The sequence below is a fragment of the Triticum urartu genome, chromosome 3A (genome assembly GCF_056163025.1).
Source record: "Triticum urartu cultivar PI428250 chromosome 3A, HENAU_Tu73, whole genome shotgun sequence".
Classification (NCBI taxonomy): domain Eukaryota; kingdom Viridiplantae; phylum Streptophyta; class Magnoliopsida; order Poales; family Poaceae; genus Triticum; species Triticum urartu.
The window spans coordinates 309,732,217-309,804,305 of record NC_141875.1 but is presented as its reverse complement, the minus strand read 5'-3'; the positions used below and the strand labels follow the sequence as shown (position 1 = coordinate 309,804,305).

Sequence of the window (72,089 nt, the reverse complement as noted above, 5' to 3'; positions counted from 1 at the left end):
CAGTACTCGAAGGATTTATAACAGAATAGCAATCACACACTATTACATCGAATGTCTCCAAGGAGAACTTATTACAATAATATGGCTTAAGGCCATCTAATGCGATAACTGCGGAAGGCTTGGAAGATAAGGTGAGTCCATCAACTCCAACGGCATAGCTGAGCTGCATGGCAACGACCTAACGAACCTTACTCCTCGTCTGAAAAGTCTGCAACATAATACGTTGCAGCCCGAAAACGGGTCAGCACATGGAATATGCTGGCAATATAAAATAGTAGAGCAGAAACAGAATAATGCTATCACTACATGCATAGTTGGCTGGTGGAAAGCTCTATGGTTATAGTTTTTTGCGAAAAGCCAATTTTTCCCTACAACAAAGGAATAGATTTTTATTTAACTATCATGGTGGTTGAAACATCATTGAGAAGGTACCCCCAACTCAATCCCAATTAAAGTGGTTAACAACCCAACAGTATTAATTAAACATGGTGAGATACATGTGATAACCCAAGTACTAGATACTCAAGAATTGTCCATAACCGGGAACACGGCTAACCATGATTAGATTGTACACTCTGTAGAGGTTTGTGCACTTTTCCCCACAAGACTCGATCGCCTCCGTTGGATTTCTCGCACTACATGGTGTTTGAGAAACGGATGGCCGAGACACAGTCTTTCAGAAACGTTAACTCTCTACTCCGGGTAGACCATACCAAACCTACAAAACCCACTACCTGCTGATCTACCTCTTCATGAGCTTCACGTAACTTACTCAACTATGCTAGAGCCCATAATAGCTTGTGGCTGCACACGGAAGTTTCTAGCATGAATCATCTCATACCCGAACCGCAATTTTCGAGTAATTTGGGTTTGGGTATCTTTTTTGAATACATAAATTTGGTTTCCATTTTCAGCTACCCGTATTACCCGCTACCCAAAATACCCGAACCGATATAACCGAATTACATGAACGCCCAGGGTGAGGCCCAACACACAGCACACACACAGGTGTCAGACGTCCAACAGCTACCAGACGTCCAGTGGCTTGTAAGGGTCTGGTCGTCCGGTACTTGTCGTACGTCCGGCGTTTTAGCTCGGGTGGCTTGGCGTCGGATTTTCGGTCGGCGTCAGACATCCGAGGTGTCAGTCGCCCAGTTGGTCTCGTATTTCTGGCGTTTTGGCTCAGACCTGTAGGTGTCGGATTTCTGGTGTGGGTCGGTCGTCCGATGGCTGGAGGATGTCGGTCGTCCGGTCCTCATCGATCATCCGGTCACTATAGCGTTCTCTGGCTGGGCCTTCTGACTGGTGAGGCCTCTAGGGGTCGGATGTCCGATGGGGGTTGGTCGTCCGGTGGCTATTAACTTTAGGCGGCTTCTTCTCTTGGTCCTTGCACTTGGTGTCCTCGCCGTCTTAGTTGTTGAGTGTAGTTGCTCCATGGCTTCCCTCTAAGTACCTGATCACACATAGAGTTTCTGCTTGAGGTAGTAGCCATGTCCCACATGTGGAAAGTGTTAGTTCGGAGAGGAGCGAGTTCACCTTAGTTTTGATAGCCCTTTCTCGAGCTCTTGTCATAGGTCCATGTGGTGTCGTAGGAGACGAAGGTAGGGCCATGGGGATGACCGTAGGATGCTCTGAATCACATGAGAGTTCAACAATTTATATAATATAAAGCCACCACCGTGCTCTAAAAAGATATAAGTGAAGCACTAGAGAAAATTGCGTAGCTCAAAAAATATAAGTGAGGCACATAGAGCATTCTAATAAATTCACGATTCATGGCGTGTCCCTCTCAAAGGTGTGTACAGCAAGGATGACTGTGGAAAACTAAAAAACAAAGGCTCATATCATACAAGATGCTCCAATCAAAACACATATCATGTGGTGAATAAAAATGTAGCCTCAAGTAAATTTACCGATGGAAAGAAGACGAAAGAGGGGATGCCATCTGGGGCATCCCCAAGATTAGATGCTTGGTTGTCCTTAATTATTACCTTGGGGTGCCTTGGGCATCCCCAAGCTTAGGCTCTTGCCACTCCTTATTCCATAGTCCATCAAATATTTACCCAAAACTTGAAAACTTCACAACGCAAAACTCAACAGAAAACTCATTAGATCTGTTAGTATAATAAAATAAATCACCACTTTAGGTACTGTTGTGAACTCATTCTAAATTTATATTGGTGTAATATCTACTGTATTCCAACTTCTCCATGGTTCATACCCCCTGATACTACCCATAGATTCATCAAAATAATCAAACAACACATAGAAAACAGAATCTGTCAACAGCAGAACAGTCTGTAGTAATCTGAAAACTTCGTATACTTCTGTAACTCCAAAAATTCTGAACAATCAGGACAAAAGATGCAATTCATATATCAATATTGTGTAAAACATTCAGAATTTTTTCACGCTCCGATGAATTTAAACAATTTTGTTACTGGACACAAACATTTTAGTTTTTCAGTAAAACCAAATCAACGATATACCAAAGTATCCCAAAGGTCTTGCTTGGCTCAAACGCTAATAAAAATACCAAAACACAATTATTAGAGATGTAATAATGTGTATTTATTCAATAACAGAACCAAAAACAAAAAAACAAAAAAATAAAATTAGGTTGCCTCCCGACAAGCGTTATTGTTTAATGCCCCTAGCTAGGCATAAAACACAGATCTAGGTATTGTCATCTTTGATATTAAATCCATAAGCAACCCTCATAATAGATTCATATGGCAACTTAATTTTCTTTCTTGGAAAGTGTTCCATGCCCTTCCTTAACAGAATTTGAAATCTAATGTTTACTTCTTTCATATCAGTAATTGCACCAATCGTTATAAGGAAAGGTCTACCAAGAATAATAGGACATGTAGGATTGCAATCTATATCAAGCAAAATGAAATCTACGAGCACATAATTCCTTTGCAACAGTGAGAACATCGTTAATCCTTCCCATATGTTTCTTAATAGTGGAATCCGCTAGATGCAAATTCAAAGAACAATCATCAAGTTTATGGAAACCTAGCACATGAAATAAAGTTTTTGGAATAGTGGAAACACTAGCACCCAAATCACACAAAGCATTGCACTCATAATATTTAACTTTAACCTTAATAGTAGGTTCCCACTCATCATAAAGCTTTCTAGGGATTGAAACTTCCAATTCAAGTTTTTCTTCAAAAGATTTCATCATAACATCAACGATATGTTTAGTAAAAGCTTTATTTTGATTATAAGCATGCGGCAGATTCAACATGGATTGCAACAAGGAAATACAACCTATCAAAGAAAAATTATCATAATTAAAATCCTTGAAATCCAAAAGAGTGGCTTCGTCGCTACTTAAAGTTTTGACCCCTTCAATCCTACTTTTATCAATTTTTTCATTAAGATCTATAAACTCCGAATGACTGGGACACCTTCTAACTAAAGTTGAATCATCTCCAGTCCCATATTTATCAAGATTTATCTTAGAAAACAAAGATTCAATAGGAGTCACACCAATCACTTTAAGATCTTCATCATTATTTTCGCAAAAACTAGAAGAACACGCTTTCACAAACCAATCTCGCTTAGCACGCATCCTAGCGGTTCTTTCTTTACACTCATCAATAGAAATTTTAATAGATTTCAAAGATTCATTAATATCATGCTTGGGTAAAATAGATCTAATCTTCAAAGAATCAACCTCAAGAGAAATTCTATCAATGTTCCTAGCCAAATCATCAATCTTGAGCAATTTTTCTTCAACCGTAGCATTGAAAACTTTTTGGGAATTAATGAAATCTTTAATATTCTTCTCGAGATCAGAGGTTATTTTATTATAATTTCCATAGGAATTGTTGCAGGAATTACCATAATTATTAGAGGGATTACTAGGAAAAGGCCTAGGGTTGAGATTACCTCTATACGCGTTATTACCACAATTGTTCCTACCAACAAAATTCACATCCATAGATTCATTATTATTCTCAATCAAAGTGGACAAAGGCATATAATTAGGATCAATAGGAGCACTCTTACTAGAAATCAATTTCATAAGTTCATACATCTTTCCACTCAAAGTATTAGTTTCTTTAATTGCATGCATTTTTTACTAGTAGAAGATCTTTCGGTATGCCATTAAGAGTAATTAGCCATAATATTATCTAGGAGTTTAGTAGCTTATCCTAAAGTAATTTCCATAAAAGTACCTACCGCAGTGGAATCTAAAAGATTTCTAGATGTAAAATTCAATTCGGCATAAATTTTTTTGTATGATCATCCATAAACTTAAACCATGAGTAGGGCATTTTCTTATCATCAATTTCATCATCTCCCAAGATTGTGCAACATGTTCACGATCAAGTTGCTTAAAATTCATTATATCGTTCCTAAGGGAGATGATTTTAGCGGGAGGAAAATACTTGGAAATAAAAGCATCTTTACACTTGTTCCATGAATCAATACTATTTTTAGGCAAAGATGAAAACCAAGTGCTAGCACGATCTCGTAATGAGAACGGAAGTAGCTTCAATTTAACAATATCATTATCCACATCTTTTTCTTTTGCATATCACACAACTCAGCGGAAGTATTTAGATGGGATGTGGCATCTTCACTAGGAATGCCGAAAAATTGCTCTTTCATAACAAGATTCAACAAAGCGGCATTAATTTCATAAGATTCCACACTAGTGGCAGGAGCAATCAGAGTACTAATAAAATCATTATTATTAGTATTGGAAAAGTCACACAACTTGGTGTTTTCTTGAGACATCGTGACAAAGCAAGCAATGTAACACACAAGCAACCAAACAGCAAACCAAAAGACGAACATAAGAAGGGCGAATAAAAAGGAAAATCTTTTTGTGTTTTTCTAAAAACTTTTTAGAAGTGGGGGAGAGAAAAATGAGAGGCAAATGGAAAATAATGTAATGCAAGAGATGAGAGTTTATGATAGGTACTTGGCAGGCTTGATGTAGAACCTCCCCGGCAGCGGCGCCAGAAATTCTTCCTGCTACTTCTTGGGCTTGCATTGATTTTTCCCTTGAATAGGAAAGGGTGATGCGGCAAAGTAGAGATAAGTATTTCCCTTAGTTAGGAACCAAGGTATCGATCCAGTAGGAGGCACAAGAAAGTCTCCAATCTATGCACCTGAACAAACTAACAAACACTTGCACTCAACACGGAAAAGGGGTTATCAATTCCTTCACGGTCTCGAACAAGAGTGACATCTAATAGAGATAGGTATAAAAGTTAAATAAAAGAGCAAACTAAAGTAAATCTAAATAAATTGCAGCAAGGTATTTTTGGGTTTTTTGGTTTGCAGATCTGAAAATATATGATGGAAAATAGACCCGGGGCCATAGGTTTAACTAGAGGCTTCTCTGTTGAAAGAAAACATACGGTGGGTAAACAAATTACCGTCGAGCAATTGATAGAAAATCACAAAGTTATGAAGATATCCAAAGCAATGATTATAGGCACCACGTTCGTGTCAAGTAGACCGACTCCTGCCTGCATCTAGTACTATTACTCCACACATCGACCGCTATCCAGCATGCATCTAGAGTATTAAGTTCATTAGAATGGAGTAACACCTTAAGTAAGATGACATGTTGTAGAGGGATAAACTCAAGCAATATGATGAAAACCCCACCTTTTTACCCTTGATGGCAACAATACAATATGTGCCTTGCTACCCTTACTTTATCACTAGGTGAGGACACCACAAGATTGAACCCAAAACTAAGCACCTCTCCCATTGCAAGAAATACCAATCTAGTTGGCAAACCAAACCGATAATTCGAAGAGAAATACAACGATATTTAATCATGCATAAAAAGAGTTTAGAAAAGACTCAAATAATATTCATAGATAATCTGATCATAAATCCACAATTCATTGGATGTCAACAAACACACCGCAAATGAATATTACATCGGATAGAACTCCAAGAACATCAAGGAGAACATTGTTTTGAAGATCAAAGAGAGAGAAGAAGCCATCTAGCTACTAGCTATGGACCCGTAGGTCTGTGGTAAATTACTCATGCTTCATCGGAAGGGCAATAGAGTTGATGTAGATGTCCTCCGTGATCGAATCCCCCTCTGGAAGGATGCCGGAAAAAGGCCCCAAGATGGGATCTCATGGGAACAGAGGCTAGCGGTGGCGGAAAAGTATTTTGGTGGATGCTTCTGGTGGTTTGGGAATATTTGGGAATTTATAGTGCAAGAGTTAGGATTGGAGGAGTCCGAAGGGTCCCACAAGCCCTTAGGGTGCACCCCCCTAGGGCGCGCTTAGCAGACTTGTGGCCTCCTCGGAGATCTTCTGACCCCCTCTCCAAGCTCCGTGGATGTCTTCTGGTACAAGAAAAATCATCGTAGAGTTTTATTCCGTTTGGACTCCGTTTGATATTCATTTTCTATAAAACTGAAAAACAAGGAAAAAACAGAAACTGGCACTGGGCTCTAGGTTAATAGGTTAGTCCCAAAAATAAAAAAATAGCATATTGATGCATATAAAACATCCAAAACAGATAATATAATAGCATGGAACAACAAAAAATTATAGGTACATTGGAGACGTATCAAGGACGGCTTGTTTTGAAGAAGGGGAGGATGATGAGGACATGGCTACCATGAATATGATCACAAATATTGCATACGCATATTTGTTTCTGGTGATTTCTGATAAAAGTTATGCAATAATTTATTTATACTATAGGGAACAAAAATACTTCACCTCTTTTTGTTTCATGCCTAATTGCAGAACTATCGAACACTTGTACAATCCACATATGAAGATAAAGGAAAAGGAGACGTTTAGGTGTTGTTCAAGAATTCTCTCACGTCACTTTCAGCACAAGAGAAGATAGAGTCCAAGTCTCTCGCTTGTTTTGGACTCAGATTCACACTGCACATGCATACCTGACTCAAAACGTCAATATCTCTTTCATCCAAACTCTGAATTGGGTGATTCTTTTTTTGTTGGAAAGTAGATTCCGTGCACTTTCCAACCCAATTAGGTTCATCTTCAAATTCGTTGGAGTGTTGAGATATTGATGAAACAATCTGACGGTGCAACAGAATCCAAGTCAAACTACAAGTCCAAAGGTGATGCATCACCTCCACTTGGGCCCATGAGCCTTGTACGACCTAGGTTTAGTTTTAGGCTACCTTGGGACGTCCTCCCACCTCCTTGGCCACCACCCCTTGTTCCTATATAAGTAGATCCACCTAGTAGCTTTTTCCTTGGTATTTGTTTAGTTAAAAGTTAGCCATTGCAACTTCGTGTACTTCGTTTGTGTCCAACGACCAGACCAAGACCGCTTTCGGATCCCCACCTTTATAATAAATACTTCATCTATATTTGCAATATTCAGATTGCATTATCATATTCTTTCTTGTTCTTCGATTGCATGCAGGAATAGACCTTCGTGGTCAGGCTGATTGTGCTTCTAGCATCGTCAGTAACCTCAGGAGATTGGTTTAGCGATTGCCAAGGCGCAAGGTCATGCACGTTTGTAGCCGAATCGTCAAAGTCGACTGCACCAAATCGATAGTTATCATCTCATTGAAAGATCGGGACACCCTCGCCTCTACCATATTTTGTTGATCATTTTGATATATAATTTTCTATATAAATTATTTGATTTTTCTCTATTTTCTGGTTTTTCTTTTATGACAATTAAAAAAACTAGCTGGCGCTAGCCGCGCGCCAGGCCAGGCGACCCACTTCCTGCAGCCCACCAGCGTCATGGCCTGCTTTGTCAATGTAATCATGTGTAAAAGTAAAAAAAATTACCTCCATTGTGGTTAACAATTAATAGGAAAGGAGCATCACCTCGATGTATAGCTTCTCCGTGCAAGGAAAGCATCTAAGGAATCTAACAACTTCATCCAAATCGGGGCCGACAGATTGTAGTGCCAATATCTTCATTGTGCGCAGAGGCCGGGTCAATCTTGCGGGAATCATTTTCTGGATGACAGGCGAACATATAGATAAAAATCAATTAGATAAAATGTGATGTCCAATAATATATAAGGAGAAGAAGAAGACTGTTGTACCTGAACGGATAATAATCTAGTAACAAGTTCATTGAATTCAGCACACAAATATCCCAACACTGCCAATTTTGTTGCGTTAATGACCCTAATTCTTGCTAGACCTAATTTATCAAGTAAATACAATCTCTCAAGGGAAGGCACATTCTCAATGACAATATCTTGAAACACCTCAACTGACAGCCTTGGGCGGCTCCAGCAATGCACATAAATCGCATGGACATTCGTGGAGGTGATGTGGAGGTGCGGACGACAATGAGCTCGAGGTGCTTTAAGTTTAGGGAGATGAAGATCGCACATGGCATCGATCCAAGGGAAAATGCACCGCCTGAATGTAGCGCGGTGCAGCGTGGGCACGAGGCAGAGCACGGACGGCGGCCGCGAGCAAGGATGTCTAACATGAAGGTTGAGCTCTTCGAGTCGATCTAGGGCTGGGGATAGGAACCAATAGTGAAACTTGGGGTTGGTCTTGTTGTGGGGACTGAGCCTGCCGATAGCAAGGCGTCTGACCAGCCCAGGGTGCATGGCAAGGAAGTGGGACAATGCTTCCATGTGTTGCTGCTCCCCGCTGTAGAACTCGTGGTCGATGATGAGGTCCAGGAGGGTGGAGTGCCAGAGGGGGCGCCATCGCCGCGAGAGGACAGTGGTACGCACACCATATTTTATGGGGAGGTGGGATATGATGGTTACCAACATCTCGTCGGGGATGCTGCTGATGAAGTCCATGTTCGTTGGAGGCTCTTGCGGTTCTGGCTCGACCAACCCCCGCTTGCTGGCCGGCTCTTCCTCCATCTCGCAGCAGGCGGCGATCCTTGGCGACGGTGCTTGTAGATGAGAACGGAGGACTTTTCTACGTACCTTCCCGAGGCGGCCGAAACAAAAGTCCAAAACCAGCAATAAATTGCAGCGCTCGCGGCGTGCACGGCGGACTGCTCACACTCGTCCCGTCTAATCAAACAACTGCCCGCGGTAGTCAATGGTTAGTTGAATGCCCACGGTTGGACTAATAGGACCGTTTGTGACAATAACGTGGTGGCTATTTGTTAAAAATGCCTGGGAAAATCAATGTATACAAAGGCGAAATGAACCCTGAATAATTTCATATGTTTAGCACAATTGCATATTGCCTCTGTAAAATAAATCAAGGCAGGAAGATACAATGTATGTCATTTCGCACAAAGATCATGTGTTACCAGGTTCCCTCTCGGAACCATGAGGCAAATATGGGTCAAAGCCGAGTTGAAAGAAAATATGGGTCAAAGCCGAGTTGAAAGAAAATATGGGTCAAAGCCGAGTTGAAAAGGGCAGCAATATCTAACCCCAGCTTACAGAAGGTGCAAAAGCATAATGATTAATTGTTCATCGGGTTTACACAAAATCCAGATTGAACAGGACAATAACAACTAACTCAACCAAAGGTTTCGGCAGTCAGAATCAAATGGATCAGTCTGATCCATAAAATCAAGATCCTCGACCAGAAAATCTACTGGTACATGAAGACAAGTTGTTGTAAATAGAAGCCAAGCATGTTCAGAAGCCCTTTTGTCCACCCGAAACTTCTTTTTATGTTGTTCAACATGTCCATCCGTGAGAAAGTTTTTGTTAAAAAACTTAATCCTCATGGACAATAGTACTCTCGCATTCAACAGGAAGAATATGATAAAGCTAGTGTTTGCATGGTTGGATGCATATCCTTCCAGGGTTATTGTCCTGAAACGAATGTCATGAGAACTGAGAAAATCCTGGTGCTTCTTATGCCACCGATTGGTTATACCTTTTTGTCCATGTCCTTTAGCCTAAATAGACGTGAGGACTGAAAACAGTTAATGTCTAAAAAAATAGTACAGCTGAACGGTTAGTTCTAGTAAAGTATATCAATGTGCTTGATATTATCACCTCTATATACAAATTCTCCAGACATGGAAAGCATCCCAGCAAGCTAATAATCATGTTCAGATCAAAACACCGCGTACTGATATGTAAGGTCTTGATAGAATCCAGCACCATTGATAGGGTACCCATGGACAAAATCTTCATTGAGCATAGAACATACTATTAGTACCAAAAGCATACTCCATAATTATATAAAACTTATGCGCACAAGTGAAAAATGCAGCTTATGATTACAAAAGTGTTGATGATATTAAACTTACGCACACAAATGAAAAATGCAGCTTATGATTACAAAAGTGTTGATGATAATATACAGTACCTGAATAAGTGTGAAGCCAACCACTATCTTGTAACCTTCAAATGGATCAGGAATTACACCCAAGGTCTCCAGTTTAGGCGCAGAGACCACATTTATTTGTGAAGGTGCATAACGATAATCAAGGAGCAGACTTTGGAGTGAGGGGGTGTCTTTGATGATGAGCTCCTGATGAGGACATGGCTACCTTGGATACGACCAAAAATATTGCATACATGCATATTTGTGAGGTGATTTCTAATGCAAACTATGTAATAACTTATTTATGTTATCCAGAACAAAAATACTTCAGAGACTTTTGTTCCATGTCTAATTGCAGGTGTATAGGACATTTGTACAATCCACATATGAAGATAAGGGAAAAGGATAAGTTTAGGTGATGTTCAAAAATTCCTTTCACGTCACTTTTTGGGCCAAGAGAAGATAGAGTCCAAGTCTCTCACGTTCTGGATTCAGATTTGGACGACACAGACATACCAGACTCAAAACGCCAACAACTTTTTCATAAAGACTCCGAATTGGTTGATTCTTTTTGTTTGAAAGTAGATTCCATGATCTTTCCAACCCAATTGGATTCACCTTCAAATTCACTCGGAGAGTTGAGTTATCGACGAAACAATCTGACACTGCAGCAGAATCCGAGCCAAACTACAAGTTCAAAGGTGTTGCATCACCTCCACTTGGGCCCTTGCGCCTTGTACGACCTAGGGTTGGTTTTAGGATGCCTTGGGACGTCTTCCCACCTCCTTGGCCGCCACCCCTTGATCCTATATAAGTAGATCCATCTAGTATCTTTTTCTCTAGGGATTTGTTTAGTTAAAAGTTAGCCATTGCAACTTCGTGTACTTCGTTTGTGTCCAATGACCAGACCAAGAATGCTTCTGGATCCCCACCTTTATCAATACTTCATTTATATTCACAATATTCAAATTGCATTATCATATTCTTGCCTGTTCTTCGATTGCTTGCAGGAATAGACCGTCGTGGTCATGTTGATCGTGCTCCGGCGTGGTCAATAACCTCTCGGAGTTGGTTTAGTGATCGCTAAGGCGCAATGTCGTGCACGTTTGTAGTCGGATCGTCAAAGTCGTTTGCATCAAATCGATAGTTATCATCTCATCGAAAGATCAGGACCCCGTCTCTATCAGCTCCTCTCCTTTAAAGCAAATTCAAATGCTTACAAGGTGAGGCGACTTTATTTGGAGATAACGGATACAGATTTCTTTTCCAAAAACAAGCAGCAAGCGCTCCAGGGCAGGGCAGCAGGAGTGGATGATGTTGTGCAGTGAGGCCTCCAACAGATCGACCACCACAAGCGCGAGTTTTTTTATCAATTGGGAGTCAAAGCATTTGTACCATATTGTTTGGTAGATGACACCGGGCCAGGGTGGTGGTGTGGAGAGAGGAGAAAAACCATGAGATGGACATTGGTGGTGAGGATAGCTACAACACTTGGTGGACAACTATTTGAATACTAATGGTAGAACTCAAGATGTTGGAGTTTTTCGAATTGATGGGATGTCAGCCAGGCGTCCACCGTGCAAGGTATGTGCAGCAGGCAGCATGCCGGGATGCATAGGCGTTGAACGAAGCCCTGGTGGGAGGAGATGATGGCGCCGTGGAGTTCAAAATCATGAATGACAGATAGCCGGTGATAGTTGATATTAAGAGGTGCGGCGCACCATAGAGTGCGCAACCGAGATGTGAGGACCTGTGTGCGGCAGCCATCCTTGGTGGGGAGAAGGAAGATGATATCCCCAAGGATGGCGTCTGGGAGATCGCTGATGCGGTCTGCCCGATATTATACGGGTTCCTCAAATCCAAGGGGGCGTGGCCACTTCTACCCACGCTGCCGGGTGCAGGATCTACAGCCGGCGGTGCCGCTGGCCGGAGCCTCATCTGTGTACATAACAATCTGGAAAAAGGCAGAAACATACATGTAGGACATTCAAAATCAATTCTCAAGATTTGGAAGAAAAAAGGGCACAAACATATATGTAGGAAATTCAAAATCAATTCTCAAGATCTGGCTACGAATTATTAGCACGCACGCTAACCATAGTCGGGTTATTAGCAAAAAAATCATTTGTACAGAACAAACAATTAATCACTAACCATAGATACCATTCAAACAATCAATACACTACACGGTTCTAACGGATCTTACTCTGATTTCATGGACCGTGTGAACATAACCAAGGGATTTTGTTCCCAACAAAAGGGGGAACTAATCCATTTTCCGCCGGAGTCGGAGTCATTGCTGGAGTAGCTGTGGACCTCCGGCTCTGGCTGGGGAGGCATGACGACGGCGACGAAGTCAAGGTCACGCTACTACCCGTGCGAGGCCTCGTCAGCGGCGGCAGCAACCTCTGCGCCCAGCTTAATGCGTTGCGCGGGTGCTTCACCAGCCCCGGTGTCGCCACTCCCACCAATGGTGCGCTTTGGCAAAATCCTAATACACTCCATGTGGCAGTGACAACTGTGGATGGGGTGTGCGGCCGCCTATTATGACCAGCGGATCGGGCGTGCCATTAACATGGAGCAGTGGGAGCGAGGTGGGCGTCAGTCAAAGGGCTGGCTCGCCTCCTGGTGAGCCTATGCAATGGACTGATGTCATGCCTACCGTCATTTCACACAGCTACTAGCACGCCCCATGATGAGTGCGTAGCGAACACGCGCATGCCTCAAACTCCTGGTCTGCCTGATAGCATGTGTCTCATTAACTCACGCATGCTTGTACGACACACGGAACATACGCGACACGCATATATTGATTTTTCATTTTTGATGATTAATTCTGCCGCTTTATTGCTTAACCGAAGCACGACACGCACATTGTTGGTGTAACACACACAGTTTGAATAAAGAGTCCATTTGTGATATTAGTTGATAATTATTTATAATTTCTTGTATGTAAGAAGACTATATCAAAACTTGTCTCAAATTTGAAAAAAAAATATCACAATCTATATGACACCATGATAAGTTTCATGAATTTCAACTTAGTTTTGGATTTACTGGATTTAAAAATCAAGATTCTTAGAAATTTCTTGTATGGGGACTAAGCATGCACGCAGGGACACATACACATATGATTTTGCAATCCATTTTTTTGCACTATCACGGGTCTCATGTAGACCAAATTTGATTTTTGACATTTAAATCCCTGGGAAATCAATCAATGTATAAAAAACAGACAAATATTTTCAATTTTCAACACTAAACTCCTCTGCTCGCATGTTCGCTGTAGAAAAAGTTTGGCATGCATCTTTGGGCCACATGCACGCGGTGGTCCTAGGACACTCACTTGCATGGGCCAGCAGGTCGCCGTCCAGCACTATGACATGCGATGAGAGAGGTTAATTTGACCAACAAGGATGGTCATTTTTTGGTTTTTGTTATGTACGGTAGGAGTATATATATATAGTACGCGTTGAGGAGGGTGGCCGGGGGAAATACTACGCGTCATATAGGACAGTCACTCACGTGCGATGTTTCCATCCGTGGGCCCGCGAGGTTGTCAAGTCAAGATTTGTCTCCTGTCAACTTGCCAATTTCTGGCGCCATTGCCGGGGAGATCTACGCCAAGCCGAGACATACCAAGTACCCATCATAAACTCTCATCCCTCGCATTACATTATTCGCCATTCGCCTCTCGTTTTCCTCTCCCCCACTTCTAAAATGATTTTCTAAAAGATTTTCCTTTTCTTCGTCCTTCTTCCGTTCGTCTTGTCCTTCTGCCTTTCTCACTCCTATGGCTAGTCCTTTTCCCCCTCCTTTGTCTCCTGACTTTGAAGTTCTTCACCTCAAACAAAGGCAAGGAGAAAATTTGAAAGATGCTTGGTATAGGATTATGGAATCCAATCATAATTGCACTATAGAGGGAAACTTCAAGATTTTACTGCGTACTTTTTATGTTGGGCTAAACATGCCCCATAGGCAACTCTTGGATTTCACTGCTAAAGGAAATTTTATTGAAATTGATCCCAGTATTGCGTATGAAATTATAGAGGAATAGTAGGAATACTACCCCAACAAAAGGGACTACATCATACTTAAGAAGAAACACATGTTTTTGAGAAACTATGCGAAGTAACAATTTTTTTGCAAAAGCCTCTTGAACCTCTCAAAAGCGTTAGTGGAAATCTTCACCGCATGAATATGTTGATCACTTTTTGCAATAAGTGGTTGCATGCTCTGGATCTAAAAATTTCTAAATATGAAGGGAAACACAAGGAACCTCCCGGATTCGAGCATAACCCTATTAAAAAGGTAATAGCCAAAGATGACAATACTTAGATCTATTCGTGTTTTATGCCTAGCTAGGGGCGTTAAACAATAGCGCTTGTTGGGAGGCAACCCAATTTTATGTTTTTTTGCTTTTAGGTACTGTTTTGCAATAAATATTTCTTATAGCCTTAGTTTGGGTGTGGTTTCATGTTTTAATTAGTGTTTGTGCCCAATAAGACCTTTGGGATAGCTTACGATGATAGTTGATTTGATCCAGCTGAAAAACGGAAACTTTTGCACCCAGGAGATTAGCTTTCATTTTTAACAGAAGCGTGATAAAATACTAATTCTTTTTGCAGAGGATTTATAAAAAAATTGTCTGGTACTTCCTACGTTCTTAGGATTTTTGGAGTTACATAAGTATTCGAAACATCCAGATTGCTACAGACTATTTTGTTTTTGACAGATTCTGTTTTTCGCGTGTTGTTTGCTTATTTTGATGAATCCGTTGCTAGTATCGGGGGGTATGAACCATGGAAAACTTGGAATACAGTACATATTACACCAATATAAATAAATAATGAGTTCACAATAGTACTAAAAGTGGTGATTTATTTTCTTATACTAACGGAGCTTACGAGATTTTCTATTGAAGTTTTGCATGGTGAAGTTTTCAAGTTTTGGGTAAGGATTTGATGGACTATGGAATAAGGACTGGCAAGAGCCTAAGCTTGGGGATTCCCAAGGCACCTCAAGGTAATATTCAAGGAGGCCAAAGGGCCTAAGCTTGGGGATGCTCCGGGAAGGCATCTCCTCTTTCGTCTTCGTCTATCAGTAACGTTACTTAAGGCTATATTTTTATTCACCACATGATATGTGTTTTTCTTGGAGCGTCTTGTATGATTTGAGTCTTTTCTTTTTTAGTTTGACACAATCATCCTTGCTTTATACACCTTTTGGGAGGACAGACATGAATCGTGATTTATTAGAATGCTCTATGTGCTTCACTTATATTTTTTGAGCTAGGCAAAATTGCTCTAGCGCTCCACTTATATCTTTTTAGAGCATGGCGGTGGTTTTATTTTATAGAAATTGATGAACTCTTGTACTTCACTTATATTATTTTGAGATCCTTTAGAACAACATGGTAATTTGCTTTGGTTATAAAATTAGTCCTAATATGATAGGCATCCAAAAGGGATATAATAAAAACTTTCATATGGAGTGCATTGAATACTATGAGAAGTTTGATTCCTTATGATTGTTTTGAGATATGAAGATGGTGATACTAGAGTCATGCTAGTAAGTCATTGTGAATTTGAGAAATACTTGTGTTAAGGTTTGTGAGTCCCATAGCATGCACGTATGGTGAACCGTTATGTAATGAAGTTGGAGCATGAGATGTTTTTTGATTGTCTTCCTTATGAGTGGCGGTCGGGGATGAGCGATGGTCTTTTCCTACCAATCTATCCCCCTAGGAGCATGCGTGTAGTACTTTGTTTTGATGACTAATAGATTTTTGCAATAAGTATGTGAGTTCTTTATGACTAATGTTGAGTCCATGGATTATAGGCACTCTCACCTTTCCGCCATTGCTAGCCTCTCTAGTACCATGCAACTTTTGCCGGTACCATAAACCCACCACATATCCTTCCTCAAAACAGCCACCATACCTACCTATTATGGCATTTCCATAGCCATTCCGAGATATATTGCCATGCAACTTTCCACCATTCCGTTTATTATGACACGTTCCATCATTGTCATATTGCTTTGCATGATCATGTAGTTGACATCTGAAAGTGCAACTATCCCTGGGTGGTTTTGGTAATTCCTAACAACATATAGCTCATTGAACTAATGCTCTTTGAAGATGATTATTTCAAAAAGTTCAGTGATTGGCATGGCATGGACTAGGAATGTGGAACCCTCAAATGCTAACGACACATATTGGCAAAAAGCTCAAGACTCTACATTTTCACTTGAGTGATCCAAGATCACATTGAGTCCATAGGATCCAAGATCACATTGAGTCCATAGGAAAAGCCAATACTATTTGTAACATACCAAAATTCTAAATTTTGGAATGTTATATTAAATAAATTATTATGATTGTTGTGTGATTGATTGTGTGAAAATGATTGGAAATTGAAAACTTTTTGAAAGTTGAATGAGAGGGAATAAAAGGACTTTCCCAAAACTTTTCATCCTGCATTTTGATCTCCCTGAGTTCAAAATTCATTTCATTACAAAACCCTAGAGTGAAGATAATATGACTTCTTCCATTTAAAGAAATGAAAAGGGGTTCGAAAATGATTTGAATTTCCATTCAAAAAAATTTAAATTTAGAAACTTTAAGCAACTCAATGAGTTCATGAGGGAAGATAAAACGACGTCTTCATATTTGAAGAAAGAGAGTTGGAAGTTTCAAAGAAATAAATTGGAAGTCACTTTGAAGTTATTTGAAACTCATTTTTCATTTGGAGTTGTTTGAAATTCCAAATTCAAATCCAATTGGGAGTTATTTGAGTTTCTATTCAAAATATTTTTCCCCTAAAAATAAATAAAAGGAAATAAGGGTAAAATGATTCCCTTTAATAGAAAATTAGGAGAAAATAAATTTGAAATTATTTTGCTATTTAAAAAATGATTTTTTATTGATTTTAAATGCAACACTAGCACTGTTTGACTTTTATGATTTTTTATGGAATTTAGTTGAACTTGAAAAATAGTTCATCTTATTCGGGGTATTTTTCTGAACATTTTGGTATATGATATGCCTATGTATACTTTTATTTAATTTACTTCTGTTGGAGTTTTCTTTCTGTTAAAAAAACGCATGTGCACGCGAGCCCACCGGCCCAGCCATAGGCCGACGAGGCCAAGGCCCAGCCGCAGCGCTAGGGCAGCCAGCCCACGCAAGCGTCAGGAGGTCGCACACACGAGCCGCCGTTCCTCCCTTCGCTCGCTACCTGCTGCTGCCGCTGACGCATGGGGCCTGCCACATCGTCCCCAACCTCCCGTTCATCCCGCTCGGGATAGAGCACGAGCTCACCGCCCGCAACAGCCGCCCGCCTTGCGCTCGGATAAGGCTTATCCCTAGCTCCCGAGCCCTCTCACCGCGCCTATAAGAAGCCCTCGACCCCCTCTCTCTGTTCTACCACTTCGTTCGCCCTCAAACCACCCGCAGCCGCCGCAGTTGCTGCTTGGATCTCGCCGGCCGGAGCTCCGTTCACCGGAGGAGCTCGATGATTGTAAGCCACCCGAGGCCTCAAACTCCGTCAAACTACTCCCCATGTTCTTCCGCACTTAATTGACATCTTATTTTGCCCCTAGGTTCGCCGGAGACGCTGTTCGCACGACCTGTGTCCTCGCCGAAGCGCCGGAGCCGCCGCCCTCTACCTCGTTGTCCCAGAAGCCCCAACCGCCGCAGACCCCGCCACCGGACCGCCCCTGCCTCGCCCATCCTCCCCGACGCCTCCGCCGCCGCCAGGACATGCCGCCGCCGCCCCGTCCGCCGCCTGACGCCAGCGCCGCCACCCCTGTTTGCCGTCCTCACTCGCTGTGAGCTGCCTGCTTCTCCCTGTTCGTTTATTTTTTTCTGTATTAGATCGGTTAATTCGGTTTTAGTTAAACCGAACGGTTTTGGTTAAACCGATCGTTGTTTTTTTGTTAGCCACCGCATAGTGTTTTGCTTATTTAGTGGTCGTTCACCGTTTAGACAAAACCACGAACACTACCAGCCAGCCAGGATCCGCCACGTGGCCAGGGGCTTGTTTGCAGTTATTTCTTTTTCTGTTTAGTCCCTGAGTTTTACAATTAGTCCCTGAACTTCGGATAGCCGTATCTTTTTAACCGTAACTCCAAATTTGATGAAACCAGCGGCAAATTCTTCGTCATGATTAGATCTATCCAGTAGCATCATGTTTGTAAACTTTTTCCAAATTCAAGTTTGAACTTTATTCAGATTTGAATTCAAACTTCAACTGACCATATCTCCTAAACCTTAGCTCCGATTGATGTGATTCTTTTTGCACCGTGTCACTATAGCTGAACCCTATCACCTAGACCTTTCTAAAAAAATTTCACACACCTAGGATCTGTCCATGATAGTTTTATTACTATGCCAAGTATGCACGATAGATCACATCACGGTTTTGCACCTTATCTCACTTATTATTGGCACCTAGAATTATTTGCATGCAAGTTATGTGTGTTGGGTTTCAATTTGGTTTTCCGAGTCTTTTGTGTTGCATGTTATTGCTCTCTTGAATGATTGCTTATGTATGTTATTTTACTTTGATGATAGACTGTCCAGAGTGCGCAGCCAAGTACTATCGATCTTTAGAATTCAACTACCGGTATCCAGGCAAATTCACATTTGACCATTCTTCCAATCACCTATGTTTTATATTATGCACTTAGTCCTTTTGTGGTAGGATTGCATGGTAGGATTTATTGTTGCTAGATGGCTATGCTGTTACCTAGTAGTTCATTTGAGGTAGGTCTGATCTATACATCCTTGTCACCGTCGTGTAAGTTTATTTTTGCCTCGCTAAATGTAGACGTGGTTTGGGAAGCGAACATGGTGAGACATGAGTGACAAAGTAGTAATCAGGACCAAGACTTGTAAATGAACTACCTGGGCAGTATTTGGTTTGAATGGTGGTGAAGTACAGTGGGAGCATGCATGGTTAATCCATGGTGGTGCGCCACTAGTGGTCGGCCACCCAGGCTCAAAGAGATCAATCGTATTCTCATGTCTAAAAGCTTATGTGTGCAGCCACAAGCCAATATGGGCTCTGGCTTAGTTGAGTAGTTAGTGTGACCCCTTCCGGGATGGGCTGGCAGATGTAGAATGATGTAGGTGTACCGGCCTATCCGTGGGTTAAGGGGGAACATTTTCGAAAGACTATGTCTCGGGCATCCTGTTCTCAAACGCCAGGTAGTGCGAGAACTTCAAGGGAGGCGATCGAGTCTTGTGGGGAAAAGTGCGCAAAACTCTACAGAGTGTTAAAACCTAATCGATTAGCCGTGTCCCCGGTTACAGACAACTTGAGCATCTAGTAGTGGAAATGCTGGGAGATCTCATCACTCTTAATTTAAACAGTTGGGTTTTAAATGAAACTTTGGGAATGGATTGAGTTGGGTTTACCAACTCATCCTATGCTATACAGTAGTGGTAGAAAAATATCTTTTATTCTAGGGAAAAACTAGCTTTATGCAAAAACTAAACTTAGAGCTTTCCACAAGCCAAATTGCATGTACAAATAGGTTCATTATCCTTATGATGTGACTTGCCAGTACATTCAATGTACTGACCTACAGGGCTGCAACATCTTATGTTGCAGGGCTTTTCTATGACGAGTAGGAGTTACGTTGTAGGGTTACGTTCTACACTCAACTTGCCATTGGCGTTGATGGACTCCACACCCTTATGTTTGTTTCTGCTGAGACTTATGAGGTATATATCAGTTTTATGTTATTTATACATGTGATTGCACTTTGATATATACATTGATGTACTGTGTGCCCGATCCAGGGATGGCACGGAGACACAGCGGCTTTACCGTTTGAGGTCGGGTCGCTAAAGACATGGTATCAAAGCACATGTTGACTATAGGATGTGACCCTAGGAACTGGATAGCCCTTAGGAAATGATTTCTCTAAAACTTTTTTTTCAAAAAAGATCCTTTACCTCTCTTCTTTTCCAAGCTTTATCAAATCTTTCCTTTTACCCCAAATAGTTAGACAATACCCCTTTTCCCTTTGACCACACGGAGGATCAACTGATGAGACCACTCTGAGAAGGACAAGATATCAGACTTCACCATACACTAGAAGAATTGAAGCTACTACAGTCGAAGCCTTTGAAGAATTGTAGAATTTGAAGACACCGACAAATTCCAAGATTTATATGACCTTTAGAAGACCAAACCCTTGTTGTATACTCACATTAGAGGAAATGATTTGTGAGCTGTCATATTTTGTGTGTGTTTTTCGACAGCAACAAATAAAACTTATTTTCAAAACTATATTGTTTGTATTGTGCGTATCTCTCTCTATCCCTCTTATCTCAACCCAAAACCCTTGGACCCAATAGATGATCAATGAAGATGGACTTGTATTCTCTGAACCGATCACTCAGCTGGAGGCAGAGCTATGGATTCAAAAATTGGAGAATCACTTCAGGAGCAGTTTGGTTGCAAGGAAGTATGAGGTTCAATACGCTCTTTAGTACTTTACAAAAAGTGTTGCAACCTGGTGGAAAATGCATCAGGCCATACAAGGATGTAACGAAGCAAAAACTTGGGAGGAATTCAAGATGACTCTATTGAGGTCTCGTCTTATTCAGAAGCCCTATGGCAATAAAATGAAGAAACCTTGTGCATGCAAGATTTGTGGTGAGATAGGACATACCCATGAAGAACACAAGAATGGATGCCCTCATTGTGAAGGAAATCACCAAGCTGAAGAATGTCCAACCATGAAGGTTACTTGTTTCTTGTGTGAAGGAACTACGCACTACCCTGCCCAGTGTCATATTTATCCCAAGGTACAAGAAATTACCAAGTAGCAGAAGGAAGCAGTGAAAGAAGCCCTCGGGGAAAGTTTAAGAAAACCGGTGATGAAAGAAGATGTTGACGACCCTGATGGAGAAAGCCTAAACAGATTTTACTCAAATGCTTGCTATTCATGTGGAGAAGAAGGACATTTTTCACAGTATTGCATGAAGAAAAGCCAAGAGTATCTGGGAAACTTCCCGACGGAAGAAGTGGAGTTTGATCCCCAAGAGATACAAGAATTGACCGGAACAAAGAAGTCGAGGAAGAGAAAGAGCACGTGTCCCCAGAATAACCCAATTTCTGTAGAAAAGGACCTGAGTCATATCACTTGTTACAGATGCAAGGATTTAGGTCATTATGCTAGCAAATGCCTAGAAAGGAAGCCAAGAACCCAAGGAGCCAAGATAACCACCAGGAAGCCCCTGGATTTGTCTGAAGTCATTTCTTTATGCTGCAAAGGAGTAGGACATTTTGCTAGAGAATGTTCATACCCGAGGAGAGCTTGAGCAGAGTAGTTGAGATCTTGATATTGGAATAAAGCATGTAATAAAGTTGGGATGCACTTTTATTTTCGTTGGGGATGTTGAGTTGAGTTGTGAAATGGAAATTGTAATAGCTCATGAAGCAATAAAAGTTGAGGTGTTTGGAATCTCATATGTCATGTTATGAGTTGTTTGTTGATTGTGAGTACCTCTCTCGCTATCTCACCCAGACTAAAACCTTGAACCCAAGGACAAGCTGACCCCAAACCTTTCCCAGAAAACATAACCACATTTCACCCAAGGAAATAGATACATTATCCTGAGTACCCCTTCTATCTTATACCTGCAGATGACAACCCTTTACAAGTCTTTTCTGAAGGGCCCAGAAACGATCATGACCCTGCTAGTGATCAGGATTACCCGAAGATCCTGAAGGACATGATGAAGCATATTCATCTTGAAGGAGATGCAGTTTACAAGGGTTATCCTTTGATGGAGAAGGGAGTTGAACTTTGGTATGTGGAGGTACACCTCCACCGTGTGAAGGGAGTTTTCCCAAAGACTATGGGTCAATACTTTTTCATCTCTCGAGTACCACGAGCAACATTCTTCGACTCTGTAAAGGAAATGTATTCCATATAGTGGAGTTTGGACAAATGAGTTGGAGTTTGGTTTTAGTTATGATGGTTACCCCAAGAGTACGAGGGAATGACGTACTATTGGATTTAAAGGAGATGTAATGTTAGAATATGGAACAATAGTAACTCCAAGGATCAGTTAAAGATATACAAGTGTTGAAGTGGGCCATAACCCACAGGACCCAGGATTTGATAAGGAAAGAAGCACAATATTGTTGAAGAAAAGAATTCTGAAGGAAGCTGTGATTTCATCAGCAGACGTTCCATAGGAGGTTATGTAAAACCGAGAGTTGTGAAGAAGCGATAGAGATTTTGTTTGGCTTGTAGAACAAATGGATTTATCCGAACCCAGTTCATGGAGAAGAGAAGTTCTGCAATGCTTGTGAGGATGCCCAAGTGTTAGAATACGTGATTCACTATCTGCGTATGTGGTAATGATTCAAGTACGGGATAGATTGGCCCCCATACCGGAGACTTCTATCATGAGTTATCATATGTTCATAGAAAATTAGAGAGCCTTAAAACCCTAGAAGAGTGTCGAACCGACAAACCAAAAACCTTAGAATGGCAGGATGATGGAAACCCTGTAGAGGCACCTGTTGCCAATCGTAGGTTATGCGGTGAGATTCAACCCAGACCCATTTCCTGCAGGAGAAATCATAATTTGTTGACCACCATGAGGTTTTTGAGAGTTGTTTAGCACTGGCGACGGCCTGACAGCAAAGAAGACCCAGACTCGGAAGGATCTTATTTGATGCAAGGACTCCAGATTTTGAGGAAAAGGCCATGCCCTTACCGGAAGAACACAAGTGAAGGAGTTGTCTCGGAGAATATGAGAAGACCGACACCGTTAACACCAAGGATGGAGTACATGAGTTTTGTTGGAACCGTAACCATGCTTCTAAGGGTGGTAGCACCCCAGACCTTGTGTTGATGAATGGATTTTCAAGGAGACCCCCAAACCTAACCTTCTTTCTAGCCTCTCCGAATCTCGAGGACGAGATTCATTTTAAGGGTGGTAGTTTGTAACATCCCAATATTCTAAATTTTGGAATGTTATATTAAATAAATTATTATGATTGTTTGTTTGATTGTTGTGTGATTGATTGTGTGAAAATGATTGGAAATTGAAAACTTTTTGAAAGTTGAATGAGAGGGAATAAAAGGACTTTCCCAAAACTTTTCATCCTGCATTTTGATCTCCCTGAGTTCAAAATTCATTTCATTACAAAACCCTAGAGTGAAGATAATATGACTTCTTCCATTTAAAGAAATGAAAAGGGGTTCGAAAATGATTTGAATTTCCATTTGAAATTTTTTAAATTTAGAAACTTTAAGCAACTCAATGAGTTCATGAGGGAAGATAAAATGACTTCTTCATATTTGAAGAAACAGAGTTGGAAGTTTCAAAGAAATAAATTAGAAGTCACTTTGAAGTTATTTGAAACTCATTTTTCATTTGAAGTTGTTTGAAATTCCAAATTCAAATCCAATTGGGAGTTATTTGAGTTTCTATTCAAAATATTTTTTCCCTAAAGATAAATAAAAGGAAATAAGGGTAAAATGATTCCCTTCAATAGAAAATTAGGAGAAAATAAATTTGAAATTATTTTGCTATTTAAAAAATGATTTTTTTTATTGATTTTAAATGCAACAGTAGCACTGTTTGACTTTTATGATTTTTTATGGAATTTAGTTGAACTTGAAAAATAGTTCCTCTTATTCGAGGTATTTTTCTGAACATTTTGGTATATGATATGCCTATGTATATTTTTATTTAATTTACTTCTGTTGGAGTTTTCTTTCTGTTATAAAAAAATGCACGCGCGCGCGAGCCCACTGGCCCAGCCCCAGGCCGACGAGGCCAAGGCCCAGCCGCAGCGCTAGGGCAGGCAGCCCACGCAAGCGTCACGAGGCCAGTGTCCCAGGGCCGCATGCACGAGCCGCCGCTCCTCCCTTCGCTCGCTATCTGCTGCTGCCGCTGATGCATGGGGCCCGCCCCATCGTCCCCAACCTCCCGTTCATCCCGCCCGGGATAGAGCACGAGCTCACCGCCCACAACAGCCGCCCGCCTTGCGCTCGGATAAGGCTTATCCCTAGCTCCCGAGCCCTCTCACCGCGCCTATAAGAAGCCCTCGACCCCCTCTCTCCGTTCTACCACTTCGTTCGCCCTCAAACCACCCGCAGCCGCCGCAGTTGCTGCTTGGATCTCGCCGGCCGGAGCTCCGTTCGCCGGAGGAGCTCGATGATTGTAAGCCACCCGAGGCCTCAAACTCCGTCAAACTACTCCCCATGTTCTTCCGCACTTAATTGACATCTTATTTTGCCCCTAGGTTCGCCGGAGACGCTGTCCCCACGACCTGTGTCCTCGCCGGAGCGCCGGAGCCGCCGCCCTCTACCTCGCTGTCCCGGAAGCCTCGACAGCCGCAGATCCCGCCACCGGACCGCCCCTGCCGCGCCCATCCTCCCCGACACCTCCGCCGCCGCCAGGACACGCCGCCGCCACCCCGTCCGCCGCCTAACGCCAGCGCCGCCGCCCCTATTCGCCGTGCTCGCTCGCTGTGAGCTGCCTGCTTCTCCCCGTTAGTTTTTTGTATTAGATCAGTCAATCCGGTTTTAGTTAAACCGAACGGTTTTGGTTAAACCGATGGTTCGTTTTTTTGTTAGCCACCGCATAGTGTTTTGCTTATTTAGTGGCCGTTCGCCGATTAGCCAAAACCACGAACACTACCAGCCACCCAGGATCCGCCATGTGGCCAGGGGCCTGTTTGCAGTTATTTCTTTTCTGTTCATTCCCTGAGTTTTACAGATTAGTCCCTGAACTTTGGATAGCCGTATCTTTTTAACCGTAACTCCAAATTCGATGAAACCAGCGGCAAATTCTTCTTCATGATTAGATCTATCCAGTAGCATCATGTTTGTAAACTTTTTGCAAAGTCAAATTTGAACTTTATTCAGATTTGAATTCAAACTTCAACTGGCCATATCTCTTAAACCGTAGCTCCGATTGATGTGATTCTTTTTGCACCGTGTCACTGTAGCTAAACCCTATCATCTAGACCTTTCTCAAAATATTTTCACACACCTAGGATCTGTCCATGATAGTTTTATTACTATGCCAAGTATGCGCGATAGATCACATCACGGTTTTGCACCTTATGTCACTTATTGTTGGCACCTAGAATTATTTGCATGCAAGTTATGTGTGTTGGGTTTCCATTTGGTTTTCCGAGTCTTTTGTGTTGCATGTTATTGCTCTCTGGAATGATTTCTTATGTATGTTATTTTACTTTGACGATAGACTGTCCAGTGTGCGAAGCCAAGTACTGTCGATCTTTAGAATTCAACTACCGGTATCCAGGCAAGTTCACATTTGACCATTCTTCCAATCACCTATGTTTTATATTATGCACTTAGTCCTTTTGTGGTAGGATTGCGTGGTAGGATTTATTGTTGCTAGATGGATATGCCGTTACCTAGTAGTTCATTTGAGGTAGGTCTGATCTATACATCCTTGTCACTGTCGTGTAAGTGTATTTTTGCCTCGCGTAGACGTGGGTTGGGAAGCGAACATGGTGAGACATGAGTGACAAAGTAGTAATCAGGACCAAGACTTGTAAATGAACTACCTGGGCAGTATTTGGTTTGAATGGTGGTGAAGTAAAGTGGGAGCATGCATGGTTAATCCATGGTGGTGCACCACTAGTGGTCAGCCGCCCAGGCTCAAAGAGATCAATCGTATTCTCATGTCTAGAAGCTTACGTGTGCAGCCACAAGCCAATACGGGCTCTGGCTTAGTTGAGTAGTTAGTGTGACCCCTTCCGGGATGGGCTAGCAGATGTAGAATGATGTAGGTGTACCGGCCTATCCATGGGTTAAGGGGGAACATTTTCAAAAGACTATGTCTCGGTCATCCTGTTCTCAAACGCCAGGTAGTGCGAGAACTTCAAGGGAGGCGATCGAGTCTTGTGGGGAAAAGTGCGCAAAACTCTACAGAGTGTTAAAACCTAATCGATTAGCCGTGTCCCCGGTTACGGACAACTTGAGCATCTAGTAGTGGAAATGCTGGGAGATCTCATCACTCTTAATTTAAGCAGTTGGGTTTTAAATGAAACTTTGGGAATGGATTGAGTTGGGTTTACCAACTCATCCTATGCTATACAGTAGTGGTAGAAAAATATCTTTTATTCTAGGGAAAAACTAGCTTTATGCAAAAACTAAACTTAGAGCTTTCCACAAGCCAAATTGCATGTACAAATAGGTTCATTATCCTTATGCTGTGACTTGGCAGTACATTCAATGTACTGACCTACAGGGCTGCAACGTCTTATGTTGCAGGGATTTTCTACGACGAGTAAGAGTTACGTTGTAGGGTTACGGTCTACACTCAACTTGCCGTTGGCGTTGATGGACTCCACACCCTTATGTTTGTTTCCGCTGAGACTTATGAGGTATATATCAGTTTTACGTTATTTATGTATGTGATTGCACTTTGATATATACATTGATGTACTGTGTGTGCGAGCATAGCGATCCAGGGATGGCACGGATACACAGAGGCTTGACCGTTTGAGGTCGGGTCGCTACACTATTAAAAGGGGATGAGCTGTTGCTTAATGGCTTGCTTGCTCAAAATACTTAGTGATATGCTCCAAAATCCCTCAACCACTTTCTCATATCCACATATGTCCCAGACCAAAGGTCAAACTCAGCCCCATCGATTTGATCTATCCGGCACCACCGAGTTCATTTGACATAGCCATAGCCATAAACCCTAATCAGTTCGGTCTCACCGAGATGGGATTGCAAACTCTCTGTTTCCATTCATAACGTTTCGGTCTAACCGAGATGAGCGATCTGTCCCACCGAGTTCGCAATGCGAACTCTCTGTTTGCTTTTCGTAACGTTTTGGTCTCATCGAAATGAGCGATCGGTCCCACCGAGTTTGTCTGACCAACTCTCTGTTTGCCTATTAGAGAAATCGGTTCCACTGAGATCATGTGATCGGTCTCACCGAGATTACGTTATGCCCTAACCCTAATGAAATTGGTCCCACCGAGTTGATCATATCGGTCCCACCGAAAAGCCTAACGTTCACATTTTGAACTGAATCAGTCTGAATGAGTTTGTGTATTCGGTCTCACCGAGTTTGGTAAATTGTGTGTAGCGGTTAGATTTTATGTGGAGTCTATATATACCCCTCCACCCATCCTCCATTTGTGGAGAAAGTAATCAGAATGTGTCTACACTTCTACCATTCTTTTTCTAAGAGAGAACCACCTACTCTGTGTTGAGGCCAAGATATTCCATTCCAACCACAAGAATCTTGATATCTAGCCTTATCGAAGTTGCTTTCCACTCAAATCATCTTTCTACCAAATCCAAATCTATGAGAGAGAGTTGAGTATTGGGGAGACTATCATTTGAAGCACAAGATCAAGGAGTTCATCATCAACAAACCATCTATTACCTTTTGGAGAGTGGTGTCTCCTAGATTGGTTAGGTGTCACTTGGGAGCCTCCGTCAAGATTGTGGAGTTTAACCAAGGAGTTTGTAAGGGCAAGGAGATCACCTACTTCGTGAAGATCTACCCAAGTGCGGCAAGTCCTTTGTGGGTGATGGCCATGGGGGGATAGACAAGGTTGCTTCTTCGTGGACCCTTCGTGGGTGGAGCCCTCCGTGGACTCGCACAACTGTTACCCTTCGTGGGTTGAAGTCTCCATCAACGTGGATGTACAATAGCACCACCCATCAGAACCTCACCAAAAATCTCCGTGTCAACATTGCGTTTGCTCCCTCTAAACTCCTCCCATTTACCTTCATATGCAATGATTTACATTCCACTGCTATACTCTTATACTTGCATGTGTAGGTTGATTGCTTGACTTGTGCTAAGTTGCTAAAATCTGCCAAGACTTAAAATTGGGAAAAGGCTAGATTTTTATTTGTTCAAGTAGTCTAATCACCCCCCCCTCTAGACATACTTTTGATCCTACAAGTGGTATCAGATATTTTGTCTCCATTTTCCTTGATTTCCATAGCTTTGGCTATCATAGCCTTGGTTTCATAACCTAGGAGAGTATGGCGTCTAGCGAGGGAAATTACGACCGTAGAGGTCCTTACTTTGATGGTACTAATTTTGCTAGTTGGAAGCATAAGATCAAAATGCATATTCTTGGACATAATCCCGCCATTTGGGCTATTGTGTGTATTGGCTTGCAAGGTGAATTCTTTGATGGGAGAGAACCGAACCGTGAAGCTAGCGCGGAAGAGTTGAAATGCTGCAATTCAATGCTCAAGCTTGTGATATCCTCTTCAACGGATTGTGCCCCGAAGAATTCAACAAAATCAACCGTCTTGAGAATGCAAAGAAAATTTGTGATACTTTGATTGATATGCATGAAGGTACCGACTCCGTCAAGGAATCCAAGTTGGATGTGCTTCAAAGTCTGTTGGACAAGTTCAAAATGAAGGATGGTGAAGGTGTCGCTGAAATGTACTCTAGGCTTGCTTTCATCACAAATGAGATTGCCGGCTTAGGAAGTGAAGAGATGACCGACAGATTCATCATCAAGGAGATCCTAAGAGCCTTGGATGGAAAATATGATATCGTGTGCACATTGATCCAAATGATGCCCAGCTACAAAGATCTCAAGCCAACGGAAGTCATTGGAAGAATTGTTGCTAATGAGATGTCACTCAAGGATAAAGAAGAGCTTCACAGGAATTCAAGTGGTTGTTACAAAGCCTCATGTGATGCTCCTCATCATCAAGTGAGAAACAAGCCTTCAATGAGGAATTGGGCCTAATGGTGAAGAACTTCAACAGGTTCTATAAGAGTAGAAGCAAAGAAATAAGTTCCAAGTCAAGGTCCTACAATGACAAAAGATCTTCTAGTCGTGAGCGTAATTGCTACAATTGTGGAAGACCCGGACACTACTCCAATGAGTGTACGGCTCCCTACAAAAGAAGAGAAGACTCACCGAAAAGGAGAAGTAGAAAAGAAGAATCACCTCGAAGAGAGAGAAGGAGTAGAGATGATCATTATGAATGAAGAACTTCTTCCAGAAGCAAGGATTCGGAAAGGAAGGACAAGTCATCAAGTTGCTACACAAAATGAAAACATCAAGCTCATGTTGGTGAATGGGTATCCGGCTCCGACTCTGACCATCACTCCGAGAGAAGTTATCACTCTAACTCCGAATATACTTAAGATGAAGGTGTTGCCAGTCTAGCACTTGTGTCAACCAACTCCTATGACATATTTGACTCACCAAATGAGGGAATTGGAAGATGCTTCATGGCTAAAGACCCAAAGGCATCACACCCCGAGTATGTTGATTTCAATAGTGATGAAGATGATTTGCTAGGTGATGATGATTTACTTGTTGACAAATCTAGTGATGAAAACTATGATGAACTTGCTATTAATCATGCTAATCAAGATAAAACGAATGACGATGATAAGAAGGAGATTGAGAGCATAACTAAAGAACTAAACACTCTTAAGTTAACTCATGAAACTACCTTGGAAGATCATCGAGAGCTTTTAAAGACTCATGAGAAGCTACACTTTGAAAAGCTCAAACTTGAGCAAGAGCATGGGTCCTTAAAGGCAATCAATGATGATCTTCGCAAGAAAAGTTCTTCTTACATTGCCAAGCATTTACTCTTGTCTACTTACATGCCACAATTAAAATCTAGCAACAAGAGTAAGAAAGATTCTTCTTCTAGTAGTAACAGTAATCATGTTAAATCCAATGTTGTTGCTTCTAGTATTTCTATTAATTCCCCTAATGACTCTCTTAGCCAAGTTACACTTGAGTAAGAAAATAGCTTATTGAAGGGAATTATAGAGGAAGGTGTTTACAAGAGCCTTCCCGGAAGTAAGCAATTTGAGGAAATTGTACGAAAGCAAGGAAGGCACCAGAAGAATCAAGGTGCTGGTTTTGAACGAAAGTTCAATGCCAATGGAGTTGAGTGGGAAGAATATCAATACCCCAAGACGAATTTTGTTCCTTAACAAGACAAGTATGATCCTACTTCTTTCAAGGGAACACAAGCTCAAGATGATCTTCCACCACAAGACCACAAGCAAAAAGGCAAGGACAAGCTTCAAGAGGAGATTGATGCATTTGAAGAAGCTCCCAAGGCCTTGGTCAAGTGGGTTCCCAAGACTACATCAAGTTATACTTCATCAAGTATGACTACAACTCCAAGGATTCCCATCGAGTTGATGTGGATCCCGAAGAAGAAGAACTAGAAAGTTCTTGAGGGTGACTCCGCCAACATATTTCACTCATATCATTTTGGTGAGAACAAGTGCAAACAACATCCACATCTTGCACTAGTTCAAGGAGTCACAAACCCTCTTTTTGGTAAGACAAGGGACAAGGTAACCTAATGCTTACATGGACATCATCTTGTGTGAACTTCACTCTATGTCTATGGATATCCTTGTTTTTTCCTTGTGGGACTAACCCATGTAGGTATTGAAAGTGCAACTCACTCCAATGGATTTCTCTAAATGATCTACATCAATATTGAGCATCCACATCTTCAACATCTACATGAAGTCATCATCGACAAAACCCAAGGTTAGTTCATCCCTCTTAGGGGGGATATCACATCTAGGGGGAGCTTTACTCTAAGAATTGAGCTAAAGCAACTCTAATGATGTGAACACAACAATGCTTTATGTAAAAGTGGTAACCCCACTTGTGCTTAAACGATGAGTATGACCTATGATCAAATGTTCTCATTTGACTCCTCAGTCAATATACTCATATATGGATGGCCTAGTCATCGTCAATTGCTTGATAAATGCTAGAGTGTTTGTGCATGGTTTGCCAAATATTTCATTTGCATTTTTATTGTGTGTGCATATTGGTTGCATATTTGACTCCTTCGAGGACATCCATTTGTTTCTTTGATTGTTTGGTTCTTTTTCTTTTGCCAAATGGATGGACAAGAATGCCTAAGAACTTCCTCTAGCTATCTATGCTTTTCTCATCTCAAACTCTATTCATGCTACATAAGAAAGTTTGATCAAGTTAGATTCAAACACTTTGTGTGAGGAGAACTCGGAGTCACCGATTCGTCATAGACTTAAACTTCCAAAACCTCTCTGTGCATTTCGGTCTGACCGATTCATCCTTTTTGGTCAAACCGAGTTCACTGAGTTGATCTAGGTTTTCAATCTCGGTGCAACCAATTAGAACTTTTTGGTCACACCAAGTTGCAGTAACCGCTTGCGATTCTGCATCTCGGTGCCACCGAGTTGTTCCACTCGGTCCCACCGACAGAGTTAGGATATATATAACGACGGGCCATTTTGGAAATTTCTCCAAAACCTCTTCGCCCACGCGTGTCCTGCTCTACCATTGAGGGTCTCCGTATCATCCTCTCGTCGCCAGCAACCTCCCGCCGTTGGTCTCCATCGCCGTCAACGGACTTCAACACCGCCGTTGCCGCTGTAGCGAACTCATCACCGAGTTAGGGTATGAGTTTGACCCCTTGTGCATTCTTTTTACCCCCGATTCTTAGCACAAGGTCAATGCCATGTTTCTTACCACATATGAGATCAATCTATCCAGCAAAAATCTTCCTTTAGACTAGATTTGATTCGAAAATTTAGGGTTAGGTTTCTGCCGAACTCATCTCGGACCAACCAAGTTGTGGAAATCGGTCTCACCAATTTGGCTTCGGCCATTGCACTTGCACTTTTCGGTCTAACCGAAACTTGCAAATCGGTGTGACTGACTTCAATTCTCAGTGAGACCCTTGCAATCTCAGAGTCACCGAACTATATCTCGGTCTGACCGATTTCACTAGTTTAGACTCCAAGACTTGATTCGGTGCCACCGAGTTTAGAAATCGGTAGCTCCGAAATGCTTTCTGTGAAAAACTAAAACTAAGTTTTTGACTCATCTATTTTGCAAAATCTCTGCTCTTTGTGATGCTCATCCACTCTATATCATCTATAACCATTCATAGGGTCAACTTTCAGTTTGCAGTGTCAACCATGTCTGATCAGAGTGACAGCCAGAACAAGTCTGAGGAGCAGTTGAATTGGAGTGAGGGCATTAGTCCCTCTAATAGTTATGACAATGGCAGCAGAAGTACTCCTAGCAACCTGCTTAAGGCTACTACTAGGCAGAGGAGGAAATAAATTCTAAGTCTGAAGATGAAGACTATATAGCTGCTGAGGAGGAGGTCAGCTCCAAGAAAAAGAAGGTTGTCAAGAAAGAGTTTGGCACAACTGCTTCAACCAAGCCTGGAATGCACAAAAAGGCTCCTGCAAAGAGAGTGCCCATGTCAAAGGCTAGAGCCTCCACTCTTGAGATTTCCAAATCAACTGAAGAGGCTGCTGGTGAGGGCAAGAAAAAAAAGAAAAGGGTTAATAAAACTAAGGCCAAAGTCATTGAGAGCTCCTCTATGATGGAAGACTGTCGGTGTACAAAAGTAGGGGTCCTTTTTGTACCCCTTTACTTGTGCGCGGGCAGTCGCAGCCACACGCCTGCGGCCACTGTTGACATGGATTTTGACCAACATAAATAAAATGCATAAACCACATAAAATATAAACACAAAACGGCAAAATCCGTTTTACAATGTAAAAATAATTAATTATAATCAACCGCTTGAATTGATGACTAAAAAATTAGGCATATGATTTATTTTCAAGTGTCGATTATGCACGCATTAAACCGACAATCATAAAATATGACGAAACAAATAAACAACCATCAAGATATTTTTCCCTATAGAAAAATGGAGGACACATTGTTTATATGTATGCGCACTGACGCTGACAAAAAAATATGGGGACGCACGGTTCGTACGCGCACCGTCGCGGACGAATAATGATCTCAAATTTCACCGTCAAAGACAACGTCAATATTGTCGAAGCATCGTGCAGTATGTTCCTCCATCAAATATCACTGCATATCAACCAAATGTATACAGAATATACTCTAATATCAATTAAATTTAGCTGGCACGTGCATGCTTGCATATGTGCTAATGCATGCAGGCTAAGCGAGCGTACATGCATGGCATCTGTATGTATCATGGCCCCGTGTGACCCCACGCTAGCTAGCTTCTTCCAGAGTCATGCGTACATGTATTTGGCCCTAAGTCAAGAATTAGAGCAAAAGCCCACACAATGACAGAACGTGGCGTAATTAAGCCTATACTGATGGGACGTTGCCGGTTCATTAGCGATTAAACAAATAAAAAGAAAAAGGGAGCAGCCCCACTCCCGTGCATGATCTCACACGATCTCACGATCCAGGACGTGGGTGAGCGTGCGCACGTGCGGCCGAAGCCTGGCGATGTGCTCCTCCGCTCCATATAAATACATGGCCGCTTGGCTGCTCTCTGGTCCTTCAATCCATTCGTCTTTCCCATCTGCTGCTAGAAACACACACATACAAACTCATAAAGAAAAGAAGAGAAAGAGGCAGGCGTGCTGCGTGCTGTTGGTTTGAAGATGAGATTCAATGGCTCTTCTCTAGCCCCTGGTTTGGCCATTGTAGTACAAGCCAGGGAGCTTTCTTCTCCTTCTTCTTCTAAATTTCTAGCCCTTGATTCGGCCATCATGGTGCAAATTAAGGAGCATGTTTCATCTCCCTAAAATTCTTGCCTTTGGTTCGGCCGCTATGGTACAAATCAAGGAACGTGTTTCATCTCCAAAAAAATGTCGCCCTTAGTCCGGCCATTGCAGTACAGACTAAGGGCATGGTTTAATCTCTCAAAATTTTGTCTTTGGTTTGGCCATTTTGGTACAGACTAAAGAGTGTGTTGCATCCATCCCAAATTTTTGTCCTTGGTTCGGCCATCGGGGTACAAACCAAGGAGCATGTTATATCTATCCCAAACTTCCGCCTTCGGCTCGGCCATCACGGTACGAGTCAAGGAGCATGCATGATTTTTGTAAGCACGGTTCCTTTAAATGTTGCGTGCGCTTCGTCTTATTGATCTCCGTCTTGGTTCGGTCCCTTTAGCGATACAAGCCAAGATGAATGCCTTGTTCCTTGGTTTGGTCTCTATACATGGATACAAATCAAGAGAGTGTCATAGGTGCGAAAACCTCATAAAAATTTGACTTAATTTGGTCATCATAAAAAAAGGATATGATTAAGTTGGAATGAAATTACGAACGCACTAAACTAAACTCATGATAATCTCTTGTTTGGTTGCGCTACAGGAATTATTTGTCATGCTAGTTACAATACAAACAAGAGCATAAAAATATATTCCCTCACTTGGTTACGCTGCACGCGGGCATTATCTTAATGCCACGCGGTGTTAGTAGTAATACAAGCAGGGCAAGACTTAATTAAAAAATGTGTTCACGATACACACCTAGAAACCAAATCATGCAAGATGAATGATAAAACATGTTACATCATAAAAAGCCAATCTTACTTGGTTGTGCTACACATGGGCATTATCATAATGCTACACAGTGTTAGTAGTAATACAAGTAAGAGAAAACAAACAGAATATTCAGGCCACATATTTGGTCCAAAGTCAAATAAAATATGGCATGAAATGCTCCAATGCTATAAGAGCCTAAACTATTACCATCGTCATAAATGAATATCACAAACTCACTTTACTTGGGTTATGCTACCCACTAGCGTCAATGATGTGACACTATGTGGAGTTAGTACTAATACCATGTAAGGTACAAACATAAACGAAAATGATAAATGTCAGATGACTCATGCAACACCATAATTGCTCCACAAACCTTTGCTTGGTTATGCTGCACGCGGGCATTATCTTAGTGCCACGCGGTGTTAGTAGTAATACAGGCAAAGCAGAACTTAATAAAAAATAAGTTCACTCCAAATCCACATATGCATACAAAATTCATGCAAAATACATGATAAGGCATATTTCATGTAGCCCACATGGGCTTTAAACAAATAAAAAATATCATAAACAAACTCCATTCGGGTCAAGCTATACGTGTATGTCATATTATTGCACCGCGTGGTTAGTTTTGATACCGTGTGAAGTCAAAGTCAACAAAATATGGCACATATCATATGCACTATAAAAAGCATCAAAATTGTGTCAGAAAACTTCAGTCCATTACGCTACACACAGGCACCATATCAGTGTCGCTCGGTGATAGTAATAATGTGATGATGCAAAACTTATTAAAATTGGCATGTCACATGTATCCATGCCACCAAAACCAAAGATGTCATATAAAATTCCCAAAGAAAAATATATACATATACTATATGCCAAACGTAGGACAAAACAATGCTTAGCCAGAATCAACCTACATTTCGCATATAAATGAGGTTGAACACACATGAATGGTTGCATGCTAGGAGATATATATTCCCAAACATCACACATAAAATCATAGAGGAGTACTTGCATGGAACCAAACTTCAATCTCACCAAGCAGGAGTTCGTCATTGACCGCGAAGAGGAGTTCTCTTGTAGTATATTGTGATAGGAATGTGATGCAATCTTATGTAATAGAAATGTTGGAATTCTTAATTAGGGGTTTTCTCTTCGGAGATGTAATTAACAGAATTTTTATGTAAGTGTAAGAGTTCTGGAAATAAAGTACCTGCAATGTTTAATCCTATTTTTATTGTATGCATCTACGCATTTAAGTTATTAACTCTGTATCAATGACGTGGACGCGTGTCTCACGCCCGCCATTTTCCCGTCATCAGATTCTGGCACGCTCAGTGGGACCTATTTCTCCCCTCATCTTCGAATTCCAACATATGATTGCAACATATGAATTTCCATAGTACTTAATGCATAAAACATTATGTACGCATATACAAAAAATAGATGAAGAAAACTAATATATGGGTTTTTTATTGTGAAGGTATGGAGGGGCAGGTCCAGCAATTCGTCACTCTCCGCTTTGGCGACCTCTGGCTAGATGTACCTATTGGTCCGCTTGTGGCTGCAGTTAGCAAGAGTTTGGAAACAACAGTTGCATCCCCAACTTAGCCAGAAGAAAAGGAAGTCTCTTCTGCACTGAAGGAAGGGTTTACTCCTGTTCTCACAAAGTCAGCAAAGAGAAGGATGCGTGCATCTGCAAGAGCATCTAAGGATCAGCATGTACGCGAAGCTTCTTCATCTACTTCAGTTCCTCCTAGTTTCACAAAGATGTCACCTAGCAAGGTCATGAGCCAGGAGGTACCAGCAAAGGTTGTTCGCATGACACCCGAAGAGTGGCCTGTTCTTGCAAAACAGACGGGATCACTAAAGGTGGCATCGCCAAGACAATCTGCTTCAACTACATCGACCAAAGTCGTAGTGCCCCTTACACCTTCAAAACTTAGGGTGGGCGCACGTGAAGGGTCAGGAGAAAGCTCACATAAGCTTATCCCAAGCAACGTAGGGGCAGCTCAAATGGCTTGCTCCGCGGATAAAGGAAAAGGTGTAATGGCTGAGGACGCCGAGTCTTCCGCACATGAAGGATCGGCTCGTCCAAGAAACCAACTTCGTGTTGATGCACTTGAATTTTTCCCCACCATGGGCTATAATCCCATTGGACCATTCCTAGAGGGTGAGCTAAGAAATAGACGCTCGCTCCAGTGGCAGGGGGTGTTTGTCACTTCAGATGACTTCCAAGCTGGTCATGTGGATCCAACTGCTACAATATCAAATCCTTTGTCCTCATCGGTGCCAACACCAAGACCATCATTTGAAGGCTCAGTTGATCCAGCACGGCGTCGCCGTCGACGGCAGAATGCTCACCATGCATGGCTTGATTTCCCAGTGGCAACTGATGCAAACATGACCAATCAACAGCGGAAGCAAGTGGCATATCCCATCAGAAATAGAGAAAGGAAGGTCAATGCAAGGATCCGTGGGGGGAGCCATGCTAGCTTCCATGCCATCATGACACAGAATGTTTGCCAAGCTTTGAAGGAAATACTTCCAGGATACTCTTTCTCTGCTAATAATGTTGGTGGCGCCATCATGCGGCGTGTAGAAACTTTATCGAAATGGACAGAATATGAAGAATTTGTGAAGGCAAATCCACGACGACAAGAGTATGTGAAGCAGGCTGCTCATGCACACAAAAAGCGGGATGCCCTAAAACAAAGAGAGATGGCAGTACGAGCTAATTCAGGGTATAACAGAATACAAGGAAGAGATTCTCCTTCAACAAGCCAAGTCAGTGGAGGAAATGAGGCAAAAGAAATGGCAAATATAGAAAACAAGACTACCAGAACTCTCACTCCATGGCCAACTCGTAAGAAGGTCTCAGGAAACTTATTTGAAGTATTCAACGCAATGCTAGTTGGTGTCAAAGGGGTGACAGATAATAGTAGAAAGACCTCCTCAGCAGCAATACACTTCAAGAGGAAGAACGCACGTAAGACTGTTGTAGAAGGTCCTCGCCGCGCGACGCGGAGCCAGAAGGGTCCAGATCATGAAGAACTTGGGTCAAGCAATGGGGGGTCTTACAATCCCCTATCAGATAGCACTCCTTGTCCTTCTGAGAATGAGATAGAACTTCACCGTGGTGCAGAGCATACAGAACAAGTCCTAGCTGATGTGGACCTAGTTCCTTCCCCAACAAATTGCAGGCAGCTGCAGTTTAGTAAGTTCAACGGGAGTGGATCTCCCCATGAGCACATAGCACACTTCCTTGCTGCTTGTCAGGATACAGCTAACAACGGAGCACTTCTCCTTAGGCAGTTTGTACAGACATTGTCTGGGCCTGCCTTCACTTGGTACAGTAAGCTACCTCCAAGCTCTATAAAAACATGGGAACAAATGCAGAACTCATTCCTCGAGCGGTTTTATAGCACACAGAGGACAGTGGGCATAACTGAGTTGACCCAAACTGAACAAGGGTTCAACGAGAAGGCGGCTGATTTCATAAATAGATGGAGAAACCTAAGTCTTCACTGCCCACAGCCAATCACTGAGTCAAAAGCAGTGCGCATGTGCATGAACAATCTCCTCTCAGAAGTGGTTGTCCAGTTACAAGGAGTGAGGCCCCTCGCGTTTGAAGAGTTAGCTTCAAAATCCACAGATATAGAAAATTTTATGCACCTTGTCGCTCATCGAACAAAAACGACGTTCAACAAGCCTACATACAAAGGTGGTCAGCGTGAAAAGTTGCCGATGAAACCCAAGTCTGCACAAGCCATGGAGACAACAATGGTAAAACCTCAGTTTCAGCCCAGAAGAGCACCTATAGGGAAGCAAGGACAGCGAGATGCACAGGTCAGTAGGAGGCCAACTCTCACCGAACGACAAAATAGGGAGTATTCTTTTCCTGTAGAAGAAACTGATGACCTTTTCACTGGTTTAAAGGAGTTGAGTCTCATAGAGCTTCCCAAGCCCAAAAGGCCAGAAGAAGCTTCAAAATTTAATGACCCAAATTTCTGTCACTACCATCACATTTTGGGCCATACACTCAAAGATTGCGTTGTTGTGAAGAATATCATACAGGAAATGATCGACGCGGGGACCATTGATACGGACCTCCTCAAAAGCTTAAAGAAAGGAAAGAAGATGGCTACAGCAAATGTTGCCACCCTTCAAGATAGCTCGGTGAGTTGCGCATCTTCAAATATGAGGCCAACTTATGATGATATGATTTTTACATCAGGATATGAATTTACCCCAATTATCTCTTCAGGCTTCCTCCCGTACCTCGGTCATAGGACCACGTCCCAGGGTCAGCGTAAAAGAGAGGCTCACATTCCCTGCAGCCGTGATGGATGGCCCAGTGTACCAGCTTCTCAAGAACCCCAAGATTTGGGGGAACAGCGGCCAAAACACCATGTACTACCCCGAGTGATGGAAGATGTCGTTCCTCTGCGCTTCGTACCAAAGAAATATCAGCATCTGGCGAAGCGCATGAAGGTTCCGCCTAGTGAAGAATTCAACGTTCTCACTATAGGTGTGTTTGAGGATGACATCGAGTCTCTTCACTTCCCTAAAGAAGATGCGCCAGAAGTGGATCAGGTCCACCTTAGATCAGGTCGCCAGTTAGCTGACCCACATCCTCCACCTAGAAAGGAGCCTAGGAACAAAGATGTAACTGAGAATGAGACAATTGACCCACCTTCTAAGGTGTCGGTCAAGTATGATGTAATCTCTCATTTGAAGAAAATACCAGCTATGCTTTCTGTGTATGATGCTTTGTCTCTTTCCTCGGATTTACGTAAGGCACTGGTTACAGCATTGTCATTTCCTGAAGATTATAGAGTGGAAGTCTCACAGACTGAAGCTGAATTGAATGATGTGTTAAATATTACATTCACGGATGAGGACATGTTGTTAGGAGCAAAGAAGCATAACAGACCTCTTCTTATGTTTGGTGAGATTGACGACTTGCCAACAAATCGCATAATGATAGATGGTGGATCCGCCATAAATTTGTTGCCTCTACGTACCTTGAAAAGGATTGGATATTCTCCTAAGGATTTGAGTCGGTCAAATGTGGTCATTCACGGCTTTAACTAGTCAAGTCAAGAGGCCATGGGTACCATTTCCTTGGTACTAAAAATGGAAGCGTTATCTACATACGTGAAATTCCATGTGATTGATGCAGCCACATCTTACAATGCACTGTTGGGTCGACCATGGTTGCATGAAAATCAGGTTGTGCCATCTACACTCCATCAGTGTGTCAAGTACAAAGAGCAATCTGGAGAAATAGTAAGAATATTTGCACATAAGAGACCATTCACCGTAGCTGAATCTTTCTACGCGGATGCCAAATTCTACTTTGAGCCTGTTGAAAAAGTACACAAGCCAAGGCCTGTAGTAGTACCTGAATCAAATATGGTAAAGAAAAATGCTGCAGAATCCTCATCTGGCTGAAAGATTTATCAGTATATATCAAGTGACCAAAGGAAAGAGGGTGACCCAATATTCCGTGTCATCAATAAATCATCTGTTCAAAGAGGTACCAAAATGCCTATGCTCTTACCTCCTTTGGTTCAACATAAAATTGAGCAAGATAAAGAAGAGTCGCATGAGTGTGAAAATAAAAATAAAAATGTGGTTCATATCACCTTGGAAAATAAAGATGATGAGTCATTGCCTATTTCTCTGTACGATAACCGAGTTTTGTATATGATGCAGAGAATGGGATATGATGATAACCGAGTTTTGTATATGATGCAGAGAATGGGATATGATACTCTCACTGGCCCGTCGTTGTGCGATGGTCGGGGGCAGCGAGCGCCTTTTGAAAAGGCGTTGTCCCGAGAACAACTCGAAGCTCTACACGAGGGCCAGCCTTTGAAAGAAAAAAGACATGGGCTGGGCTATCAGGCCTGTATGACCTATACTGAATTTGTAGACCCAACTGAGGCATCCCCACAAATGGAGGATGGTAATCAGCCAACTATTGATGATTTACAAGAAATAAATATCGGGACAGCCAAGGATCCTCGACCGATTTTTATTGGCGCACGTCTGTCCAAAGAAAAGAAAGAGGAATATCGGAAGTTCCTTTCTGCAAACAAAGATGTCTTCGCTTAGACTTATGGGGAAATGCCAGGCTTGGATCCAGAGGTAGCGGTGCACCGACTTGCCATGCAAGACGATGTTCCATTAGTAAAACAAACACAAAGGAGATTTTGACCTGAGCTACTCCCCAAGATAGAAGCTGAGGTCGACAAACTTATAGCTGCTGGATTCATTAGGGAAGTTAAATATCCTAAGTGGCTTTCCAATATTGTTCTAGTTAAAAAGAAAAATGGTCAAATCCGTGTGTGTGTGTAGAATTTAGGGACTTAAATAAAGCATGCCCTAAAGATGATTTTCCTATACCTATATCTGAAATACTCGTCGATGCTACCATGAACCATGAAATATTTTCTTTTATGGATGGATATTCTGGATATAATCAAATAAAAATGGCGCCAGAAGATTGAAAGTGCGTTATATCGACTAGAGGGGGGGTGAATAGGCGATTTTTATGAAAGTCTTCAGAACGTGGAAGTTATGAAGACAAACAGTAGAGATATGCCTATTACTATGTAGCGGAAGGTAGACTACACTAGCCAAGCCATGGTCAAGTATTCAATAGAGTGAAAGCACAATGACAAATAGCTGCTGTGTAGTAAGGATCAGGTAGGAAGATATTGCGAAGCCAAACGGATAATACACTCACGTTGTGAAGACAAAAGATAGAACAGACATGCAATGACTTCAAAATGAGTAACAGTAAGTAAAGGAAGTGAAGATGAAACCAGTGACTCGTTGAAGACAATGATTTGTTGGACCAGTTCCAGTTGCTGTGACAACTGTACGTCTGGTTGGAGCGGCTAGGTATTTAAACCTTAGGACACACAGTCCCGGACACCCAGTCCTAAACACGCAGCTCAGGACACCCAGTCCTCACCGTATTCTCCTTGAGCTAAGGTCACACAGACCTCGCCCAATCACTCTGGTAAGTCTTCAAGGTAGACTCCCAAACCTTCACAGACTTCGTTCACCGGCAATCCACAATGTCTCTTGGATGCTCAGAACGCGACGCCTAACCGGCTGGAGGATGCACAGTCCTCAAGTGTAATAAGTCTTCAGATCACTCCGACAAGAAGACTTAAGTGATGCCCAATTCTCTCTGGCTCTGGGTGGTTAGGGATTTATCCTCGCAAGGAATTCTCTCTCTCAAAGGCTTCGAGGTGGGTTGCTCTCAAACGACAAAAGCCGTGCACTAAATCTGAGCAGCCAACCGTTTATGGTTGTAGGGGGTGGGCTATTTATAGCCACTTGGCAACCCGACCTGATTTGTCCGAAATGACCCTGGGTCACTAAGGAACTGACACGTGTTCCAATGGTTAGATTTCAAACTCACACGGCAACTTTACTTGGGCTACAAGCAAAGCTGACTTGTCCGACTCTGGACAAGATTCGCTCTCATAGTCTTCACTCGAAGACATAGGTTTTGGTTTAGGCATGACTTCAGTCATTCTGACTGGTTCTCTTGGACCCCACTTAACAGTACGGTGGTTCCTATGACTCAACACAAAAGAAAAAGAACTACGAAAGATCTAAGTCTTCGAGCTCCATAGGCTTCACGTGGTGTCTTCTCCTGTCATAGTCTTCAATGTGAATATCTTCATATACCACCATTGACTTCAATGTCTTCATACATTTTTAGGGGTCATCTCTGGTAGGAAAACCGAATCAATGAGGGACTTCTACCTGTGTTATCCTGCAATTCTCACAAACACATTAGTCCCTCAACTAGGTTTGTCGTCAATACTCCAAAACCAACTAGGGGTGGCACTAGATGCACTTACAAATATGAAGAGCTAATGGCTTTCAGAACGCCCAAAGGCATATTCTGTTATAAGGTCATGCCATTTGGACTCAAAATGCAGGGGTGACATATCAACGAGCGATGACCATAGTTTTAGATGGGTTGTTATATGTAATCGTTGAATGTTATATTGATGACATAGTGGTAAAATCAAAACGTGAAGAAGACCATATGAAACATCTTGTAATGGTTTTCGAGCGTCTGAGGGAACATAACTTGAAAATGAATCCCATGAAATGTGCGTTCGGAGTTTCTTCTGGGAATTTTTTGGTTTTGTGGTCACAAAGAATGGCATCCAAATTGACCCAGATAAAGTAAAAGTGATCATTAAAATGCCACCACCCACAAACCTACATGAACTAAAGAGTTTCCAAGGTCACCTAGCATATATCAGGAGATTTATCTCAAACTTATCAGGAAGATGTAAACCATTCTCACGTCTCATGAAAAAGGGTGTCTCATTCGAGTGGGACCAATCATGCCAAAATGCATTCTTGGACATTAAAAAATATCTTATACACCCGCCTATCCTGGGTGCACCGTTTAAGGAACGTCCTCTGATCCTATATACGGCAGCCATGCCTATGTCGTTGGGACCTCTTTTAGCACAGAATAATGAGTCCGGAAAGGAAATGTCCCTATATTACCTTAGTCGCACCCTCGTGGGGGCTGAGTGCAACTATCCGAACATGGGAAAAATATGTCTCGCATTGGTGTTTGCAGCATAAAAATTGCGCCATTACATGTTAGAGCATACTGTACACCTCGTATCGAGAGCAGACCCTCTCTGGTACATCTTAAATAAAATGGTGCTTTCAGGTAGACTGGCTAAGTGAGCGATGTTTTTGTCGCAATTTGATATGAAGTTTGTGCCACAAAAAGCCATGAAGGGGCAGGTGTTAGCTAACTTCCTAGCCACACATCCAATACCCTGATGATTTCCCCATAGATGATGACTTGCCGGATGAAGATGTGTTCACTACATCAGTTGCTGGTACATGTTGGCAGATGTACTTCGATGGCGCATGTCGACGATCAGGGGCAGGTGCTGGAGTCGTCTTTGTGACGCCAAGCGAAGGGATAATCCCGTACTCATTACCCTAACTTCAGTGGTTTCAAATAACTCGGCTGAATATGAGGCTTTGATAATTGGGCTTGAATTAGCTCTGAATATGCGCTTAGATTCACTCACTGTTTATGGTGACTCTCAGTTAGTGATCAACCAACTACTGGGAACTTACATGGTAAAGAAAGAAGAATTAAGGCCTTACTTCCAACGAGCCAAAGTGCTCATGTCCATGTTTGCTGATCTAAATATTCAACATGTTATAAGAAGTTGAAATGAAAAGGCTGACGCCTTAGCAGGTTTAGCCGCTAGTATGTCATTAACTTCACATCAAATGATGGACGTTCGTGTTGAAGAATGCAGAATCCTACCTATACTCGCCGAGGAGGAGGAGGAGACGACGACGTCGGTTGCAATGACTTCAGATGTTTATGAGATTGAAGTTGGAGACTGGCGAAGCCCTTTCCAAGAATACTTGCTCCATGGATATTTACCTCTAGACTCCGCAAAAAGGTCTAGAGTTCGGAAAAGGTCAGTTTACTATACATGTATAAATGATACCCTATATAGGCATTCCTTCGATGGCATCCTCCTTCGTTGTCTAGTGGGGAATGAAATTGTGGAAGCCTTAAATGAAGTGCACGCCGGGGTGTGTGGGGCGCATCAATCTGGCCCTAAGTTATATTATCAATTGCGACATCTTGGTTACTATTGGCCTACCATGTTTGACGATGCCATGAAATATTTAAAAAGGTGCCACGAGTGCCAGGTACATGGTAATTTCATACACCAACCCCACGAGTCGTTGCATCCCACAAATATTGCATGGCCATTTGGAATGTGGGGAATGGACATAGTAGGACCTATTAATCCGCCATCATCAAAGGGACATAAATTTATCCTGGCTGCTACCGATTACTTCTCTAAATGGGCCGAGCTTATACCATTAAAAGAGGATAAGGGAGAGCACGTGGAGCACTTCATAAGAACACACCTCATATATCGCTTTGGAGTTCCTTCTCGTATCATGTCTGACAACGGGGGGCCATTCAAAAATAAGCATGTCGATAAGTTATGCTCAAAAATCAAAATAATTCATCACTATTCTACGGCTTATAATCCGGCAGCTAATGGACAAGCGGAAGCTTCTAATAAAACCCTCTGTAAATTGTTAAAGAAAGTCGTGTCAAGAAATAAGCATGAGTGGCATGAAAAACTTCTTGAGGCCTTGTGGGCTTATAGAACCACGACACGTACACCAACTGGGATGACACCATACTCCCTTGTGTTTGGAGGAGAAGCAGTTCTACCATTAGAAGTACAAATTACTTCGCTTAGAGTGGCTATTCAAGAGAAACTTTCGGAAGAGGAGGCCATAAAATTACGCCTCGGGGAACTCAAAATGCTTGAAGGGAAACGCCTTCAGGCATTTCAAAATTTGGAATCTTATCAGGCTAGAATGTCCCGTGCCTTTGACAAGCGCGTTAAAAGGAGATCATTCAAGCAAGGAGACCTAGTGCTCGCCGTCATTCGCCCAATGAATGTTACACGACGGATGGGAGGAAAGTTCGAGCCAAAATGGGAGGGGCCCTACATCATAAAAGAACTTTACTCTAGTGGTGCATACATGATAATTTCCCCTAATAGGGAGTATTGTCCGTCACCGATAAATGGGAAATTCCTTAAACGCTATTATGCTTGAATAAAAACAAAATGGTACTCCATACCCTCATGAGTGTAAACTAGGGCACACAAAAAATACTCCAATGACTTACGAGTATAAACTGTGATGAGAAAAAAAATCAAATCATCATAATTACTCCACACCCTTATGAGTATAAACTGGGGCAAAAAGAAAATATACTCCAACAACTTACGAGTATAAACTGTGACATAAAAAAAGAATAAAAATAAACCACACCCATATGAGTATAAACTGGGGCACAAAAAAATACTCCAACAACTTACGAGTATAAATTGTAAAAAAATGTAATAAAAAGATAAAGATAAAAAAATATAAACATTAAACAGGCTTCAGACTTCATAAGCTTAAACCGTCGTACAAAAAAAGGGAATGTACATGCATTTATAAAAAATAGAATAAAATAAATAATGCTTCAGGCCATACAAAACGATGGTGTAAATAAATAAGGATGCTTCAACGTCAAAGCTGGCGTACTAGTACATCATGCATAAAATCTGAAGTTCCCACGTGAATAAACAAAGTACTGCTACATTTGAAGTGAGACTGAGTACTGAACATAAAATGATTCAAAGGAAAATGATGAATTTAAATGGCAAAAAAGAAAACTAAACGAAGTCTACGCCTTCTCAAGGAGCTCGCTACTTCTGCAAGTTGTTCAACAACTGACTTGCATCAGTCTTTAAATCTGCCGTTTTTTGTTCAAATTTAGCAAGCCTTGTACGTTTGCCAGCATTGGTATCCTGTAGAGTCTTCACCAAGTTCTTCTGTTCAGATTTATGGGCATCATGTGCTTGCCGGCGCTGTTCCATTTCCAGTTTAAGCTTGTGCAAAGTAATAGTAACCTCTTCAAGCTGGGCCTTCAGCTCTGCTTCCCGTGCCTCCATTTCAGCGCACTTCTTTTCTATGGCAGATAAGTCCTTAATTATGGTCTTGGAAACCTCATGGCCAGACTTAATCTTAAGTCCTACTTCGGCAACAACACGCTCATCTTGCTCGGATTCCTCCGTGAACTCAGTCTGGCCAGCCTCCAACTTCCTAGAAAGGTCAATAAGCCCGAAAAACATGGCCTGCACCTTAGCTACCTCAGGCATTTGCGTGGGCAACGTCTGAGAAACGCTCTCAATCATGATGCGTCGCTTGGGATCACCGAGGGTAGAGTCGTTCAGTCCTTCGAGGGCTCGTTTTACCACGAAATCTGTAGCCTCCATAAACGTGTCCTTGATGAACCTGCAGTCCATCTGTGCATCTTTCCTTGATACTACCATCACCTCAGGGTCTTGTGAGTGGCGAATTTCTGGTTCGCAACCTAAAAAAGAGAGAGAAGAGTTATGATAATTGATGATAGTGATGGTTCATAAACACGACCAGTTAAATAAACACATAAAAAATAATGAACTACCAGGTAAAGTTGACAGGAGACTGAGAGCACTAGGGGTAGGGGGCACAGTTTCAGCCACACCAGGGCTGGAGGGTAGACGACTTGTGCCACACTCGCCAAAGGTACAATCCTCGACGGATAAATCGAAGAGGTCACCAAGGCCATGGTCTTTTTCCCCCGTGAGAACATGGCTAAAATCTTCATCACTAACAAAGTTACTGAATTCAACATCTAAAGACGGACCATCCAATGTTATTGGTTCAAAAAAATGGATTCTTGGGCGAAATCAAGTTTACGCTTCAAGGGCAGCCTTTCTTCCTGTTCCACATGAGGTGGTGTAGATTGTCTGCGTCTCTTTCCGCTAGCGGATGGGGCAGTGTCTGAGATATCATTATCCACTGAGAGCGGATGAGCGGAGGAGGACCCAGCTATGGCATTCTGTTTTAGTACATTACCTCGCCGTAGCTGCAAAAAAACCAAAAAAAAAGAGAACTCAAGTTAGTACTAAATAGTACGTGAGACATAATGAAACATGGACACACATGTGCTTGAGCTCACCTCTTTAGACTTCACCAGTTGAGCAGCAACAACATCATTTAAATAATTATAGAGGACCACTCTCCATTGATCTGTAATAGGTGTCTCTGCCTCCTCAAGGGACTGAACATGTTGGTCACGGTTCTCCATAGATACTCTCCTCACCACCATAAAATCTTTATCAGACAATGGGCGAGGCCTGATATTGTGCTGTAGTGCACGCTTATTTTTTATCCTTACATCATAAGGGGTCTTCCCAGTCATGTTGCCATTGCAAAGTTGGCCCAGAATGTCGGCGAAAGGCTTTAGAAATTTTTTCCACCAATTAGCCCATGCTACAGAGGAGTTCCCAACTCGATCATCGTCAGGAAAATAGTGGAATTCTTCAGGGGCCAAGGATAATAGGTGTGACCAAAAAGCATAGGCAATTCCAATTTCGTCTTGAGTATACAGGCTCGCTAGAGGAGAAAAGGGTACAACTTGGTCAAGACGAAACTGTCGTGCCACTCGATCTGGGTGATATGGTTCAGCTATATACACATCGGCGGTGATAGTACCATGCCTCCACGGCAGCATGCCTCGATGAATAGAAATTAAGAAAGCCCTCAAGGAAAGCATGTGCCTCTTTAAGAGTAAAATGACGTGGCGTCTTAAACATGGTGTTCACCATATTAGGTTGTACCGCCAAAATTCTGGAGCTCGGGAAATTTGGCGTTTTTGCTCTGTTTCCATAGGGTTTCTTGAGGTACACGCCCATCCATCTAGCAAGGTAGTGGACCGGCCAAATCCTATGTATGAATGAGGGGCCAATCGGATGGGTACAAATTCGCCGAAGTGAGTAATAAAGGGAGCAAAGAGCAGGTGGGCCCAAAAAGATGCGTCGTCCTAGGGAAATCCATGCCGCCATCACTAATACCCTAGGGCAAATATATGGCCCACCACCAACAAAGACGTAGCGGCAAAGCCATATGGAAAGAAAAGCCGCAGTGTACACGCATTGGTCTTCTAAGCTCTTGGTAGCAAAGGAGTTTACTCCACTATTGCGAAAGAAGTCACACCATTCCTTGAAACCTACTTTGCCACCCACAGCAAGCTTGGTCCAAATTTCTAGGAGCCAAGGCAGGAAATTGGGGTACAGAAGAGTCGAAGGATCCAACTCATCAGCTAGGGGAACATATTCTTCATAAGGTTCACCATCAAGGGGCAACCCCACGATCTGATGCATATCAAGAAGTGTGACTGTACGCTCGTCAGACGAGAACAAAAACGTGTTGGTGTTGGGATCCCATTTCTCCAATAAAGACCTTGAAAGAGAAGGGGAGACAGAATAGTCGCCTAAAGAGCAATAAATGGCTCCATAGACGTAATCCACACCTTCCTCACTCCCCTTCAGGTGGGTATGATATTTCTTCAAGACATTAGTACCCCATTCAAGATACCCAAGAGGCATTGGAGAGTATTCAACCTCATGATTCTCCCAGCCTAAACCTTTGGATATCATATGTGTCCCAAGGGTTGAAGCTTCATCAAGTGTGGGCCCAGGTGCGGGAGGTTGATAACAACGAGCTGAGAAAGATGGCCCTGCCGTCCATCCACGTGGTCCAAGTTCAGGATGGCCGTGTGGTACGCCTAACTTCGTAATCACTGGATTGGCTAGCTCACAAGTATCAGGTTCAAATAGGTGTTTTTTTGCCAACTGTGATAGAGGCATCCTACATGATTTAGACGAAGATGGTGTCATGGCTTCCTCCATCTATATGCAAGGAAAATATGCATGTCGGTATACGTATGAAATTACAGGAAGTTAAAAATAGTACATGAAAGTGCAAAATTGAATATTATACCAAGGTGGAAGTGATGATCCCGAGGTACGCAGTCTGCAGCGAGAGACAGTATGTACAATAAAAAAACATTTCAATATTTGAATTTGATTTATAAAAAAGGAATATGAGAAATATAAAACAGGTAAGCATGATTGAAATATTCCTCATGCCCAAAAAATAGTAGCATCACTGTCGAACGACGGACCAAGCCCATATATAGGCTTGCCGGAACGCCGACAATGATCAAGTCATCCATTCATACATATACGAAAAAAGTCACCGTCGAACAATGGACCAAGCCTATATATAGGCTCCCCGGAACACCGACAGTGATCAAGTCATTAAATATGTACATATATGATAAAAAATCACCGTCGAACGAAGGACCAAGCCCATATATAGGCCTTCCGGAACGCCGGCGGTAATCAATTCATTCATACATAAAAAAATCACCATCGAATGACGGACGAAGCCAATATGTAGGCCTCCCGGAGCACCGACGGTGATTAAGTATTGAATTCATACATATACGATAAACAAAAATCTTACTGTCGAACGACGGACCAAGCCCAAATACAGGCTCCCCGGAACGCCGACAGTAAGAGACTCATTAGTTCATGCATATATATACAATGACAAAAAAAATCTCATGGCAGAACAACGGACCGAACCCATATATAGGCTTCCCGGCACGCCAACCGTGAGAAAGATGTAAGTCTGTGTCTTAAAAGTGAGCATCTTATAGGTAAAACAAAATTGATCTTAAAAACTGTACGTCGACGAAGTTCGTATATAGCTTGTCGGCACGTCATTGTGAGATTAAAATTTGTGCACTCACAGGACAAGAAGCACGATTGTTAATGGCTAAAAGATAGATTACGTGTGTCGATACATCTACAGACTATATTCATCTAATCTATGATACTGGCGCATATATAGACGAAAAAGGCATGGATGGTCTTACCTAAACAAGATCTGACCCATGTCGTGACGTAGTTTTCCAGGCTCCCTACACCTATAGGACGGATAGAGGTTCAAGCAACAGCCATTATATTAAAGGACAAATCATTGTTTAATAAGGATCTAACGGAGAGAGGCATATCCAATGGGGGGAGTCAACACTTGCCAACACGGAAGTGCATCTCAGGAGGGAGTAGGAAAATCTAGCACAAAGGGAACGATGGGCTAATCAGTCCAACAAGTCTAGACGTAAAAATCCAAGGAAAATAGAAAGTTAATGCACCTGGGATTACGGCCGGCCGGACGGAATCAGACCTAGTCTCCGACGTCTTCTAGTTGTTCTAAGGAAAGAGAAGAAGCAAGCCGGCTGTTTAAAGAAAAGGTTAGAGGGAACAACGGGATAGAGGCCGGAGATTGTGGGGCAGCTAGCCTCCGTATCCTGATTCCTAGCTTACACGATTGCAGAGTTGGTTAGCATCATATGGGGTTAAAAAAGAGTTGCATATCCACACGTAGTTGATATACACTCGACTAAAAAACCATAAGCCCTTATACTCAGGGAAAGTGCTTTAAAATAATAATTCTATAGCCAAGTTTCGAGCTCTGGGCCCGAGTAAAAAAATATGTATAGCCGAATTTCGAGCTTTGGGCCCGAGTGAAAAAAAAAATCTCTCTTCGAACCCGGACCTCGAGGGGCATCTGTTGACATGGATTTTGACCAACATAAATAAAATGCATAAACCACATAAAATATAAACACAAAACGGCAAAATCCGTTTTACAATGAAAAAATAATTAGTTATAATCAACCGCTTGAATTAATGACTAAAAAATTAGGCATATGATTTATTTTCAAGTGTCGATTATGCACGCATTAAACCGACAATTATAAAATATGACGAAACAAATAAAAAGCCATCAAGTTTTTTCCCTATAAAAAATGGAGGACACGCTGTTTATATGTATGCACACTGACGCTGACAAAAAAATATGGGAATACACGGTTCGTATGTACGCGCACCGTCACAGACGAATAATGATCTCAAATTTCACCATCAAAGACAACATCAATATTGTCGAAGCATCGTGCAGTATGTTCCTCCATCAAATATCACTGCATATCAACCGAATGTATACAAAATATACTCAAAGAAAATATTAGTATCAATTAAATTTAGCTGGCACGTGCATCTTGCATATGTGCTAATGCATGCAGGCTAAGCGAGCGTACATGCATGACATCTGTATGTATCATGGCCCCGTATGGCCCCACGCTAGCTAGCTTCTTCCAGAGTCATGCGTACATGTATTTGGCCCCAAGTCAAGAATTAGAGCAAAAGCCCACACATTGACCGAACGTGGCCTAATTAAGCCCATACTGATGGGACGTTGCCGGTTCATTAGCGATTAAACAAATAAAAAGAAAGAGGGAGCAGCCCAGCTCCCGTGCATGATCTCACAGGATCTCACGATCCAGGACGTGGGTGGGCGTGGCGATGCGCTCCTCCGCTCCATATAAATACATGGCCGCTTGGCTGCTCTCCGGTCCTTCAATCCATTCGTCTTTCCCATCTGCTGCTAGAAACACACACATACAAACTCACAAAGAAAAGAAGAGAAAGAGGCAGGCGTGCTGCATCATGTTGGTTTGAAGGTGAGATTCAATGGCTCTCCTCTAGCCCCTGTTTTGGCCATTGTGGTACAAGCCAGGGAGCTGTCTTCTCGTTCTTCTTCTAAATTCCTAGCCCTTGATTCGTCCATCATGGTACAAATTAAGGAGCATGTTTCATCTCCCTAAAATTCTTGCCTTTGGTTCGGCCGCTATGGTACAAATCAAGGAACGTGTTTCATCTCCAAAAAAAAAATCTTGCCCTTAGTCCGGCCATTGCGGTACAGACTAAGGGCATGGTTTAATCTTTGAAAATTCTGTCTTTGGTTTGGCCATTTTGGTACAGACTAAAGAGTGTGTTGCACCCATCCCAAATTTTTGTCCTTGGTTCGGCCATCGCGGTACAAACCAAGGAGCATGTTATATCTATTCCAAACTTCCGCCTTCGGCTCGGCCATCGCGGTACGAGTCAAGGAGCATGCATGGTTCTTGTAAGCACGGTTCCTTTAAATGTTGCGTGCGCTTTGTCTTATTGATGTCCGTCTTGGTTCGGTCCCTTTAGCGATACAAGCCAAGATGAACGCCTCGTTCCTTGGTTTGGTCTCTATACATGGATACAAATCAAGAGAGTTTCATAGGTGCGAAAACCTCATAAAAATTTGACTTAATTTGGTCATCATAAAAAAGGATATGACTAAGTTGGAATGAAATTACGAACACACTAAACTAAACTCATGATAATCTCTTGTTTGGTTACGCTACGGGCATTATGTGTCACGCTAGGTGCAATACAAACAAGAGCATAAAAATATATTCCCTCACTTGGTTACGCTGCACGCGGGCATTATCTTAATGCCACGCGGTGTTAGTAGTAATACGAGCAAGGCAAGACTTAATTAAAAAATGTGTTCACGATACACACCTAGAAACCAAATCATGCAAGATGAATGATAAAACATGTTGCATCGTAAAAAACCAATCTTACTTGGTTGCGCTACACGTGGGCATTATCATAATGCTACACGGTGTTAATAGTAATAGAAGTAAGAGAAAACTAAACAAAATATTTAGGCCACATATTTGGTCCAAAGTCAAATAAAATATGGCATGAAATGGTCCAATGCTATAAGAGCCTAAACTATTAGCATCGTCATAAATGAATATCACAAACTCATTTTACTTGGGTTATGCTACACACTAGAGTCAATGATGTGACACTATGTGGAGTTAGTACTAATACCATGTAAGGTACAAACATAAACGAAAATGATAAATGTCAGATGACTCATGCAACACCATAATTGCTCCACAAATCTTTGCTTGGTTATGCTGCACGCGGCATTATCTTAGTGCCACGCAGTGTTAGTAGTAACACAGGTAAAGCAAAACTTAATAAAAAATAAGTTCACTCCACATCCACATATGCATACAAAATTCATGCAAAATACATGATAAGGCATATTTCAGGTAGCCCACATAGGCTTTAAACAAATAAAAATATCATAAACAAACTCCATTCGGGTCAAGCTATACGTGTGTGTCATATCATTGCACCGCGTGGTTAGTTTTGATACAGTGTGAAGTCAAAGTCAACAAAATATGGCACATATCATATGCATTATAAAAAGCATCAAAATTGTGTCAGAAAACTTCAGTCCATTACGCTACATACGGGCACCATATCAGTGTTGCCCGGTGATAGTAATAATGTGATGATGCAAAACTTACTAAAATTGGCATGTCACATGTATCCACGCCACCAAAACCAAAGATGTCATATAAAATTTCCAAAGAAAAATATGTACATATAGTATATGCCAAACGTAGGACAAAACAATGCTTAGCCAGAATCAACCTACATTCCGCATATAAATGAGGTTGAACACACACGAATGGTTGCATGCTAGGAGATATATATTCCCAAACATCACACATAAAATCATAGAGGAGTACTTGCATGGAACCAACTTCAAGCTCACCAAGCAGGAGTTCGTCGTCGACCGCGAAGAGGAGTTCTCTTCTAGTATATTGTGATCGGAATGTGATGCCATCTTATGTAATTGAAATGTTGGAATTCTTAATCTGGGGTTTTCTCTTCGGAGATGTAATTAACAGAATTTTTATGTAAATGTAAGAGTTCTGGAAATAAAATACCTACAATGTTTGATCCTATTTTTATTGTATGCATCTACGCATTTAAATTATTAACTCTGTATCAATGATGTGGACGCTTGTCTCACGCCCGCCATTTTCCCGTCATCAGCCGCGCTTGGCGGGACAAAAGGAGAAGTAAAGACCCAGGACTACCAGAGCCGTGTTCGAGGCCAGGGGCATGAAGAGCAGAGGGGCGAGGTGAAACTCCCCCGGCAAGGCCCTTGCCTTCGTGGCCTTAACAGCCCCAAAAAGAGCCTTGCCGGGGCGACTTGCCCAACACCAACAAGGCTCCCACCCTTGAGTCTAAGATTCCCGACACCATCAACCACATCGGAACCAAGGATCGAGAGGCGCCTCCGTGGTGGCATGCAGACCTTTGTGAAGACAAAGGGCCCGCGAGTCCTAGGTAGGAACCAAGAAACAAGACAACAACAAGTCTCCTTGCCGAGGATGCCTAGAGGCCCCGGCAATGCTCCCGCCAAAGATACCCACGAGGCACCGGCAAGACTCTTGTCGAGGATGCCCACAAGGCCCCGGCAAGACCCTTGCTGGGAAGATCAGCAAGACGGCCGCAAGGCCTTGCCGCCCCGTTGCCACCCCAGCTCAGCGGCCGACCCACCAACTAAACAGGTACCCATGTGGCAGTACGTGGCTCCTAAGCCAACTAGTCAAGCACCTACGTGGGGGCATGCAGATCTTCGTGAAGACCCTGCCACCATGCCAGCTCAGCAGCTTGCCAGCCTACATGGCGCTGCATGCCTCGTTGGCCTGGACGCGTGTCGTAGCGAGGCGAAGCGGCGACGGACGGGACGGGCTTCGTTGTCGTCCCTGATAAAGCAAGAGGACACCTAAGTAGCGCATTTAATGCGTTTGTCCCGTAAGCCAGGTGATAAACTCGACTACTGTACAAACTTCCACCTCCTGTGTGCCACTGTGGCAGCCCCTTGGACTATAAAAGGAGGCCCGTGGCGTACCGTGAGAGGATTTGAATTTTTTTGGACCCTGCACGCTTTGTAGTTAGTCCAAGAACACCAGATAAACACAAACCAATAGGAGTAGGGTATTACGCATCACTTGCAGCCTGAACATGGATAAACTCCACCGTGTTGATCTTCTAAACCCGATCTTTCCACAGCCCCGCGCCCGCCAACCGTAGAAGGGATTCACTGTGCTCCCATAGGTGTGGTTCTTGAGCACCGACTTCTTTGGTGCGCCAGGTAGGGGGTGCAACCTGTGAAAATCCAGTTTTGGAGTCGACTTATCGACTTCTTCGTCGCGATGGCTCGAGAGGAGAAGGCGACGTCAATCAGCCACGCTCTGGTGCCGTCTGCAGCCGCAACGACCGTCTGCGTGGTCGTAAAAAGCTAATTCACGCACAACCTTGAGCATTTCTTCTTAATATAGGGTTATTCTCCTCGAAAGATCTTGCTCTTTGTACAGAAAACCTGCATGCAATGGGACCCTTCCGCTATTGGGAACGCCCTTGTTCTGTTTTGAGTCCACTCAACAGTTCGAGCGGCCGCGCTGAGAACGGCGAAGTGACCTGCCCGCTATTAGCAACGTCCTTGTTATGTTTCATGTCCGCTCAACAGTTCAAGCGGCCGCACTGAGAGTGGCGAGGTGGTTTGTCCGGCAGAAAGCGCACCGGCGAACCTATCCTGTTGGGCGTAGGGTGTATACGTACAAAGAAAGATCGATACAGGAAGATAGCATGTTTCATCTTAAAGTACTGCAGAGTTATATTAAAACAATAATTGCTGCGGTTCTAACTTAAGATAAACATTGTCTTGGTCATGAACTCGCAGCGGCAACGAGAAACGGGGTGGCTAGTCCCGGCACTGGCCCTCCACTCTCTGGACTCCGTCGATGCAGCTAATGATGGGCTCGATACGCTCTCCGAGCGCTATGAGGTCCGTCCCTTCCGGCAAGCTCTCCAGTGCGTTGGCGAAGTCAATGCCGGGGTTCCAGAACGCCACCTTGGTGAGTACCTTGGTCAGGGCACCCCGGCAGAGCCTCCGAGACTCCTTAGCCAGATAGGCTGGTCGATTGGAGCAGAGTCGCTCCAAGGCTTCGAGGACGCCCTCGAAGAACAAGGTCAGCCTGGCGTTGGGGCTCACGTTCGGCTCCTGGGAGTACCTGACATTCGGTATCCCCATGGCAACCAGCTTCGGTGTGATCCTGCCGACGACGTTGACGAGGCGGCTAATCCAGAGGTTTATGCCCTCCGCGTATTTCTTGTGCTCGGCGGCTTCATTCCTCCGCAGCTTCTTCTCGTCCTCCAGGACCTTCTTCAGGGTCTCTTCACGAGCCCCGGCCTCCGAAAGCTTCCCCTCCAAGCCGTCCAGCTACAACTTCAGATTGTTGATGGATTCGTTGGCCTTGGTGAGCAGCTTGGCCTTGTCGGAGATGGCTACCTCCGTATCCGCTAGAGTGCGGTTGGCCGCGTCCCTCTCCTCCGTCGGCGCCAGGACTCTCTTCTCCAGCTCCTCCCACTCCAGCTCCAGTTCCTTCACCTTGCCGGCATGGACTAGGGCCCGAGCATCGAGTGCCTCCTTGTGCCTCTACTCCAGCTCCTCGGTCTGCTGCGCGATGAGCTTCTCGACCTCCCTGTCCTTACCGCGGAGCGTGGCGGCGAGCGCCTCCTCACGAGCGGCAAGGTCCTCCTCCTGGGAGTTCAGCAGGGCCTGCTGCTGTTGCCGGGCAGCTTCGTCTGCGGCGGCCTGATTCTTCACCACCTCCTGGGCCTTCTCGATATCGGCCTGCTTCAGGATGAGCCCCCGCTTGCGCTCCTCCAGCTCACCCTGTGTGGCCCTCAGTTCATCCCTGGCCTCGCCGAACCAGACCTACGTCTCAGCGACACGCTCCTCAAAAGCCGCCTCCGCCTTGTCCACCACCGCCATCCTGGATTTTACCTTGTCTTGGCGGGCCCGGTGGAGCGCCTGGAGACTCTGGAAGTTGGCGCTCATGGCTTAGAGGAGCTGCTCCTCTTGGGAACCGCCACCACCGGCGCTCGGTTCATCAACAACCTGAAGCCCGGCGGAGGTGAGTGCCTCGTTGTCGAACACCTCCCCCTCGGTTGGCGCCCTGGTGCTCGCCATCCGTGGGAGGTGGACGAACATGTCGTCGCCCACCTTCAAGTACTTGCCCAGGCCAGGGGCAGCAGAGGAGGAAGGTTGGTCGTCAACCACCCCCTCCCCGGTAGGCCCCCTTGCCAGCCTCCCCTACAGGCCCCTTGCCGGCCTCCTCGGCAGCGGCCTTGCCGGCCTCCCTGGCAGGCTCCTTGGAGGCCTCCTCAGCGACGGTCCTGGCGGCCTCCTCAGCGGCAACCTTGTTGGCCTCAGCATCGGCGTCCTTAGCAACCTCCTCGATGACGGTGTCAATGTCCTCCCGGTCCGCCGAGGAAGGGTCTAGATACCAAGAAAGGGAATGAGATGGAGCCAAGATCAAGTTTCAAAAAGAAGAAGAAAGAACAGGGACGGGAAGCAAACAACTTACCCGCACCTGGCTGGGAAGAAGTGGCGCCCTCCCCGCCAACATTCCTTGCCGGGACAGAACCACCGACACCCAAGCTCGCCTCCTCCTCCTCCATACGCGTGGGCTCGGGGGTCGATGCCCTTGTCGGGAACGCCCCTCTGGGCGGCGTTGTCGAGAGGGGCGGCATGTTGGGAGTGGCCCTCGGCGGATCCTCCTGTTGCCATTCTTCTCCAGCAAACCCGGCAAGGTCAGTATAAAAAATTCACACCCCAATGCTCATCAGTGAAGGAGTGAGTGATGAACCCACGCCGGGGGCTGAAGCGAGGGCTGCGTCGGGTGCTGCTATCCGGGTTGCTCTCCACCAACACCGACGTACGCGAAGTACCCGCCGGGGGCTTGTCGCCCGTCGAGGCCTTGGCCCTCTTCGCCACCCTCTGGGCCAGCGTCTCTATGTCCCTGTGAAGATAACATCAAATCAAAAGAGGATAACACAGGCGTAAGGTCAGGATATGATGGGGGCGAAATACTTACTCGTCCTCCACCTCCTCCCTAGTGGCTTCCTCTTCCTCTTCGGGCTAAAAGATCCAAGGTCGAATTCGGCCTCCAGGGTGCTGTCCGAGGGAGGGGGGAGGAGATGTGGTCCGGCGCCGCTTGGACGAGGAGGAGGCAGTCGCCGTCTTCTTTGCCACCGCGGCCTTCACCGTCTTCTTTGCTGCCGCGGCCTTCATCGCCCTCGTCTGGCGCACGAGCTGCTCCTGCACTACTAGGGAAAACCCTAGCAGTAGCGTGGGTATTTTGCCTATCAGTAGCGTGGGACGACGCGCTACTGATAAGGCGCTACAGCTAACATGTAGCAGTAGCGCCTGTCGTCCCACGCTACTGCTATACATGGCTAGCAGTAGCGCGCTTTAGTGCAGAGTGCTGCTGCTAACATCTGCATCGCTTTTTAGCAGGAAGCACTACTGGTAAGGGAGCGCTACTGCTAACTTTGTTCCCCTTGCTATTGCTAGTTTTATTAGTTTCTATTTTTTCTGCATATTTGTTTTGTATTTGAATAGGCTTTATACAATAATCTTTAGCATATCATACACATACAAATGTAATCATAGCATATACATACAAATAGTCTCATCAAATCATGTCATCATCATAATCATCATCCAACAAAAAGTGGTCTCTCGTCATCATCTCGAAAATAGCGATACAAGTCTCGATTACTTGCAACTACATCTTCATCCATCTAAACAATGATATACACGAGAAGAGCTATCACTTTGAGTGAGAGCGGAACTATGCAGTACATGAGTTCGTATCCCTCTCTCTCATTAACGTGAACCTAAACTAACTACTGACTGTCGATCAAAAACCGGAAACCGGTACACCTGGGCCTGACATTCCGGCCACTCGTCGTATACTCCTGGCGTAGCACTTCTTCGCCATCGATGATCTATACACCTGCATCATCACATGAGTCGATGATATGCAACATATATAGTTGAGCAACAGAAAGAGACAAACTTGGCAAAAATAGAAGCAACATATCATAAGCATAAATAAAAAATTTCATCGTACCCAAAATGCCCTAACTAGAGTGATCTTCGCTAGTTGAGGAGGACGTTTTAATTACATCACAAATAAAGTTTCGTCGTGCATAACTCAAAGTTTCGTCATACAGATAGTATGGACTAAACGGACACATTGTCATATATCGACAATCACTCCAACATGTCGTGCCATCCATCCAAGTCAGGGAGATAGTCCCCGAGCTTAGTGAAAGGCTTCAGGTCGAGACACTGAGCGGCTACGCGTGTTCGGACGTCTTCTTGCGACATTTGTCCTTCTTCATAGAACATCCCTGTTTTTCTGACGACCTCCTTCATGATGATTTGGGCAAGTTCGCGCTGGATGCGATAGAACTCAGCTCGAAGTCGATGATCCTTGATATCTCCTAATTTATTTGCCCATTGCAGAATATGGGCATCACCGGATCTAGGTGACATGCGAAGGTTCTAGTGATCCCGTCTGTACTCCAGCATGTGGTGTAGGACATAGAATCCATCATTAAGAGAATCACTCGGTTGCTGGATGCAGCAGAAGTCGGTCTTATGGCCGAAGGCGGGCCTGCCGTCCCTTTTCTTCTTGTCCTTGACCTCTCCACCCCGTGCGCCGTAGTAAAACATAGCACTGTCGAGAACATACTTGATGTGGGTGTAATCCTTTTTGTTAATGTTCTTCGACGAGTCCAAGTAAAAAGCGTGGGAGTATCGGGGGTAGAGGATGATGAGGACGGCGCACCCGCCGCTGCGCAAAATAAGTACACCTCAAATTAATTAGCCTCCACCGTGCAAATGAATGATTGAAATCAAAGGAAGGATATCCGTGCGGATGACTTATAGGGGATGATAAGGCATGAGAATCGCCTCCTTGTCCTTATTGGCGAGCATGAAATTGGCGATGTATTCCCTCGCGTATTCACGGTGCTCTGCGCAGACTCCCAAGAAGCCCTCGTGCATGAAGTACGGGTCAGCAACACAAATATGAGGTATCTGCTCAACCCCGATGAGGTAGTTCATGTGCAAGGCATAAATGCAGACAAATGTAAAATCTAGCTTCTTCAAGTGAAACATGTCAAAGATGTAATCGAATCGAAGGAAGAACTTCTCCGCGGGGAATGTGTCGACATACGACAATTGCCACGACACGTTAACCACGTAGAGTGGGCATCCTGGTTTTTTTGAGGCGATGAGGCCTTTCTCTATCCGCAGCACATCGTGATGAAGTCTCCTTAAATCGCCAAATCTGGCCGTTAGCGCTGCTTTAGGTAGGATTGGTTGACCGGGGATATGTCATTTTGCCGCACCGGGGATATCTATACGGTCTTGAACCCGAGGCTGCTGAGGCGGCTGGATCATAGAAGCAGCTTTTTTGCCTTTCCTCGGTCTCTTCCTAGACTTCTTTACTACCGAAAGGTTGTCCATAATACGTTCAGACTCCGGAGGTGGCAATTCAGGCATCGACCCATGACGCTCAAACCCTAAGTAGGCGCCAGTATTGACATACTATTGAGTGTCATCGTCATTCTCAAACTCATCTATGGCGACGTCACCAGCGACTAATGGAGCCTCTTGCTCACCCCCTCCGCTGTCACCTAGCACGATAGCCGACGCTAATTGGGTAGGTGAGGTGTTGATGTTCATACCTAACTATGTGTCGTCTCCTCTGTGGAATCACGGTAGTACTTCTTCCACGTGACACCATCTCCGAAACCATGCACGCGTCCATACGATGGTCGAGTCTCCACTGGGAGTCCTTTCAATATGTTCAACGGCCGGTTGAATGGAGTGTCCCACTTGGGCCTCGCCAATGCCTCAGACGGCGAGTCGCTTTCGGCCGCAATCCTGTGCAGCTCTCTCTGCAAAAGTCACAAGGATCATTTACAAATATGACTAATGTGCAGTCGAATTGATCAAAAACTAAAATTACCACCAGTCTCATGAACTCCGTCGTGACCGCGTTCGTCTCGAAAACCTTCTTCACTGGGTCCCAACGGTGCCGGGCCCTGAGGACGTCACGCTCCTGTGGGATGGTGAACTCCCGCCAAGGGGTCTAGGATGCCCAGACTCGCGGCTTCCGCATCCTCCTTGGCCCATATGGACCTCTTCCCGCTGTAACCACGGCTTCCGAGGTGGTGGCACCCAATGTTCCTCTGTTGGAGCCCCTTCATGTACTTCGAATTTTTTATGGTAGCTTCGGCCTCGCAAGCTGCCTTGAATATTTGAAAGTGCTCTGCCGTGATTGTCGGATTATCCTTTACAATCTCGGAGTAGGGTTCCATTTTGTTGACGATCTGATATTTCACCCTTGATTTCTAGGCGGCCAATGCGTCGCTAAACTTGGTCATGGCATGTTTGTGTATCTCCGTCGTGACCCTGTTCTATTTTTTGTTTATAGCTAAATGCCATAGCTACTATTTTTTATTTATAGCTAAAAACTTTTTTTGTCTAAAGCTAAAAGTCTATGAACTCCATTTTCTCTAACCCTTCTGACCTCACCAAAATTTCCACAGCAAGACCTTAGTACATACACCTGTTTCTTCAAAAAATATTCAGGTCCATAGTCCAAATAATTCAAATTTCATTTGAATGAAATTTGGAACATATTCAGGTCCATAGTCCAAATATTTTTTTATAGCTCAGTGTTTTTTGTTTACAGGCTCTATTAATTTAAATCTAAATGCTACTAGTATTTACATACCCTCTATTAATTTAAAGCTAAATGGAATTACTATTTAGGCATTTTCATAAAAAATTTCCCTAGCTAATTTCCTAAAAAAATTGCTAATCATTTTTCCTAAATGCTAAAAAATGCCTACTGCCCTAAACAAATCTAGGGTTCATATGAACACCTAGGGATCATATGAACATCAACACAGCATTAACATATATATGAATTGCCCTAGCAGAGAGAGAGAGGAGGGTAGGGGAGAGGAGAGGCAGAGCCTTACGGTCAGCGGCGAGGGCAGGCTCTGGCTCGGGCGGCGGCCGCGGTGAGGTCGAGGGCGGGCGGCGAGCTCGAGGGAGGCGACGGTGAGGTCGACGACGGCCTCGGCGGCGGCTGTGAGGTCGAGGGTGGCCTCGGGCGGCGGCAGTGTGGTCGAAGGCGGCAGGGCGACGGCGGTGATGGAGCAGTTGGGGGAGAGGGGGAGTGGAGGGGGAAGGACTTAGCAAAATTTTGAGCCCGCGCGGCCGGGGGTTAAGTCAAACTAGCAGTAGCGCTTTTTGCCGAAACGCGCTATAGCTAAGTTAGCTATTGCGTTTTCCAGCGAAATGCTCTACATCTATTCCTTTTCTGTTTTATTCTTATTTTCTTTTGTTTTCTTTACATTTTCTTTTTTTCATTTCTCCTTTTTCTATTTCTTTCATTTTCATTTACGTTTCTACTTATTTTTCTATTTATTTTCTTTTTCATAGTAGTAGCGCTCTATAGCATAAACGTGCCACTACAAAGTTTTTAGTAGTAGCGTGCTTCTGGAAGAACCGCTACTACTATTCCTAGCCTATCGGCACCAGCGAGGGATATTATAGTAGCAGCGCTTTTCCGCGCAGACGTGCTACTGCTACAACAATGGTTATAGTGTGCTTTTGTAACAAGCGCTACTAATAAGTAGCAATAGCACCGTGTTTTGACCAGCCCTATTGCTATACCTCTGTGTATAAGGTTTTCCCTAGTAGTGCCGAGCTGGTTGCCGCTGCGTGGTCTTGCCGGGCCGGACCGGCTCACCAGAGCTGGCCCGCCGCAGGACGCGTTTGTTCTCCCGCTTCGGCTTCCTCTTCAGGCAACTCATCGCCCGCATCTTCAATAAGGGGGGCCCTGGAGCCGGCACCGCTGGCCTCCTCGGCAGACTCCGCCCACTAGCGAGGTCCTTCTCTTCCGCGGCCGTGTCGGCCTCGTCCTCCACGGCGTCGGCGCTGCCAGCCTCCTTGGCAAGCACCGCTTCTGCCGCCCTGGCGGCGATGTAGTCCAACTCCTCCTTGGTGGTGTTGCGGATGAGCAACCGCTCATCGCGGACATAGCCCTCCGACAAGTTGTCAAAAAACTCATGCACTTGATCTGCTGGCGGCTCGGTCCAGGCCGGGTCAAGGTCATGCATGTTGAAGTCCGGCATCATCGCGATGATGGCGAACTGGCGAGGGTTGTTGCTCAGTGGGACCACTCTCGCCGGCAACCCAAACAGGGGCCCCTTGATGGCCTTGCCGGCCTTCGCGGCCCTGCCGGTCCTCTTAGCCCTGTTGTCTTCCACATTGAGCTGGAAGAGCCTTTGAGAAAAATGGGCATGCCCCATCACCGTGAAGTTATGCTTCAGGCCAGGCCGGAGCCTCATGACATCGGCCGCATTCCTGAAGTCCCAGGCCGGCCTCCCCTTGTTGTGCAGCGGAGTGATTCAGCGACGAATGAAATCGGCCCCAATCATCTCAAGGGTGAGCCCGGCCATGGTGAGGCGATGGATCCTGGTGGTGGCGGCGACTGTGAGCTTCTTGTCGTTGACATCGAGGTCGCCCCAGTCCTTGCGGTGGGTCGGCGGGCTCTGACGAACTTGGCAGAACTCCTGTGGATCTTCCTCCTTGATCCAGAGCCATCGGCCCCGCCACTCATCCCACTTTTCCTTCTGGGCACCCTCCGGGTACGTGCCCTTCTCCTGGGTCCTCGAGATCCGGGCGATGCACCCAGAAATGTCATCCCCTGGCTGGATGCGAGGTTAAAGTAGTGACGGAAGAGCACCATGCTGGGTAGCACTCCGGCAAAGCCCTCACAGAGATGGGCGAAGAAGGCCATGCACGCCATGGCATTCGGCATAAAGTCGAGGAGGTGAAAGACGTAGGTGTGCATGATGTCATTGAAGAAATCAGAGAAAGGGGGCAGAGCCCGTAAGAAAAGTAATTGATGAAGAAGGGGTACCGATCTGTGCCGGCCTTGGCGAAATCGGCAAGGATGATGTGCGTTGCAGGGTGCCCCAACGTCTTCCACCCCCATAGTGGCTTGAAGTAGTCCCTGAAGGTGGACCGCATCGACCATCGGGGGGAAATAGGCGTGCTGCGTCCGCAACACCGCCAACTCGCTCTCCGGCGCCTCTTTCTCGCTGACGTCCTTGGCCACCCCTTTGCCTTTGCCTGTCTTGGGCGCCATGGCAACTAGGAGGGGATGGAGGATTAAGGGCAGTGATGGCGCGGCGGTGGCGAGCAAAGGCAAAAGCTTGAGGAGGAAAAAGGGAGCGGTGGTTCCGAGATTGAACAAGGCATAGGGGGTAAGTGAGCAGCGCGCCTGTGATTTCTCCTTTTTTTATGGGGAAGGCGTGGGCCGCCTCTTTACCATTTACCATGATGTGATGCAAGAGTGCATCAACCGCCCCACGCATGACCCCCATGTCACGCATTCAACGCGGGTCCTAGGGAAGCGCAACTGGCGAGGGAGTTACTGCGGTAAAACTACGCCGCCCACGTGCCCGCACACCGTTCTGAGCCTGACCCAATAACGCTCCGTGCTTATATGTGGCCCAGGGTCGGGGGCTCCTGTCGGTGTACAAAAGTAGTGGTCCTTTTTGTACCCGTTTACTTGTGCGCGGGTAGTCGCAGCCACACGCCTGCGGCCGCGCTTGGCTGGACAGAAGGGGAAGTGAAGACCCAAGACTACCAGAGCCGTGCTCGAGGCCAGGGGCATGAAGAGCAGAGGGGCGAGGTGAAACTCCCCCAGCAAGGCCCTTGCCGGGGTGGCCTTCACGGCCCTGACAAGAGCCATACCGGGGCGACATGCCCAACACCAACAGGGCTACCACCCTAAAGGCTAAGAGTACCAACGCCATCAACCACATCAGAACCAAGGCTCGGGAGGCGCCTCCGTGGTGGCATGCAGACCTTTGTGAAGATAAAGGGCATGCGAGGCCTACATAGGAACCAAGAAACAAGACAACAACAAGGCTCCTTGCCGAGGATGCCCACGAGGCCCCGGCAAGGCTCCTGCCAAAGATACCCACGAGGCCCCGGCAAGACTCTTGCCGAGGGCGCCCACAAGGCCTGGCAAGACCCTTGCCGGGAAGATCAGCAAGACTGCGGCAAGGCCTTGCCGCCCCATCTCCACCCCAGCTCAGCGGCTGACCCACCAGCTAAACAGGTATCCACGTGGTAGTATGTGGCTCCTAAGCCAACTAGTCAAGCACCTACATTGGGGCATGCAGATCCTCGTGAAGACCCTGCCACCACGCCAGCTCAGCAGCTTGCCAGCCTAGATGGCGTTGCATGCCTCATTGGCCTGGACGCGTGTCAGAGCAAGGTGAAGCGGCGACGGACGGGATGGACTTCATTGGCGTCCCTGATAAAGCAAGAGGACACCTAAGTAGTGCATTTAATGTGTTTTGTCCCGTAATGTGAGACGATAAACTCGACTAGTGTACAAACTTCCACCTCTCGTGTGCCACTGTGGCAGCCCATTTGACTATAAAAGGAGGCCCGCGGCGTACTGTGAGAGGATTCAGACTTTTTGGACCCTGCATGCTTTGTAGTTAGTCCAAGAACACTAGATAAACACAAACCATTAGGAGTAGGGTATTACGCATCCCTTGCGGCCTGAACCTCGATAAACTCCACCATGTTGATCTTCTAAACCCGCTCTTTCCACAGCCCCGCACCCGCCAACCGTAGAAGGGATTCCTTGTGATGCCATAGGTGTCATTCCTGATGTAGGGTAGGAACCCTAGGGGCCGATCTTTCACGAAAGGAGCGGATCCCGTCCAAGAACACGAAGAACACAAGGGGAAAACAAGGGAAAACACAAGAGGAAACACGAGAGAATCACTCAACCAACAAGAATAGATCACACATGCACTAGATCGATGAACACAAAGGTGAGATACAAGATCCAAAGTCAACAACGGACGATACAAACGGTAACCGGTTCTTCTCCGTAAGGAGGTCTTAAATCCACGGGGGGATCTTTCCTTAGAAAGGGGGCTTGAATCCAAAGGGATCTTCTCTGTAGAGGCCGCGGTCTTTCTCGTGGAGTAGATCTGATATGGATGAGCGTAGCTCTATCTCTCAAATGAGCTATCACAACGCTAACCCTAGCTAGAAGGAATAGGGGGTCTATTTATAGTCTAAGTGCAAATGGGGGTGAAGTGAAGGGGTACATGGGCCTCAGCCCGCAACTGGACACAGCCAGGTACCCGACGTCCGCTGGGGACCGGTCGTCCGGTGGCTCGTGGGCGGCCGAACGTCTGGTAGGGGCCGGTCGTCCGCTCGTTCTGGCTCGAATGCTGGTGTAGCGGATTTCCGGTCTGGACCGGTCGTCCGGTCGCCGGTCGTCCGGTGGCGTCGGACGTCCGCTCGTTTGGCTTGGGTGTAGGGACACCGGTCGTGCGGTGGATCTTCATGCGCCGGACGTCCAGACCCGACCGGTCGTCCGGTGGCTGGAGCTTCTTTGACAACTCTTCTTCTTGCGTCTTCGTTTCCACGCTTCCCTCGCGGCTGGTGTGGGTGTTCCTTGGCGCTTGCACTCCTCCATGTCGTCTGTATCGTTCCGACAATACCTATGCATGCACACGGGAGAAGTGTCAAGTAGTATACCATCCTCGAAGGGGTCAAGTGAGCACGTGTAAAGGAGATGATTCACCTTTGTGTATGTGAAGTGGATGTCGAACGTGTCACTTGCCAAACGGACTCTTGACATGGTGATGTCTGTAGGATGCTCCGCATCATCTCCCCTCCCTTGGGAAAGATCCGACCTCGGATCAAAAACCAAATCACCATGGGAAAGAGATGGCTTCGACGTGTAGAAGTGGACATTCACCAAGTTCTTGTCATCTTGAAGCTCGAAATGGGCACTCTCCAATGTCGCACCGTCTTGTGATTCCTTCAAAAGGATTAAGGACAACAAACACTTGGAAAAACAAATGTGGTTAGCGCTAGTGCAAAACCAAGCATTCAAGAGGTTATTCACCAAACAAGTGTCGTCATCATGCAAAGCATATGGTGTGACAAAGGATTGTGACATGGCATGTACGCATATCAATCGAGCACAATCAAATAAATCATGGGGGCAAGCATGTGAATGTGAGGTAGTGATGCAAATATGTGTGACAAGAGAAGAAGCATCTACCTCAAGTTCATAGCTAGCATTCACAAATTTCCCAATGAAAGGTCTATGGTAGGCATAGGAATCATTCACAACACCAAATAAAATGAAGTGTCTAAACACATGTGTCAAGTGCAAGACAATCCAATCATAATGTGCATTGGGTGTAGTGAATATCGTGTGGCACTCAACACAATAGAAAGAGCAATTGTTCATCATGTGTGAGGCAATCAAGTCAAGCATAGTAATCAAGTCGTGCAAGCTAGTAGTGCGAAGATGCAACATACTAGAGGAAATAATGGCAATCATGTCATGTGAGCAAATAATAGACATAGACAATGCACATGACATATCGCAAGCACGAACACAAAGCAAAATGAAAGTATCATCATATGCATGGGGCACAAAGCAAACATGGCAATAACAAGCAATATCTCCACCAAGCTTGCAAATAGACATACAAGTATGAGAATCTATCATCATGTGTAATGCAAAGCATGAGTCACGAATGCATGGCAAAAGCATAGTAATGAGCATAGCATGCAAAGTGAACATGGAAAGATGGGCATAGAATATGTAATGGACAATAACCCATAGCCAAGTGATGGTCATGTAGAAGAAATGCGCGAAGTCTTTGCGCAAAGAGAGCGGTGGGAAAAACAATCCATGGGATCCCAAGTCATCATTGCTCTCTAGAGCTCATTTTGTCAACTCGTGGGATTGCAAGGTTGACAAGAATTCATGTGTACCTACACAAAAGAGACACAAACGGAAGAAATTGTGTGTGTGGTAAATGTACAAATCATCCATCATGATGTTTATGTGCACGTGAGAGTTAGCACAAGATAAGCATCGCTCAAAGAAATTTGATGCATGGTATAAGAACATGTCATCCATCATGAAAGAATAGTTATTGTGTATAACACGATGGGGATGCAAATTGAGCATACAAGCATAAGGATCATGCAATGGATGGGAGTGATCAAAATTTCCTAAAATGTATGAGGAAACTATGGGGGTCTCCTCATGTGCAATATTGGAAACATCATATGGAGAAAATGGGCAACACCCAAAACAATGCATATCCGAAGCTAGGTGGTCGTGGCATGGCATATGAGATAAATGATGCAAAGGGAGCATATCAATATCATCACAAGAGAAACAAATGCCAATAACCATGGGCTTGTCATCTATGCCATAAGTGCAAATTGGGTTAATTTGAATGGCATATGCGTAGTCACTATGAAGAGATTGCAAATATGACATATGATTGATCTCATGCATAGCATATGACAAGTCAAGCGGATTGGAAAACATGATGTGACCGAGAGAATTAGCACAAGAAATCCTATGTAACATGGCATCACAACTAAGAGACTCCACATGGCAATCATCATACTCATCATAAATGGGTAAATCAACGCATGTGGAAATCATACTAGCATGAAGCATGTCAATAGGGGGATCAACATCATGAAAGCAATCAATGTCAAGAATGTCCACTAGTGGGACTAGAGCATCACCGTCACCTATGTTACCGTTTTCATTCCACTCAAATGGTGTAGGTGAGGTGGGAAAGACCAAATGGTGGTCATGTAACATCCCAAATTTTCAATTTGGAATGTTATACATTAGATCATCATTGCATATCATATTTTATTTGCTTTTGGTTTTGATCCTAGAAATTCTACGCAACTCAAGGACCACGGAGAGAGTTGGGGATTTTGTTATTTTCATATTTGAGTTTTCTCAAAAATTAAGAATAGGATCATTTGATTTTAATTATTTTATAATCAATTATTTCTATTACAAAAATATGAGAGAGGGAATAAAATGACTTTCCCAAAATAAAGAAATATCGAGGATTTAATAATAAAATCATATAAGATTTTATTTCGGAGTTTTTCGGTATTTTATTTGAATTTAGGAAAAATCTGCATTTTTCAAAATTGCATTTAGGCCCCAAATAAATGTTCACCTTGTGCGGCTTGATTTTAGAAGCCCGGGAAAATTTATTTCAAGATTTTTGGAGTCCGTTTAGTATTTCTTTTTATTTTTCTTCTGTGCGTAATTATTTAAAAAAACGCGCACCGACCTAACCGGGCCGTGTTCGACTAGGACTCCTGGCCCGGTAGGCTTTATAAGCCGCAGCCCAGCCCCGGGCCAAACACTAGCCGCCGGCCCCGCCCGCCCTCGAGCCCCGCGCCGCCGCCGCCGACGCCTCGCCGGACCCCGCCGCCGCCTCGCCGGACCCCGCCGCCACCGACCCGCCGCCCGAGGTGCCTCGATTTCTGCGCCGCCGTTTTTCTCGAAAAACCGTTTGGTTTTTCCATCAGTTTTCGTTGGTTTTTCGTCGGTTTTTTGGTTTCCGTTTTTTATTTAGATCGGTTTTTTTTGGTTTAGGTTAAATAGTGAGCGTTCGCTCGTTCGTTCGTTTTAACAAACATGTTCGTCATTTAGATCTGGTTAACGAACGTTCGTTCGTTAATCCGTTCGTCGTTTTTCTTTTTCTCGGATTTTCCGCGATTATTTTCTGATCGCGATTTCTAATCCGATGTTCATTTTAGTATAACTTTTCACTCGTTTATCGGAATCAGGCGATTCAAGCGCCTGGAGTTTCGTCTCGAAACCCTCTATCCGTCTAACCAACTTAAACAAGTTTTTGCCACTGTAAAAATTGCCCTAGATCCAGAATAGTAAACGAAGCCTGTTTCTTTTGCCGTTTGAATTTCGTTGCTTCGTTTGATTTGATTCTTTTTGCAAACCGGAGTTCTTAAGTTGAACCTTCTGGTTAGATCTCTTATTTGAGTTTTACCCGTGCATTAGATGAATACTTATTGTATGCTTGTTTGTTTGTCTGCGATAGAATACCCGGAGTGCGCCGCCTGTTATTTCGAATCTCTAGGTTTCGCAGATCATCAGCAAGGCAAGTAACACTTGATCATACCTTTCCTACTACCCAGTTTTATTGCATTAGATCAAATCCTCAAACATTGCATGATTATGATCTAATTAAATTGTGGGATGGGAAGTAGTTGAGGTAGTACCTATTACCTGTTTATTATCAAACCTTTGGGAGTTACTTCTACATTTGCTTATTATTGCTATGCTATGCTAGTAGACGTGGATTGGGTGAGTGATATCCATGACAGATGTGAGTTTGTTAATTAATGGTTTATCTAAGGTGGCAACTTAAACACACATCTGGGTGGATTGAGGCACCTGGGTAATCCAGGATTTGCCTGTTTTCTTTTGGACCGCCACTCAGGCTCAAAGGGATCATGAGATTTTTCATGCTAGAAACTTCCGTGTGCAGCCACAAGCTATTATGGGCTCTAACATAGTTGACTAAGTCGTGCAAACTCTTAAAGTGGTAGATTAGCAGATGTACGTGGTACGGTCTACCCGATCGTAAGGTGCTAGCGCTTCTAAAAGACTATGTCTCGGTCATCCGTCTTCTCAAACACATGTAGTGCGGGAAACCAAACGGAGGCGATCGAGTCTTGTGCAGAAAAGTGCGCAAAACTCTGCAGAGTGTATAAACTAATCATGGTTAGCCGTGTCCCCGGTTATGGACATCTTGAGTATCTAGTACCTGGATTATCGTGTGAATTTCAACATGTTACCCTAAATTAATTTGGTTGGGTTTTGTTTAATGATGTTTAATTGGGATTGAGAATGCTGTCAACCATTCTGAATGTTTAACAACCACCATGATAGTTAAATAAATTTATTCCTTTGCAGTAGGGAAAAATTGGCTTTTCGCAAAAACTGTAACCATAGAGCTCTCCACCATCCAAATATGCATATAGAATAGTTGTTTCATTCCATTACTCTCTATGTGTTACATTGCCAGCATATTCCATGTGTTGACCCGTTTTCGGGCTGCAACGTTAATGTTGCAGACTTTTCAGATGACGATTAAGGAGTTTTTAGGTCGTGGTTCTATACTCAGTGATGCCGTTGGAGTTGATGGACTCGCTTATCTTCCAAGCCTTCCGTTGTTATCGTTATTAGATGGCCTTAAGCCATGTTTATTGTAATAAGTTCTCTATGGAGACACTCGATGTAATAAGTGTGTGATTGCTACTCTGTTATAAATCCTCCGAGTACTGTGTGGTGTCAGCATTACTGATCCAGGGATGACACCGGAGCACAGAGATTGGACCGTTTGAGGTCTGGTCGCTACAGAGATGGTATCAGAGCACACGCTGATTGTAGGACACGACCACTAATCTAAAGACCTAGATCACTATTCACTCTCTTCTCTTCTGACCTCTCATCTTTTCTACTCTTTAGGATGGCGGATGCAAGGAACAAGTTCACGCAACCGGATGACGTTACACCTTTTGGACGTCACTTGAAGGAAGTCACTAGATACCTGAACATAGGAGTACCAAGCTTCACCGGAACCTACAACGCCACTTTACCTGAAGAAGAGCGCTGGATGATTCAAGTTCAAGTTCCAGGAAGGACGTTCATGCCAGTCACTCAGCCCATAGAGTTTTCTTTTGATGCACCAACTTGGAGTCTAGGAAAGAGCATGGCAGCTCACATCGCCATGGGACGCATTGGAGAAGTCTACCGCAATGATCTCAAGGATACTATCTACCAGATTTGTGGACGTCGAGATGAGCACTGGGAGATGATCAGCACCAGGAAGGATAGATCAATTGCAGCTTTTATCCAGGAGTTAAACCAGCACATTTGACGTCAGGAGAACCAGTTGTGCGCCGACATGATAGACCTGAAGAAGGCAAGAACAAGAATCAAGGAACTGGAGGAAGAACTCAAGGCTACACGTGAAGATTTTGAAGAAGAAATTGAAGTATTAGTGGACAAGAATGCGGACCTAACAATGAAGATCAGGATATTTATGGGAGGCCCTACACCAGTAGATGAAGACGAAGAACCCAAAGAGATACGCCCGGAAGACTACATCATCATCGACGACACCGATTCGGATCCAGATGATAGTGATGATAACTATGTTGATGAAGCCGGAGCAGATATCATGGAGTCTGCAACCGAAGAATATTTCTAGTAGACCACCTCATCAGTAGTAGTAGTCCACCATGTAAATATTATAGTCCGAGCACTTTTCCGATAGTTAGATCGATTGTATGCCCTTGTTTGATTGAATGAATGAAGTGAATTGTTTGATTTTGCCTCATGTGCATATGGGTAGTGTTTTCTCTTCAGACCCCCTCTATTCTTAAATCTCATCTTTTCTAAACCCTCAGATGCCTCCGAGACGTGACCCCGGATTTACCTTTCCACCGGAGCTCA

General features: G+C 44.1%; 2 protein-coding genes and 3 pseudogenes across 2 annotated transcripts; 3 read left to right on the top strand and 2 right to left on the bottom strand.

Moving 5' to 3' along the window:
* Positions 1-36,046: 36,046 nt before the first annotated feature.
* On the top strand, positions 36,047-37,851 carry LOC147979548 (uncharacterized; annotated as a pseudogene).
* A 103-nt stretch (positions 37,852-37,954) lies between these two features.
* LOC147979547 (uncharacterized) lies at positions 37,955-38,990 on the top strand. The gene is made up of 2 exons (XM_087516758.1): positions 37,955-38,744; positions 38,854-38,990. Exons 1-2 carry the CDS (start codon positions 37,955-37,957, stop codon positions 38,988-38,990), a joined length of 927 nt encoding a protein of 308 aa, XP_087372884.1.
* Positions 38,991-43,876: 4,886 nt separating this feature from the next.
* LOC147979546 (uncharacterized) lies at positions 43,877-45,241 on the top strand. The gene is made up of 3 exons (XM_087515260.1): positions 43,877-44,275; positions 44,393-44,633; positions 44,775-45,241. The coding sequence occupies exons 1-3, from the start codon at positions 43,877-43,879 to the stop codon at positions 45,239-45,241; spliced, it is 1,107 nt and encodes a 368-aa protein (XP_087371386.1).
* A 629-nt stretch (positions 45,242-45,870) lies between these two features.
* LOC147979545 (uncharacterized) lies at positions 45,871-46,683 on the bottom strand (annotated as a pseudogene).
* A 191-nt stretch (positions 46,684-46,874) lies between these two features.
* LOC147979544 (uncharacterized) lies at positions 46,875-48,912 on the bottom strand (annotated as a pseudogene).
* Positions 48,913-72,089: the final 23,177 nt, after the last annotated feature.

What these genes read in the sequence shown, in the direction of transcription:
- LOC147979547 (XM_087516758.1), top strand. Translation starts at nt 37,955, where the DNA reads ATGCAGAACTCATTCCTCGAGCGGTTTTATAGCACACAGAGGACAGTG. An exon ending in CCTTCAAGATAGCTCGGTGA is followed by an intron (nt 38,745 to 38,853) that starts GTTGCGCATCTT and finishes CCTCGGTCATAG; the next exon opens with GACCACGTCCCAGGGTCAGC.
- LOC147979546 (XM_087515260.1), top strand. Translation starts at nt 43,877, where the DNA reads ATGGACGTTCGTGTTGAAGAATGCAGAATCCTACCTATACTCGCCGAG. An exon ending in CTACCATGTTTGACGATGCC is followed by an intron (nt 44,276 to 44,392) that starts ATGAAATATTTA and finishes TGGGGAATGGAC; the next exon opens with ATAGTAGGACCTATTAATCC. An exon ending in ATGCTCAAAAATCAAAATAA is followed by an intron (nt 44,634 to 44,774) that starts TTCATCACTATT and finishes AGGCCTTGTGGG; the next exon opens with CTTATAGAACCACGACACGT.